This window comes from Sorex araneus, chromosome 1 (genome assembly GCF_027595985.1).
Source record: "Sorex araneus isolate mSorAra2 chromosome 1, mSorAra2.pri, whole genome shotgun sequence".
Taxonomy (NCBI): Eukaryota; Metazoa; Chordata; class Mammalia; order Eulipotyphla; family Soricidae; genus Sorex; species Sorex araneus.
The window spans coordinates 83,630,994-83,703,082 of NC_073302.1; positions in this window are offsets into that span (position 1 = coordinate 83,630,994).

The window sequence follows — 72,089 nt, forward strand, 5'->3', positions numbered from 1 at the left end:
AATTGTAGAAACAACTACCAGGAGGTTGACTCCATGGTTTGGAGGCTGGTCTCACATTCTGGGGAAAGGGCAACTCAGAGAAGGGATCACCAACTATAATGTAGTCGAAGGCCATGCAGGGGAAGGGTGTTGTGGGCTGAATGAGGGCTAGAGACTGAGCACAGTGGCCTCTCAACACCTTTATTGAAAACCACAACAGCTAATTAGAGAGAGAACAGAAGGGAATGCCCTGTCACAGTGGCAGGATGGGGTGGGCGGAATGGGATTGGGGAGGGTGGGAGGGATGCTGGGTTTACTGGTGGTGGAGAATGGGCACTGGTGAAGGGATGGGTTCCCGAACTTTGTATGAGGGAAGCATGAGCACAAAAGTGTATAAATCTGTAACTGTACCCTCACAGTGATTCACTAATTAAAACTAAAAAAAAATTGAGTCACCTTGAGATACACAGTTACAAAGCTGTTCATCACCAGGTTTCAGTCATACAATGACCCAACACTCATCCCTCCACCAGTGTCCATTTCCCACCACCAATGACTCCAGTTTACCTCCAGTCACCCCTTCTTCCCCAGCCTGCCTCTGTGGCTCTCTCTCTCTCTCAAAACAAAGTAAGCTTTTGACTTCTTCTTTTCTGATCTTGACACCTTTCATATCTTTTTCTAGCCTAATTGCTATGGTCATGTCTTCCAATACTATATTGTACAGTAGTGGTGAGAGTGGGAAGTCTTGCTTGTGCTTGATCTTAGATATTACGGCTTTCAGTTTTTCACCATTGAGTATGATATTTGCTGTGTGGGCTTGTGGTAAATGACTTTACTATGAATTATTATTCCTTCAATCCTCATTTTTATTGAGAATTTTTATCATAAATGTATGTTGAGTCAAATGCTTTCTCTGAATCTCTTGAAATGATCATATGATTTTTATTTTTCCTTATATTGATTTGGTGCAGTAAATTAACTGATTTGCATATGTTGAGCCATCCTTGCATCCCTGGAGTGAATCCTACTTGGTTAGGATATATCTTTTTGATGTATTCTTGGATTTGGTTGACAAATATTTTGTTTGGAATTTTTGCCTCAGTGTTCATCAGTGATATGGTTTTCTCTTTTGTGATGTCTGTCTCTGCTTCTAGTAACAGGGTAATTTTTGCCTCATAGAAACTGTTTGTAGGATTTCTGTTTCTTCAACATCCTGAAAAGGATTGGGAGAAGATTTTTGAAATGAAAGAACTCACTAGAAAGTCCTAGTAAATCCATCTTGTCTTAGACTTTTGTCTTTGCAGAGATTTTCAATACCCATTTTAATTTGCTTGACAGTAATTGGCATGTTCAGGTCTCTGTTTCCTTTTGATTCAACTTGGAAGGTTTTAAGAGCGAAAAACTTTGTCCATTTCTTTTAGGTATCTCCTAAATATTTTTTTGCATAAATATTTTCAAAGCAACCCTTAATGATTCTTTGAACTTCTGTGATATCTATTATGACCTTTCATTTCTGATTTGGTTTACAAGTTTTCTCTCTTTCCTTGTGAATTCTTGCCTAATGGTTTAACACTCTTGTTTATCCTTTCAAAGAACTGACTCTTGGCCTTATTGATCTTTTGAACTTTTTTTTTCAGTTCCCATTTCATTGATTTTTTTTCTCAAAGTTTTATTGTTTTCTCACTACTGCTATTTTTGGGTTCCTTTTGTTGGCATTTTCCTAGAATACTGTCATGTGGAAAAAGAGAAGGTATGTCATTTATATGGACTTTTTCTTGCTTCCTAATGGATACTTAGATTGCTACAAACTTTCCTCTTAGCACCACTTTGGCTGTGCCCCACGTGTTCTGTTAACTCTTATCTTCATTCACATGTAAATTATCAGCAGAAAAATTTCCAACTTAATTTAAGTTCAATTTAAAACTTTTTTTATTTGTATATAATATTCAAAGTTCATTGACCATGTAAAACAGAACAGAAGGAAAGAGCCAACTTGTATTAAGTTTTAGCTGAGCCTGAGAGCTCTTGGAGTATAGAACAACTATCAATTCCACCAAAAATTTCTGCTCTTGGATTTTCTCCTTATTAACAGAAAAGTCAAAGTTTAGATCACACAAAACATAAAACTAAGAGGGAAACATGAACATTTTGATGTTCAAATTATTTTTTATATTAGTGTAGCCCTAGAATAAGGTAGGGTAAGGAAAGTTTATTCAACAATTGAGCATGGTTCTTGATTAAGAGAGATGCCCCAGAATTGTGAATAACCTGTACATGCACAAATAAGACCACACCGATACTACACCTAACTCTGACACAGGTAGAAATCTGAACAGCCCGAATTGATGCCTGTGGACATGTGTGTGGCCTGAAACTTAATCCCACCAATGCAGATGAACTGTATAGTCCTCCATCTCACCCTCTACCCCAAACATGAGCTGACCCATGAAAGACATTCTGGAGACAAAGCAGGTGCTCTGTTTCTCAAACAGGAAAGTTCTGCATGACTACTCAGGACAATGTTGTTCCCATTTAGTACCAGGAACAAGGGCAAAAGAAATAAATAATTCAGCTACATCAACAGATGGCAGTAGGAAGATACTCAACTATCTTTCTAAACTTCCTAAAGAAGAAAATGTTCTTGGTGTTAAATGATCCTAGAAGATAATTTGCATACAAAATGAGTGTTAGGGGCCTGGATCAATAGTACAACGGGTAGGCATTTTCCTTGCATGTGGACAACCCAGGTTTGAGCCTCCGAATCCCATATGGTCCCCCGAGAACCACCAGGAGTAATTCCTGTATGTAGAGTTAGGAGTAGCCTCTGAGCATCACTGCATGTGATCCAGAAAGCAAAATAGAAAAAAGGGGAAAAAAAAAAAAAGAAAAGACAATGAATGTCTGATGGGGAAAGAATCGAGGAACTCATTTCACGTTAAATATGATGTCACTAAAGAATACAAGTACGAGTCTCAATGGGAAAAACACTGAAAATCACAATGAAAGAAGCTGAAAATCTAATTAGTGACTTTGAATGTGAGGTACATAACACTATCAATGGAAAGGTGGTAAGAAAAGAGACATAGAGGAAAAAGTATGAGGGTTCAAGAAAAAGAGTAGAGAATATCAGGAAAACAAACTCAAAATCATAGAAATTCCAAAAGGAAAGAGAGAGAGGGAACAAATTACTGGTGGAAGAGATAATAGCTGAGATCTTCCCTAATCTGAAAATGGAAACTGCTTCACTGATCCAGGAATACTATATAATGCCCATCAAAACAGAAACAAACAGAAAACAAGACAAACTTTAATTGAAACGGCAGAAACCAAAGGGAGAGATAAGCTTCTTAAAATGGCAAGAGAGAAGATAAAACTTACATATGAGAGACACTCAAACCAGATTAGTCTCTACATGCAGGAGATGGAATGTTCTACTCAACACACATATGAAAAATACCTCTAGCCCTACATATAACTTATATTTGAAAAAGTGATAAAAGCTTTCTCAGACAAACAACTGAGGGCATTTGTCATGTCCAAACCATCACTGCTAGGAGTACTGAATGACTTACTGTAAAAAGCAAAGTCAAAACTCATAGATGCCAGAAAAAAATCTTCATATCAAAAATTTCTGATTATCATATCAATAATTTCTGAAATAGTGGGCTGAACACTTCTATAAAAAGACACAGTTATTTGGAATGAATTTGGAAACAAAATTGAACTTTCTCCTGCTTATGAGACACATTTTTAACTCACCATATACAAAATTCAGAGTGAAAGGTTGTAAAACAATAGTTCAGGCCAATGTTGCACTTTTATTAAAAAGTAAGAACAGCCCTACTTCTATCAGACCAATTTGATTAAGCTAAAGAAAGGAGACAAGGTTGGAAATTTCAGTTTGGTTAATGAATTAATATATCAATAAATCAAGAGAACTTAAATCATCAATATATACGTATCAAATGAATGGGCAAAAAAACCAAACTTAAGCTATGGTTAATAGATTTGAGAAGATACATCAATCAAAACAGATATATATTGATATTATACTATACCATTGGATCACCCAATCGTTAACAAGAATGCAAGAGGCAAAAATGAGCAATTGGATGAAGTGGGGTCAATAAACATGTACAGGATCCTCCAACACCAAACAGATATATTGCACATTCTTCTCTAGTGCACATGAAATTTATTCTCTGGTATGGAACACATTCTAGGTCACAATTAAGTTGTTCATAAAGTCATAGAAACAGAAATCACATCAAATGCCATGAAGGTAGAAATGAACTATAAAAAAAAAGCTGGGAAAAAATTCAAACATTTGGAGATTGAAGAATGTACTCATAAATAAGTATTAGATCAGAGAGGAAATCAAAGGAGATGAGGCCAAGATAGCCAAAAATGAGAAGTTCTCCCATATAATTGCTTATGAGAGCTCCTGAGAGGCATAAAAACTAAGTATATCACACAAAGGGTCTCACTGAAAGAACTAGAGAAAACAGTAATTACTTCAAGACACAACTCCTAGGCTGCTCCTGGATCCACCCTCGGGAACTATGTAGCCCCAAGGGAACACACCTGAGACTTTGGAGCTTGAGCATGCAGAGCGTGCATTTAAACCCTGTTAAAAATAGCCTTGGATACTAGAGATATCATTCATGTTACTTGATCTTTTCCCTATCAGTCTTCAATATTTTTCATTATCATTAATGCTTTTATTTCCTTCTATGGGGCTATAGCTGGTGGTATTCAGGGTTTCTAAAAGTGCCTGCATGACCATACACAGTGCTGGAAATCAAAACAGATTCAGATGCTTTAAAGGCAGGTGCCTTAACCCCTGTACCATATGACTCTGAATTCTAGGCATTTTAAATATCTTGTATTTCTTTAGTGTAGAATCATAGTGCTCTTTTATTGTTGTTACTGTAATTGCTGAATCTACTTCTCTGCATTTGAGATTTTTAAAACTTTGTTATGCTTTGTTACAGCGGTTCCTTAACCTTTGTCAGTTAACACCTTCATCTCTTTGTTTATAAGTTTTTCCTTTGAAAAGTTGTCATTTTCTCTTTGAGGAATTTCACTTCATTTTTTACAGTTGTTTGCCTACAGTTTTTTTTTACTAATGCATTTGGATTATTTTATTTTGTTTTTCTGCAGGTAATACTATGGCTTTAGTGTTAAATTTGTCTTTGTTTCTGAACCTATAACAGGAAGAAACAGGATTGTAATGTTAAAAACATTAACAACATCTGATTGACGACAGTGTTGCCAGTGGGGGCGGGGTAGGAATAGCTAAAATAGTTAATAACTGTCCTTCTATCTTTGTACTCACTCCTAACTCCTATTTGCACCATAAATTTGCTTTAGATTTCTCTACCTCTGGATTTAGGCTCAATCTCTAGGTAATTCCATGAGAAAAGGAAGAGGAAACTGATCCTGAAATTCAGAATGCTGCTGCTGGTCTAAAATATACAAATCATTTTTTGAGGAAGGGGGTGTCCCAAAGCTCAGTTTCTACTAAAAGCAATCTTTTAGGTCACAGATTTTATAAAGAATTATTTCCCTACGCCAGTGTTCTCAGGTCAGTTAACAATAGTGGTGGCTGGTACATGTAGATATTTTCACTTATCAACTCTGAATCTCCTGCCCCTGAGCCAGGCTGTCTTCACCGGGGCCACCTCAGAGGGTAGCTGGTTGAGTTTTCCTCCCTGCCCAAAGCAGAGTCCCAATAGCTGGAAACCTCCAGAACCCAACCACTGCCATGCTCAAGGCCACTCTCCACACACCCGGACGAGCCTCACCCATGAAGGAACCGACAGAGGAACCCAAGTATGTGGGATCCAGAGCTGAGATCACCAAGCATACTTGGATCGGGACTGGGCCTCCTCCACTCAGATCCCCAGTTTTTCAGTAGCTTGGTAGCCACACCCACAAACTGCCCTCGGCGCCATGTAATCTCATCAACAGCCAAGATCCAGAGACTATAAAACAAAGCTCCAGGAAAAGAGCAACACAATTTTTCCCTGGAGTGTGCGGCCACATTCACAGCCGTGCAACCTCTTTATTTTTATTTTTGTTTCCTCTCCCTCCCAGCCCCACTGCACGGCAGAGCGTAGCAAGCTACCTGTGACATATTTGATATGTCAAAAACAGTAACAATATGCTTTTAATGTTCCTGGAGCAAGCAGACAGGTGTGGCCTAAAAACAATTAAAAAAGTGTTTCTTGGTACAGTAATGTTTATTTTCCTTTCAGCTTTAAATCCAGATTCAAAACAAAGTAACTCAAACAGAGGGAATCTCTGTCACTAGAACTCTTTAGTTGCAAAGACTGATAACCAAAAATAATAGAGTTGAGACCCAGGGAACTGCCAGAACACCCGCTCCTGGGTCAAGATGCCCCCAGAGCCTGGGCCAGAGAGATTCCCTGACAAGCATTAGGACTGCGTCAGAAGTGGGACTTTAATTCTGCTCGGGCACTGAGCCATAGGGCTACACTAGCATGCGACAGGGACAAATGAAGACGTTACTGGCACCCGCTCGAGCAAATCTATGAATAACGGGATGTCAGTGATACAGTGATACAGTGATCAACCTCTGCTTCATACTCTATACCATATTAACTCACCTATAGATATATAGATGAATTTTTTCCCGTGAGTTGGTGAACTATTTTTTTCTGTGCTATGTTTTTGTTTTCTGTTTGAACTTTTGCTGAGTTCATTGATTACTGGATTATAAGGCTGTCATTTTTGGAAGTGCTGAAAAGGAATTTGAATTCAGGAATTCATTCTTGGATTTTAGTCAGATTTAACTTATTGCTTCAGTGAGGTTTTTTTAAGGTGTTAAAAACACTTAACTTTTTATGTATCTTGTATTAAGTTTTTTATACTACAAATGATCACTGTATCACTGTCATCCTGTTGTTTATAGATTTACTTGAGCGGGCGCCAGTGATGTCTCCACTCATCACAGCCCTGAGATTTTAGCAGCCTCTCCTTACTCTTTTTCCCAATGATTTGAGACTCTTTTCAGGATCAGGGAAATGAGACCTGTTATTGTTACAGTATTTGGCATACTGAATATGCCACAGGGATCTTCCGTGACTACAAATGATAGGTCTAGTTATTTTATTTTTTCTAAATATCTAACCAGTTCAGGTAAATGACTCGTTCTTCCTTTCAAATAAAATTTCTACCAAATTATTTTATAGAAAAAAATATTAAATTTCTAATTGTTTTACATTTATATAATTTTGTCTTCTTTCAATGCTATTTTATTTTGGTTATCAAGCTCATAGTTTATTTAAATGTATAGTGTAACTAGTCTCATCACATATTCTATTAACATTTTCTATAATAAACTAATTTTTTTCTTCCTGAGAGTGTTTGCATTGATTTTGCTAATTTTTATAATATGTCAATTGTATTTCATGTATAAATCATTATGAAGATCACATTGATATTTTAGACATACAAAATTAATCCATTTTGTTAGTGTTCATGCATATTTTCAGATTTGGGGTTTTTGTCCAGCTGTGCTCAGATATTGTTTCTGCCTCAGTTCACAGGGATCACTCCTGGCAGGCATAGGGTACCATATGTCGTGGTAGAAATCGAGCCCAGGTAGGCTTACCTGCTGTATGATCTCTGAGAGGGATGAAGGCTTTTAGGGCAGCCTCTAATTGCCATTAGAAGTATTCCTATGGTTCACACCATATATGAAGCCCATCAAATATTATGCCGTAATTATGGAAAATGGGTAAGAAGTGCTTATGATGGGTTGCAAAGCGGCCACGTGGTCTGGAAAGCAGCCTGGGGCATGGCAGTGATTGGGTAGTGGAGGTCGGCAGATGAGGAATTTATCTGGCACTGGCAGGGTGTGTCTTATGGGTATGACCACTGGGTACTTTGAGAAAATAAAAAAGATTGATAAACCACTAGCAAGATTCACAAAGAAAGAGAGAGAGAACCTAATAAATGGAACCAAATGAAAAGGAGGACATCACAACAGAAAACAAAGAAATTCAAAAGATCATCGGAGACTACTTTGAAAGTCTGTATGCCACAAAACATAAGAACCTAGAAGAAATAGATAATTCCCTGGATTCTTATAATCTCCCAAGGCTGAACCAAGAAAATTTGAAATACCTGAATAAACCTATTGCTATCAAGGAAATTGAAACTGTAATCGAAAGTCTTCCCAAAAACAAAAGCCCAGGTCCAGATGGATTCACTAGCGAATTCTTCCTAACATAAAGAGGACCTATTGACAATTCTTCTCAGGCATTTCCAGGAAATTGAAGAAACAGAAACATTCTCAAACAGCTTCTATGAGGTGCATATCTCCATAATAACAAAAGCAAAAAGAAACACCACAAAAAAAATAAAACTAGAGGCTGATATCCCTGATGAACATGAATGTAAAGATCCTCAACAAAATATTAGCAAATAGAATCCAACAACTCATCAAAAAGATCATACACCACAACCAAGTGGGTTCCATCCCGGGGATGCAAGGATGGCTTAACATTTGAAACTCAGTTGACATAATCCATTATATAAATAAAATAAAAGATAGAAAACATATGATCTGTTCTCGGGCACTCGGGTTTTTTCCAGATTCTGGCTATTGTAAACAGTGTTGCGATGAACATATAAGTGCAGATGTCATTTTGACTATACTGTTTTGCTTTTCCAGGATATATTCCCAGAAGTGGTATCGCTGGATCAAATGGGAGCTCAATTTCTAATTTTTTGAGAAGCATCCATATTGTTTTCCAAAGAGGTTGGACCAGTCGGCATTCCCACCAGCAGTGTAGAAGGGTCCCTTTCTCCCCACATCCTCTCCAACAGCTATTGTTTTTGTTCTTTTGGATGTGTGCTAGTCTCTGTGGTGTGAGGTGGTATCTCATGGTTGTTTTGATCTGCATCTCCCTGATGATTAATGAGAAACTTTGGTACATCTATACAATGGAATACTATGCTCCTATTTAACCCAGCAATATCACTCCTGGGAATATATCCCAGAGAGGCAAAAAAGTATAGTCGAAATGACATCTGCACTGGAATGTTCATTGCAGCACTATTTACAATAGCCAGAATCTGGAAAAAACCCGAGTGCCCAAGAACAGATGACTGGTTAAAGAAACTTTGGGACATCTAAACAATGGAGTACGCTCATCTTCAGTGCCGCCCTAATTCACCCCTCCTGTCCACTTAACCGGGAACGCCCTCTTGCACCCTGCGGCCCAGGGAGAAACAGCCCTAAAGTCAGTGCCCTGCCAGCTGGGGCTCTTGAAGACCTAGGCCCTGTTTCTCCACTAGGTTGTGGGGGGCGTGTCCTTTCATCATGGGGTGTGGTTTCAAAAGGGGGTGCGGCCTCTCTCTGCAGTTGTTTCTCCCCTTTCACTGCATTGCTCACTTAAGTCACAGTCAATATAACCTAATCCTTTGAATAACACCCTGGCTTTCTTAGTCACTATATGCTGATCGTCAACTACCCTATCCCATCCTAATTTCATAAAAACTCAGTGAACACAAGAAGCTCCACAAAAATCATTTATAAAGAGATCATAGCCTCAAGTCTTCAATAGGGGCCCTACATAAGCTAGGAAGAGTGTCTGAGAGTAAGGCCTATAACAACATGAAGAAACAGCGAAAATTCCCACCACCAGAAGAGAATGAAGAGAAACTCACAGAAGCCTCAACAGGGACTACCCACAAATACAACCTCCTCTCAAGTAGAGAATTCAGAGAGAAAATTGCGAAGATGATTTATGATCTCAAAGCAACTATGGAACAGACATCCAATAAATTAAGGGAGGATATGAACGCAACATTGGAACGGACCACCAAAATAATATGGGAAGAAATGAGAGCAGAAATCTCAAAGTTACAAACAGAAGTGACTTAGTTAAAGAAATCGGTAGATGAAATTAAAAAAAAACTCAGTAGGAGCCCTCAACAGTAGAATGGCTACAGACGAAGGCAGAATCAGTGAGCTTGAAGATGAGCTACTGAAAGCATATAGGCAACAACTAATAATGGCAAAAGATCTCAAAATGGCTCTAGGGTGAATCAGAGTCCTAGGGGATGACCTCAAGAGGAACAACATAAGAATCCTTGGAGTACCAGAAGCACAAGGAACTAATCCCAATGAAAAAACCACAGTCAAAGACATCATTGCTAAGAAATTACCAGAGCTAGAGAATGCAGGCATTCAGATCCAAGGAACCCGAAGGGTGCCAGATAGAAGAGATCCCAATAAAAAATCTTCAAGGCATATCATAGTCACAATGATGGATGACATCGATAGAGACACAATATTGCAAGCAGCAAGATCAAAGAAGGAAATCACATACAAAGGAGAACCCCTTAGATTTACAGCAGACCTATCAAAAGAAACCCTTCAAGCCCAAAGACAATGGTGGGATATAGTGAAAAAACTCAATGAAATGAACACCTCACCAAGAATGCTCTATCCAGCTAAGCTCTAACTTAAACTTGAAGGCACCATACATTATTTGACAGATAAACAATAGCTCAGGAACTTCATAGACTCAAAACCAAACTTAAAAGAAGGACTAAAGGGGCTACTGTAAGACAAGGAAAAACTCTACAAGAACAACAAACCCTATAGATAGAAAGATGGCACAAAATCCCATGTTAATACTCTCTCTCAATGTCAATAGCCTAAATGCACCAATTAAAAGACACAGAGTGGCAAAATGGATTTGGAAACAGAATCCAATATTCTGTTGCCTACAAGAAACACATCTGAACAGTCAGAGCAAACATAGACTCAAAGTCAAAGGATGAAAAACAATCCTGCAAGCAAACAACTCCTTCAAAAAACCTGGGGTAGCCATACTAGTATGCAATAACATAGATTTCAGACTGAAAAAGATTAGAAGGGACAGTGCAGGTCATTTTCTACTAATCAAGGGATATGTACAACTGGAAGAAATCACACTCCTAAATGTATACGCACCTAATGATTGACCAGCTAAATACTTAAAACAACTCCTAGCAGATTTTAATGAGGACATCACAAGCACCATCATAGTGGATGGAGACTCAAAACTGCCTTATCACCTCTGGATACATCAACAAGAACAAAACTCAGCAAGGAATCAATGGCTCTGAAGGAAGAAATGGAGGAGATAGGACTAATAGACCTATACAGAGCTTTACACCCCAAAAATAAAGAATACACTTTTTTTCAAGTGCAAATGGAACATTCTCAAAAATAGACCACGTTCTGGGTCACAAATCATATCTCAATAGAATCGGGAAAACAGAAATTGTACCAACTATCTTTTCAGACCATAATGCACTGAAGATAGAAGTTAATCACACACAGACACGGAGAACCAAATCAAACACCTGAAAGTTAAACAACTTATTGTTGAACAATGAGTGGGTCACGAAGGAAATCAAGGAAGAAATCAAAAGGTACCTCGAAACAAATGAGAATGAAGACACAAGCTACCAGAACTTATGGGATGAAGCTAAAGCTGTGTTAAGGGAAAAATTTATAGCCCTACAATCATTCTTCAGGAGGGAAGAAAAGGCCTACATAGATGGCTTGACTTCGCAGCTCAAGAGCTTAGAAAAGGACCAGCAGAAGGAATCCAAACTGGAACAAAGGAAAGAAATAATAAAACTTAGAGCAGAAATTAATGACATGGAAACCCAAAAAACAATCCGAAAGATCAATGAAACAAAGAGTTGGTTCTTCGAGAAAATAAATATGATTGATTAACCTTATCAAGCCTCACAAAGAAAGAGAGAGAGAGAGAACCTTAATAAGCCTAATCAGAAATGAAAAGGGGGAAGTCACAACAGAAACCAATGAAATTCTAAAGATCATCAGAGACTACTTTGAAAGTCTGTATGCCCAAAAAAACAAGAGAACCTAAAAGAAATGGATAAATTCCTGGATTCCTACAATCTCCCAAGACTGAACCAAGAAGACTTGAAATACCTGAACAGACCATTAATATCAAGGAAATTGAAACTGTAATCAAAAGTCTCCCCAAAAACAAAAGCCCAGGCTCAGAAGATTTCACCAGCGAATTCTCCCAAACATTTAAAGAGAACCTGTTGCCAGTTATCCTCAAGCTTTTCCAGGAAATTGAAAAAACAGGAACTCTCCCAAAAAGTTTCTATGAAGCACGTATCTCCATAATACCAAAAGCAAGTAAAGACACTGCTAACAAGGAAAACTTCAGGCCAATATCCCTGATGAACACAGATGCGAAGATCCTCAGCAAAATACTAGCAAATAGAATCCAACAACTCATCAAAAAGATTATACATCATGATCAATTCAGATTTAAGGGATGCAAGGATGGTTTACCATACGAAAATCAATCCATATAATCCATCACATCAACAAAAGTAAAAAAAAAGCATATGATCATTTCAATAGACGCAGAAAAAGCATTTGACAAGATCTGGGTTTGCTTCTGACTCTAACTCAGTATGATGGGTTTAGGGACCACATGGAGTAGCTTGGATCAAACCTGAGTTGGCTGCATGCAAGATAAGTTTCTTACCCGCTGGATTATCACTCTGGAACCTCTCTTTTTGTGTTCTTTGAAGTTTTCATCTGTCTTATAAGAATTTTGTTACCCTACTACAGCTGCATGCAGAGGCCATATCATTAATTGTAATTCTAACCTGTAGTGCTGCAGTTCCCAAATTTATTTGGCTTGCTTCCCCATTTCCAGAAAAAAAAAAAAACTTCCTGAAAATTTACCTTCTTGAAGTGAACTAATTAGAAAGTACTCTCCTAGGCTTCCACTGACTCTCTGAATCATTTCAGAACCTCCAGCTCCTAAAATAATAGTAAGTGTTTAATTGACAGCAGTTTTGAGAGCATTGTTGAGTCAATACACCCTTGTGTACGTGTTCCAGACTGTCAACAGCTGTTTCTCCAGAAAGGAGAATTCTTCATTAGCCTGAATTTGGAACATCAAAAAAAGGTTACAGTTGCATTCTTCGAAAATTACACATTTCAACTCAGATAAACTTTAGTGCTTTATTAGAGAGAGAAGAGGGGAGGGAGAGGGGAGAGCATGCGTGTGACATAAGAGAAAATAAATAAGCCTTTTCTGGGCTTTGTTTCCAATTTGTAGAAAGGGAAAGACTGATTTATCCAAAGTTATCCAAGACTTAACCAAGTTATTCTGATCCAACCAAGGTTATCCAATGTTAATTCTAGCTTTGAATCACCAGGCGTTGCCAATTCTATGCTTGTACTAGCTCTCTGTGGACCGGTTGGATTAAAAACAAAGGGTTGTTCTCCAGCAAAAATTTAATTGTAGAATTTTAATTAGAAAAAGTATCAAAATACTCATATATTTTGCTTTTTTAAGTTTAGTTTTAATTGTATTTTGTCTTCATTTTGATTTAATGGAGAAATGAAAGCTATAATTTGCACATTTCCTTGCCATAAAACTACCCTAGTAAGTTGACCTAAAATAATTTTCTAAAATGTGTATTAATGAGAAACTTAGATTCCTAAAATTTGTCTTAAACATATTTTCCTTCAGAACTCCTGTAGGAGTTTCCATACCCCAGTGGCAAGACCGTGGCAAAAGAATTTGGCTCACTTTAATAATTACCTTTTGTGAATCTAGCCCAAAGTTGTTTTTCTCTTAATGGGTTGGAAGAGCCATTCAAATACTTTCATACTCAGAAATTCCAGTGGGGAACTTCTATGGAAGTGTAGTTGAATGCTCATTTCATGTTTAATCTATGAGAATGGAAGTAGTAAGACATAAATTTTTGCTACAAACTTTGAATCTAGACAGTTGGATGTGGGGGAAAGCATCAGAAAATTGAAGAGCTAACATAATTTTGAAAGAACCAATCTGTCTCCAAATTATGTCCCTTGAGTATAGTGGATATTTGGTTCAGCCTTTTCTCATAGCTGGAGGGAGGACATCCCTGTATGTCTCCAGAATGCCAGCTCACCCAGGTTTTACAATAGGGCATATATATTAGACCATAGTTTCTCAAACTATGGTGAAAGATAAGTAGTTGTCACCTATATTCCAATAAACTATCAACTGATACATGTATAAAATATAACACATTGGGAGAGTGATAAAGACTTTCAAAGTTCAGGCCTTCATTTTCTATTATTGGATTCAACTACTCAGTCAAATGGCAATAAACATGTAGAACTCTGCTCAGTTTCAATGCTTACCTTGAAGTAACTAGTACCATAAATATGAGAAGAGTCAGACTCTAAGCCACGGATTACACTTGGAGTTGCTCTGACTTATCCTAGGCCAATGGCCTTGTTTGGTTTCCAGTAATTATTCAGATAACATGGTCTGACATGAGTCTATTCACCTGAACATTGAGACTTCATTTGAGAATATTGGGAAAACAATACTATCATTGGATAAGAAAAGTTGCCTAAGAACTGGAGTTATAATGAACTGAGTGTATGTATTGCCAAGTTTGGATCCCTGCCACGACAAGATTCTCTGAACACTCCCAAGTATAGAGCTAGGAGTAACCCCTGAGCACTGCCAGATGTGACCCAAAAATTGCTTTAAATAAGGTGTTTTGAGAATGAGTTTACAATTGAGAAAGTAGAACCAAGGAATGGTTGGGGCTGGACATCCACCTCAATAGCAGAAAAATATAAACCAATAAATTTAAATGTTTTATGTAAGTCATATTACATCTGAAGAGGAGTGATACTATGTGACACTATATGATTGACTTGCATGCTTCTCCAATGTCTCTTTTTTCTGTTGTTTTTTGAAGCAGAGATCTTCCCATTACTCTTTGCCATTGGTACAAGACTCACGCTTCTTAAACTGTTATTCAAATTCATTCACATTGAGCCCTTTTCTACCTCTTCAGCCTAATATTTTGCCATTTGGACCCTCAGGCACAAATACTTTTACATTTCAAGATGACTCTATGTGCACTTTCATACATCTTACAGGTTTGCTCAACTCCCTTGTGATTATATGTACTTCCCCTTGCTATACATTATATTTTTTAGTTTTTCAAGAATGGACGCATAAGAACATAAGGCAGTCATTATTACTAAATTTAATCACTTTGTATCACCAACATTTCTATTTATTCAAAGGCTAATTTTGAGGGTGTTGACAGGAGGGCAAATTGATATACCTAGAGACTTGCAAAAGTTACATCTCGACACAAAGATCTCATTTCATAGGGAGTATGAGATACTTAAGCTAGCTCAGAAAACCACAAGCTTAGAAAACTGATATTTCAATTACTAAAAAAATTAACAAGGAGTGAGGACAGGAATGTGGCTCTTGGCAGAGCACTGCTTTACATATGTTAGGTCATGGGTTCATCCCTGGCAAAGCAAGTGGGGGAGAGAAAGAAAAAAACAAAGTATGTACACCAAAGGTTATTACTGTTTTATTTATAGTAGACAAAAAGTGGAATACTCATTCAATGATCAATTTATAAATAAAATATAAAGTATCTATATAATAGGATGTCATAAAGATTAAATTATGTGTTTCAACATGGATGTACCTCAGAAACATGCTAAGTAAAAGAAGCCAGATACAAAAGTCCATGTATGATTCCATTTTCATAAAATACTGAGACTTGAAAAATTATGTAAAAAATTTAGTTTTAAGAGTGGATGAAGGGTGAAGGATAAGGGAAATAATTTTGCTTTAGAATGAGTGACAAATGCACAAATTTATGAAAATACTAAAGATAATTAAATTATCCACCTTCAGTGGATGAATAAGAGTGAGGTTTAAAGCAAAAGAAAATTTGTAAATTATTTATAGTTGTCAAAATGGGAGGCAATTAAGTTATGCAAGGTGAAAGGTAAGTCAACTATGATATATCCATCCACACAATAGAATTTTGAATGCTAAATGTAATGAGTTAATACAATACAAAAAGACTCACTGTCACTGTCATCCCATTGCTCATTGATTTGCTCGAGTGGGCAGCAGTAACATCTCCATTGTGAGATTTGTTGTTACTGTTTTTGGCATATCGAATATGCCACAGTAGCTTGCCAGGCTCTACCCTGCGGGCAAGATACTCTTGGTAGCTTGCTGGGCTCCCTGAGAGGGGCGGAGGAATCGAACCTGGTTCGGCCACGTGCAGGGCAAATGCCCTACCAGCTGTGCTATGGCCCCAGCACACAGAAGACTCAGGAGAAACAATGCATATTACTGAGAGGACATCCCCAAATGACTACATACTGTATGATTCCACTTATATGGCAATCTGAAAAAGTAAAAACTCTATATTAGTAAAAGTACCAGTGGTTTCAGGACCTGGAAAGTATCATGCTGAGTGAAGTTACTCAGAGAAAGAGAGGCCAATACAGAAAGACCTCTCTCATATGTGAAGTATAAAGAAACATAGGGCCGGAGCCATAGCACAGCGGGTGGGGCATTTACCTTGCACGCGGCCGACCCAGGTTCGATCCCCGGCATCCCATATGGTCCCCCAAGCACCGTTAGGAGTAATTCCTGAGTGCAAAGCCAGGAATAACCCTTGAGCATCGCTGGGTGTGATCCAAAGAGCAAAAAAAAAAAAAAAGTATAAAGAAAAATAATGGGGATTAATGAAAGCCCAAGACAATATAAACTAAGAACCTGAGAACTGGTAGTCAGTAAGAAACATACCAACTGAGGGGCAGGGAGAAAGGAGAGGAAGGGGACACGACCATAGTGAAGGGAAGATCAACAAGGGAAAGAGGCACACCGTAGAGGCACACTGGTGGTGGGAGGCAAAGTTGGGGATGGGTAAATTGGTGGAAGGAAGTGGGCACTGGTGAAAAGATTGGTTTGAAACAATGTATATCTGAAACACAATCATGAATAATTTCATAATTTGTAATTTCATAATGATTAATAAAAAAGAGAAAAATAATTTAAAAAAAATTTTAGAGAACTGGGTGTGGTAAAGAGCTGTGGCCACTCTCACTATGATGTTCCCTCCGCTGCCTTCACAACCCCTTTGTGACTGCTCAACGCTGTGGTGCAGCCTGGGCCTGTATAAACGAGCTCTGCTCTCTGCTCAGATGTCTCTGGCTAACCTGCGGCATGGCTCATGCAGTGCAGAAATCGGAAACTTTTTGCATTTCTGAAGAGCTACACGTGTCTGTCACTGAGCTTTAGTTCAACATCCACAGATTTTGACCCCAACTTCCTTTATGATTGGGGATGGAAGATGGAAGTTTCTGTTTCTCCCTATGCTGTTACCTGCTATGGATTTCTACATTAGCCCAAGTTTGGAAAACCAAAGTCTACCAAAAGGTAAGGATCAAGGGCAGAGTTTCTTATAGCCATTCTGCTTCAGGCTTACTCATTTGAAAATTAGTCTAGCTGACTCAGAAAAATTCCTGTCAGGATATCTGGAATAAGTGTCCCAGTGGGGGGAAGGGGTACAGGTGATACTATTTCTATTTGGTGCTCAGAGAAAATTTGGATATGGCAGAGCATTCCAGGAAAAGTCCTAAAGAGCAGTTTAGAAATGTTTCTTGAATAGTGCATTTAGGGTGCAGAATTCTGGAGAAAAATTCAAATTCTGTAACATTTGATCATGAGGTATATTCCCATTCAATGTCACTCCATCAACCCTTTCTTTACTTGAGGTTGACAAGGTCAGTGCTGGGTACAAGCTCTGCCCCAGAATGGAGGGTCCTATATGAGGGGCCACATGTAAAAGTTGTACTCAAATTCTAAGTTCTCTCACTGTTGTCTGACAATATCGGCAAGCATGAACTCAGTCAAAAACCTATTCACTTAATAGAACTCTATAATTATTATTTTCACAGCCCATAATTATTAGTTATAATAAGGTAATATATTAAATGCTTTTTCACTTCATATTGTCTAAATTTCCTAGAGATGAATTAGACAACTGTTTCCCAGTCTCTCTTTTAAATAGCTGTTTGGGGAAGAAATTTAGAGAAATGTGAGGGGAGAAACAGAGACAGGTGTTCAGGAGAAAACACCAGCTTATCCAGAGGGGAAACAGCATGCTGTTCCCTCTTTTGTTCTTTTTTTCTTAGTGTCAAGGCAGAGACAAAATGAGAAGAAAAGGGGGAACACTGAAAGGTCTGTTTCTGTCGTTTCTACTCGAAGACTCTTAAGGCGATGCTTGCTTTCCTTTCCAAGAATACCTAGATCTATGAACAGTAGGGATGTCAAAGACATCACTTGCTCTCAGAAAATAGGACTCTTAAGAGAAGCTGTATATGAAAGGCAGTCAGAACCCCAAGACACATCTCTGATTCCGGCTCTGCCCATCCCAGGGCATGATGCAATGGAGTGTCTGAGCAATCCATGCTTCCTAAGCAGGTGGGAGAGATGTTTGGAGAGAGGATTTCTGTTTCCTGTGACTGGAGCAATAGTACAATGGGTAGGTTTATACGTAGCTGACCTGAACTCAACCCCCAGCACCTCATAGATTCCCCTGAGACCCACCAGCAGTAATTCCTGAGCTCAAAGCCAGGAGTAATCCCTGAGTCTTCTGCGATGCCCATCCCCCATCTACCCCCCCAACAAAGGAATCCTGTTTTCTACATAATAGTACTTGAGTTTGGGGATATTCGATTCCACTGTGATTTCACTGTGCCTCCTGTGCTTCACGAGTGGTTTCTACATCCCATAAGGTCATGTGTGGGAAAGTCTAAGGGAAGCAAAGAACAGCTGTGGACCTTTGACAGTTTGATTTCCCACTTGGATTCCTGTCAATGCCTCTGCTACAGCATTCAATGCCTGTAACCCACTCTCCTGATTCCCTAGGTTGGGGCAGCTATGAAAATGAAATCAAGGAGATTCTGTTTTTAAAAGGTGATTATTCTCTGCCCTACTCCCTGGCCCAGCTCTGTGGACTCAGTGGTGCTGCTGTTATCATGGGAGGGGACAGCCATAGGAACTGGGGTGTGAGTGAAGGTATGCAGGTGTGGCATAGAGGGTGTTGTAAAGGCATGGATGGAGAAAAGAAAGGGAGGAGCAGGATTCAGGAGATCCCACCTCTGCCACACCTGGCTAGCATGCACTCCTTTCCTTGTTCTTGCTCTCTCTATATTTGTGCTTCTTGTCTTCTGCAGTCCTGTGGACCAGCATCACACCGCCATCTGTTTTCATCAACTCTTATGTCCAGACCCCACCTGTGAGGTGTGCAATGTGACAGCCACTGAGGTCACTGAACTGCTGGATCCAGAAGCTATGGTCTACGGTTTAGCCTCTGGTACCTCGGTGGCACTAAGGACTGGATCATCTATTAATCTGTGCACCAGCCAATCTATAGTTCCTTCAAGGGAATTAACACGGGATTCTTCTCCTCTGCCGTTTCCACCATCACTCCACTCCATTCACACACAACACCCAAGGACCACTTAAACTGATTGTATCTTACTGACACTACCCAGTGGCTCACTTCCTCCCAGACTTTTTCCTTATTCTGGACCCTCAATTCCACCTGGACTACTGCCCACGACATCATCTTTCCTTTTCACCATTTCCAGCATATGAAACTCAAACAGTGGATCCCATTGGGCCTCATGTGGGGCCTTTAAGTTATCAGCACTCTGGGAGTACCCTCATCTCAATTCATACTGCTCCTTTGGAGAACATCAACCTGTTACCAGATTCCCTGGCAATACATTGGCTTGTCACCAGTCTGCATCAGACACGTCTGTTTCAACAACAACAGACTTCTCATTTACTGTGACTATATCGAAATCAGTTTCCATCTTGTTTAGTAGTCAGGAGAACCCAGCCCCAGGAGGCCCTGGTGAGTTATCCAAAGGTTTATCCAACAATCACAGTTGGATCACAGAAAGGAAAGCACCGAGTTATCCAACAATCACAGTCAGTGAACAACCTAATCTGGAAATTTCAAAATTACCTTGGTCTCAAACTCAATCCAAAAACAACTTTTCTTCTACCTGGGTAGCAAGTAAGTGTGATCAAGAGTGTATAACCCCACCCTTACCAAAGATATATTTTGGTGTAGACATTATAATTGGTCTAGTGGAACTTGGTCAAGACTCATTTGTTAGTCCAAAAGCCCTGATACTCCTAGAGGGTCAGATCCAAAGAAGAGTCAGTTTCTTAACACTTAAGGGATATGGAAATAGCAGAAATACTTTTCTAAAACTACTTAATGGTGACAATCAACTAGAGTCTTGAGGAAAAATATTAATTACCAATGAGCAGGATAATTCAACAGACTCCCTTCCTTTTTGTCCAAATGTTGACTTAGAATGTCAGGGACATGAGCCACCCTTAGTTTCTAAGATGCTGGAGGACCATTGCCAGAAGAAATACACTCATCTCTTCTGGGGTCTCCCATCACTACACAGTGAGTCCTTACCCTTGGCCCTCAATGTGCTGAGGGATTACTTCCAAGTCTTTATATTCAGTTCAACCCAAGATGACATCACATGCAGGAAGTCCTCAGTGCATCCTCATTACCCACCTGTTCCATTGTGTGAATGCCAACTCCCAGAGTTACCTCAATTCCTGTCCCCATCAAAATCCTTATGTCCCCTTAAGGAAAAAACCCTAAACAAAGTTATGTCTCCATTTAAGGTCTTAGCTTCTGGTTCTCAGCACTAGAATAGAATCTGTGGCATGAGATGCCATCTGCTTCACAATGACCCAGTGTCTCTTACCACTTGCGATATTCAACATTTGGAATATCACATGTTACAAAAGAAATAGGAGCATGTGTGGGGTCTACCTGCCGTGGTGCAAAGATCTCAGCAGGAATCTTATCCTTCTGCTCCCAAAATTCCTGAGCACAGGTCCTCACTAGTTCATACTTAAATCTCCAATCTACAGGGAAATTTTCCTCTCAGCACTAATCTTACAAAGAAGCTAGAGCATCACCTTCATAAGAGGCTTATCCAACACCAGTGGGGACTGCCCTGCAGAATCTATGAGTGCATTTCACAAATTATGCCTCCAGAGAATCTTTCATAGAAATTTGAGCTCCCTAAAAGGGGGAGCAATAATAGAGAATCTCTGAAACCCTTAGGGGTGGGTCACAAAAGCACAAATCTATATTTAGCCATAAGTCAACCAAAAATCACCCATCATCCCTCTGTAGACGCAAAGATGGGGAAAGAAAATAGACAAATCTCAGGTAAAAGACCCAAATACCATCTGAGTGACCAGGGAAATTCTTCAGAATTGGCTCTGGAGATTAGATCTGATCAAATCATAAAGGATAATGTCTTGGGTATGTCAGAGAATGATACACAGATTGTAGAAAAGAATCAGCCCCCCAAAAAACTAGAGCTGGCTTTGAAAACTCACTAGAGCAAGAAGTTTGAGGAAATCATGAGGGCCAGTTGCCAGGAACCTTGATAAACTCAAGGCGTACAAGCAAAGTGACATTGTCAACCTCTCAAAAACCTCTCTGTCAGGCAAAACAAAGGAAGTTTGTTTTGCCAGAGGATGAGCAGAGGATGAGCAAGTATGCCTTAATACAGTACAGGATTTGCCCTTCTTTGATTCCAGAGTATGAAGGTTGATGGAAACCAAAATTAAGAGATTTCATAAGCAAATGATATGCGGGCTTCTGACCAGGGTCTGTGAATCCATAGAGTGCTGTAAGTTGTCAACTCCTTCATCATGTTCTAATATGCCTTCCTTAACCAATGGGACGTGCCAAATCTAGAGATTTCAATCCCTCAAGACAAAATGTTAAATTTCTTGAAGGATATGGGTCAGGAATTAAATGCTTAAGTTCTTCTGTGGGCCATTCTGTCTCAGATACCTCACCTTTGCAAAAGGAGACAGGACACCCCAAAACAATCACCATTTGCTCTGAGAAATGCCCTTAATGAGGAAATTCAGACACTTAAGATAGGCAAAATTCATCTGATGCCTGTGAAAGACAGTCCAATAGGAAAAGAAAATCTGAAAGAGAGTCTACCGGCCAACCCAAATTTAGCTGCAAGACAAGATCAGACCAGACATGAATCAAAGATGCTGCATGTGAGATTCAGTAATAAAGCAGAAATGCACTGTGATTTGTCAAAGCCCCAAACACCCAAGGAGACACTATGGGTCTAGCACTTCTATCAAATGCTCAGAAGCACGTGACCATCAACAAAGTGAACACTTCGCCAAAAGCCAGTGCAAAGGAAGAGGCAGAGAGTGATGTGCTTGCTGGCAGTGCTGCTGTGAAACCACCATTCTCCCAACATTTTACAACATCACGCCTGAAATGTTAGCTCTGAATCTTCAGATGACATGGCTTACAGGACCTCAGTCACTCAGACCCCGGTTGTCCATGGAAACCTGGGCATTTCCCCAGCCCTGCACGTGCAATAGGGGGATGACAAGGTCAGATTAGAAGGGAAGCAGGAACCTTGGCTCCCAAAACATGTGCTTAGGCCATGGCGGGATGAGGCTCTTCCCAGAGATCCTGAGAATGTCAGCAGCTGTCCAGGCAGAGAATCTGAAGAGCTTGGTGCCGGGGATGCACATGTGGGCAAGGCAGATGGTGGCGGGAAGATTTGTCCTTCTCAGATCAGGGCATTGCAGGAGATGCAGGGTAGCAAGAGTCGCCAGAGTCCATTCCAGAGAGGACAGCTGCCTCCAGAAAATTACTACAGAAAGAAAGTGAAGGGCTGCTTTCAGTGGATTTCTCCGAGGACCAAAATTCAAAGGCAAGAAATTTCCCAGAAAATGCATAGGCTCATTTTATCTGTGCCGAACAGGGGACTAGTCCAAAAGAGAGCCACACCTCTTGGGAGGAAAGAAAATCCAAGAACTACAACAGACACCCGGAAGTCCCCTAGGGAGAAACAGGGGCACGTGCACCCACTGGATGGCACGTGCCCTCCAAAGCCTTCTCCCACACTTATGAAGTCAAGGCAAAGTGTCAGGTGGCAGAAGTGCAGGTCCAGAGAAAGGCTGTCCAGGCACATTGTTTGAAAGAGGAGATTCCCTCCCCAGAGTAGCAACTGCAAAATCCCACCAGCCTGAAGCTGTTTATGCTCCCCAGAGATGTCCCAGACATAATAGACGCATCCCAGATAAGGCCTCACTGCAGAAAGCTGTGGCCTCTCAGAATCAGCAGGTGTGTTGGCAGCACTGCCCTTCTAGGGCTTTCAGGAAGCCTGGGCCTCAGCCAGGCAGGTGACAGGTTGCCCCGCTAAGAAAGGCACTTTGTCCAGGGATGTGCCATCCAACTGAAGCACAGAATGCTTCTGCAGGATGCCCAGGGGCATACATTTCCTACCCAAAAGTTATTTTTCAATTCTCAATAAATGATTCTAATTTCAGTGATTTCTTCTTGTCATATGTTTTTGTCATATAATCTTTTGGGGGTGTGGGGTTTCAGTTACGAGAGCTTGTGCTCAGGAAAGGGAAGGGAAGAAATTCAGCTCTTAGAGACTTTTTGAATTTTTTTTTTTCTAAAAGGTGACCAGCTCCCTGGAGCTTATTTGAAACTTTTCCAAAGCCTCTTTTTTCCCTGAAGAATTTTGAGAAATGGACTTGTGTCTCCTGCCTTCAAACCAGCCCACACCTTCCTGCTCTGTGAATATTTTATAACCACTAGAAAAGTTGGAAAACCTGGTATTTTGTGTCTATACAAAATCAAAGACAGGAATATTTCTCACAAAAATTATACTGTGAAATAATAGTCGTTATGACATCATTGTCTGTTGTGTTTTTGGAGGTGCGAAATGCCTTAGGCAGCAGGTTCTGATCTGGTGAGGTGAGCTTTTAGCAGCATAGAAGCTCCTTGAAAATTTGCCATAGGCATGATGGTCCTTGGTGGGAATCCCAATTTAAACTTGACACTGAAGTTGCTCCATTGGAGTAGTTCCCATTCCTAGTTTTCTTCAGGTTGCCTGGACAACACACGTTTGTAGAACTAAGCATTTAGCAGTCAGTGATTGGAATATCGACCACCTACATTTCAGGGTCAAATAAAGCTGAAAGTAGGGAAATGAAACCTAATTGTTGGCTAGGAAAATGAAAGAAAAAGTAAAGATACAATGACCATGGTGGTAATTCTAAAGTTTAGGCTCTTATCAAGCCTATATGAGCCCTATGTACTGCTGATTTCCAGCTTCCAACGCTGATGCCATCTTGTGTGTGCTCTGCACCAACCATCCTCCTGATGCTGGTTTTGAAGAAGTGTCCATGGATTCTCTTGCGTGCTAAACTATTTTTGTAGGCATTTTGTTATGCACTTGACATTTTGTCATGGGGGTAGTTTGATGCCTTTACATCCACACTTGACTGTTTATAAACTCCTATCCTAAACTTATAGGGATCACTGGTGAGTTGTTCCTTTTGATATTCAGAACCTCAGAGTAGTTGTATTTATTTCTATTACACCTGCAATTTATGAACTAGAGAGTAGTTCTAGAGTACTCAGATTTCAGATATTTTGGGCTAATTATGCAATACCCTTTTTGGATCTAATGGCATTAATATCCACTTTTAAGTTTGTCTGGCGGGGGGTGCTGGTGCTGGAGCAATACCACAGCGGGTAGGGTGTTTGCCTTGTACACGGCCAGCCCAGGTTTGATTCCCAGCATCCCATATGGTCCCCTGAGCACCGCCAAAAGTAATTCCTGAGTGCAAAGCCAGGAGTATCCCCTGTGCATGCCAGGTGTGACCCAAAAAGAAAAAATAGAAATAAAATTTGTCTGGGGGCTGGAGCAATAGCACAGCGAGTAGGACATTGGCCTTGCACATGGCTGACCCAGGTTTGATTCCCAGCATCCCATATGGTTCCCCCAAAAATAAAATAAAGTAAAATAAAATGCGTCTGGAATCAAGGCAAATAAAAACCTTAGGCATTTTCCTATAAAGCGTCCTCTCCATAATCACCTTCTTTTTTTTTTAATAGTTGTTGCAGTTTGAAATCAGGTCTGACACATGCAAAACTAGCACATAGTCATGCCTAAGCGCTCACATTTCTTTTATTTTGCCAATTACACAATATTGCTGGTAAAGTATAAATCTCAGGAAACTTTTCAGCTCTTCACTTTGACAAACCCTGAGGATTTACCTTTGAAAATATCTCCCTCAACTTCATACAACAAATAATTTATATATACCAGTTAACAAGAATTTTGGAACTTTATAACAGTGATTATAATATCCAAACAATATAAAAGTAATGGGATGGGATATAAAGTCAATGGTGGAATAATATTGGAAGTCTGGTGATGGGTGAGTGCAGCAATACTATCACTGTCACTGTCATCCTGTTGCTCATCGATTTGTTCAAGTGGGCACCAGTAATGTCTCTCATAGAGAGACTTATTGTTACTGTTTTTGGCATATCCAATATGCACGGGTAGCTTGCCAGGTTCTGCTGTGAGGGCTCGATACTCTCGGTAGCTGCCGGGCTCTCCGAGAGGGGCGGAGGAATCGAACTCGGGTGGGCCGTGTGAACGGCGAACGCCCAACCACTGTGCTAAAAATTATCTTTAAAAATTGTCATTAATTTACAATATGTAATATGAAATAACAATGTTTAAATAAATATATTATAAATTCTTGTTGGGGAGCAGTTTCCCCCCAATATGACTAGACACATTGTGCACCAGGTCCAGTAAGTGGTGGGGCAAAGGATGAAGGCGCTAGGAGAAACATTCTCCGGGAGCAGCCGATGACTGTTCACTTTATTGCCAAATACACACATATCTTCTAGAGAGTCTAGGCTTACAAGAGTGGTCCAATCACATGAAGCTCAGCATTATTGGCCTATCACCTTTTCCTCTCTGCTTTGCCCCATCCAATCCCAATCGAGGCTAGATGCTGCGGTTAGGATGACCTGCTAAGCATAGGTGACAGTTTCTATGTCTTGGGGGTGCATGTGACTAATACGTCTCGAGTGAGGCTCAAGGCCATGCACCTGGTGCTGACACCATGTTCTTGCTAACTTTGCCCAGATACTCCCTTGTGAGGTGAGGTATCGCTTCTGGGCCACTTTGCAAGGTCGGGTCTTATCTGCTCCAGTGCTTGTCACCATGCTCCACAAATCATGGTGGGTAAATTTAAAAATGACAGTAAAAGACTATGTTGAAGATTTGACTTTGTTGTGGTGTTCAGGACTTACTGGGATCAGTGCCTAGAGATTAATCCTGGCAGACTTAGAAGACCTTATGGGCTACTAGGGATCAAATCCAGTCAAAAACATGCAAGACGAGTTCCCCCCCCCCAAAAGTCAGACCTGCTGGAAAGGAAGCATTTGATAATTTGTTTTCCATTGCTGAGAATGAAGAGATATGAGGTCGTGTGGCTACAATAGCGACTAAGTCCAGAGAAATTTCTGCCAAAAGTTGCATCATTGCTAGGTCGCACCTCTCTGCTACATTATATTCCACATATGAGTGAATTTTTTATTGAAATATTGAATGTAATCAAAGTAAAGAGAAAGTAAAGTGAAATTTATCAGCTACACAGGCGGGGTGGGGGGCTGAAGGAGGGGGGCTGGGGGGAGGCTTACTGTGATTCTTGGTGGTGGAATATGTGCACTGGTGAAGGGATGGGTGTTTGAGCATTGTGTAACTGAGACTTAAGCCTGAAAGCTTTATAGCTTTCCACATGGTGATTCAATTAAATAAATAAATAAATAAATAAATAAATAAATAAATAAATTTTTTTAAAAAACCATGCAAGATGAACACCCAATCCCTTGACTATGATTCCAGTCCCAAAACTCACATTTTAAATGGATATTGTGTTTTGAACAAAGGACACTGTGTGAAAACTTGTTCTCCCCTCTCTATATGAAAATATCTATTTAGAATTAAATAGTGGATAAAAGGAAGTTCCACATCATTAGTTATCAGGAAATGCAAGTTAAATTTACTATTTGATATCACTTCATATTGCAAAGGGTGGCAAAATCAAATATTCCGATAATAGCAAGTGTTGGACACATGGAACAAAAAGTACATGGAGTACTATTTGCATAAATAAAAATTTATACAGCTATTTTAGAAATACCTTTTCTCAAAATGTTGAACAGAATTACCATAAACTCATAACTCATTTCTATGTATGCACTTATGAGAAAAATATGCATCCACACAAAACCCATAGATGTTCAAATATAATTTTTCAAATAGTCAAAGGATGAAAACAAAGCAAGTGTAAATAAATAATGAATGGGCAAAGAACATGAGATTTACCCTTTCAATCAATGGTATGTTCAATCAGAGTTTCAGCCATAAAACTATTTTTTACATTCTACAGCATGGAGCAACCTGGAAGATATTACACCAAGTGACAGGAGATAGTCAAGAATGATCACATGATTCCATCATTCATTTGAAATGTTTAGAAAAGGAAACTCTAGGGAAAGAATAAGTAAATTACTTGTTTCTTAGTGTTAGGTGTAGGATAGGTTAAAAAAGAGAACAATACTGGTTTCATATTTTAATTGATGATACTTTAGTTGATCATGGAAATTGTTTCACGTGTCTAGGACTAAATTTTATAAATTGGAATTTGGAGTCAAAGAGGCAGTACAATGGGAAAGGTGGTTGTCTTGCATGGGACCCACTCTGGTTTAATCCCTGGCAACCAAATGGTCCCCAGAAGCTTAGCAAGAGTGATTCCTGAACTCAGAGTCAAGAGAAAACCCTGAGGAAAGTCTGGTATGGCCCCAAAACAAACAAAAAGACACAAATAAAAATTGAAAGTTTAATGAGTCAATTGCATGGTATGTGGCTTATAGTTCAATAAAATTATTAAAATAAAGAATTAAAATGTGTTGGAGAATAACAGCAAATAGGATAATTTGTCACAATTTGGGAATGCGAAATTAGTGGAGGAGTGGAAGCTGACTATGCAGATTAAGTTCCAATGAATCATTCCAATTACAAAGCCCCAGAACACTATTTGGAGGCATCAGATTTGTTTTTTAAAAAATTAGAGGTCTGGTCCCCTGAGCACTGCCAGGGGTAATTCCTGAGTGCAGAGCCAGGAGTGACCCCTGTGCATCGCCAGGTGTGACCCAAAGAGCAAAAATAAAAATTAGAGGTATATGTATAAATATATAAAACTTCTTTTTAGAATTAATTAATATATCTAAAAAGGTTTTTTTCAGTGATGTGTGAGGATACTCTTTTCAGGTACTTTGAAATATCCTGATGAATGCTACCATGGTACAAATGTAAACAAGTGTTCCAAGTAGGCTTCCCTATGTCTTGGGTTTGGCCAATGTGGTGTGGTGATATTTGTAACAATCATAAATCTCAAGAGATTAGATTAAATACAGGACAATAATTTCTGAATCATTTCAGGTCTAGAGAAATAAATCTGTACTTCTGGCTTACCAGAAGTGAACTCCACGTACTGAGCAATGAATGAATAGCCCTGAGTAAGGCCAGATATGGTCCAAAGACAACTGCAAAACAATTGTTTATTTGAAAGTAATCATGGGAAAATAACTAACTACATACCCTTCTATTTACAAGTCAATGTTTGACCCTATCAAATATTGTGTGTGACATTTCCTATCATTTTATCCAATCTTTTCTTCCTTGCTCTCAATACAGAGACACACGAAACACACAGACAAAAATATATACATGAAAGCCTGATGGTTTTCTAGAGGTGAAAGTAGGGATATCTACAACCTGCTTAGACTGATCCCAAGAGTTTTGTTCCTCTGTGTCAACAAGCCCCACTCTGAAATTCATCTAAATGTCCTTTTGTATATTCCTGGGAGTTTAAGGTTCTCTAGTTCCTGCTCTATGTAATATTGATATTGACTAAATTCTCTGCATTTACCTTTTCTGAAAATTTTGAGTAGTGTTTTGCGTTCTGACCACAATTCTCTGATGACTTCAAGAAATGACACTGATTTTCAGTTTGTTCAAAGTTTCGTTGTACTTCTAAAGGTTGAAATGATGAGCAAACAATTATTTGCTCTGTATTTGATGACATTGGAATTAGAAGTCACCCTCAGAGAATGATTCCAAATTTTTTCATTCTTCCCTCACCATGTTGCAGTGTGAGCTTGGTTTCCTAACCAATGTGGGAAGCCTGAAGAAAGGAGAGAACGTAACTATTTTAGAGGATAAGGTGAGGGGTTCAAAGAGAACAATGTTTCCAGCTGAAAATGCATATTGAAGGTTCCCTGTAAAAAATTCCAAACAGCAATTTTAGGCCCTGATAGTTATTTGGAAAATTTCAATCGCTGCTGGTGATTGAAATAATTGATTGATGAGTCCTATTCCGATGCTAATTGCCATTCCATCAAGTCTGCTTTCATATTAAGCTCTCAGGAGATCAGTGCTGGAACTCTGAGTGGTTCTGAGCAAAGACTAGATATTGAGCTTCCCAGGCTAACAGGTCTTATTTGAGCCATGTGTAACTGATGAACTCAGAGATTAGGCCATACCCAGAAAAAGAATGATAGAGCTCATTTTATTTAAGATGTAATAAGAGGAATGTGCCTGTCAAGGGGTTAGGCTGACAATAAACACCTTGTCCCTCAACAACCACCCACAAAAAGTGTTAGGTCAAAGGCTTGAGAGATAGTACAATGGATAGGGTACTTGCCTTGCAAGTGGTACCACATAAGGCTCCCTGGGAGTGATCCCTGAGAGCAGAGCCAGTAATAGGCCCTGAGCATTGCTGATGTGGCATAAATAAATAACAGAGCAAAACATAAAAATTAAGATGTGTTAGCTCGGGAACAGGAAAAGACATCCCTTGAAAGTTGTGACCTTGGGGGTATGGTGCCACCAGCAGAACAATCCCTAAATGTGGGTGAGTGCATCAGCAGCCTGATAGTGCCTTCAGGCTTCCTGATACCCCAAAATTGTTGCTGTGACTTTGGCCAGATCTCAACAACTTGGGTCCAAGTTTACCAAGAAATTAAATGGTGAAAAGTTAGGTATGTGGGAGCCACACCCATAAACCACCTCTGGCTCAGCTATACAAGCTCATTTATTGGCCTTCTTTCAGAGACCCATAAATGCCGAAAGAGTTCAAAAGCCACAGTTAGTGCCAGCAGTGTGGCAGGCTGTGGGAGATCAGATGCACCCTGCAGGGCATATGCCAATAGTTTATTTCTCTGGAAAAGATGGAAACAAGGGCCATGATCAAGAGACATGCAAACGAATTTCCAAAACAAGCAGCTCACTGCAGAGATACCTTCAGACTTTAAGCCAGGCCAACTTCACCGGGGTGCCTCATCCCTCCACCTGCCTCCTAAGGGCCCCAGCAGCCACCAGTTTCCAGAACCCAATGAGAAGTGCAGATAAACAGGTTCAGTGACGGCAAACTCCAGACCTCAAGGATTAGGGGATGGGTCGGTCCCTCCTATTCCCCCATCCCCATGGCACCCTGGAGGTCATGCCCACAAACCACCTTTGGCTGCTACTTAAGCTCCCTAATAATCATGATCCAGAGACACACAAAAGAATCTCCAACTGAGCAGCTTCCTGAAGAGATTTCTCCAGACCCTAGTTATCTAAAATTTTAGAATTCCAGGAGAGCATGACCATGACATCTCATGCTATTTATAATAAGCAATACAAAAGAGAGTATGGGAGAGATTGTCACAGAGGCAGAAGGAAGGGTGGGATGGAGGGGGAGACTGGGGATCTTGGTGGTGAGACATGTGCACTGGTGGAGGGTTGCGTGATCGATCATTGTATGACTGAAACTCAAACAAGAAAGCTTTATAACTTTATCTCATGGGGATAAAAAATAATAATAAATAAATTAAAAATTAACATTAAATAAAATAAATAAAATAACATTAAATAGATTAAATAAAATAAATTAATTAAATAAAGTAATGTGGAGTTTATGCCCAATTCAATCAGCTTAATCAATGGCTGAATAAATAGCAGTACTCCCACATTATAAAAAAAAATAGAAAGTTGTGGCCTTTGAGGACCAGCTATATGTCAGAGTGAAGGCCCTTCTCTACTCTCAGGATCCTATGACCCTTTAAAGCCCACCTGTGTACAACAGTATGCCTGATCCTTCCAGTTGTCCTCAACTGTGTTGCAAGCACTGTGCTCAGCAATTTGCCATTTCTATTTGATCAGCATTTCAAGAAAGGAAACATTCCCCAAAAGAATAGTTCAGTTGTGGGCAAGACCATTCCAGTAGCCATCTGAAAAAAAAAAAAAAAGATTCATTTGTTTCCATTGTTGAAAAAAAACACGATTTTAAGGTACAGTGTTTTCTGATGAGAAAAAATAATTCTTTGGGTCAAGGAAAACATTGATTCCTATTGATAAATATTTCTTATTATAATGCATGATGGGCTGGAGTGATAGCACAGTAGGTAGGGTGTTTGCCTTGCACGAGGCCCCTCTCAGGCAAGCTACCAAGAATATCCCGCCCCCACAGCAGAGCCTGATAAGCTCCCCATGGAGTATTCAATATGCCAAAAACAGTAACAACAAGCTTCACAATGGAGATGTTACTGGTGCCTGCTCAAGCAAATTGATGAACAACAGGACGACAGTGATACAGTGATACAGTGCATGATGCTCTCTTTGCAGGATTTGGTTTGGAGTATTCTATTTCTTTGAATAGGGAAAAGAAAGAGTTTGGTTCTCATTGATTTCCTCTTTTGATTCTAAATGGTAACCAAACACTTCAGGGAGATTGGTAATATTCTCAGTTTGATCCTGTGATCTTTGATTTGACCCTCTAGAGATTGTTTGAAGATACTTATTGTCATTTTTGATAAACAAGTTTATTCTAATGTTTTACAAGGTGAAAAATAAAACTAAGTTCAAACTTTAATCAAGATTTTCATTTGCTCCTTCACTCTGCATAGCTCAATGTTGGTATGCATTTCTCAAGCATCTTACAGACAGAAATCCCTCTTCAGGGATTTCTGATAAACTAAGTTGGGAGAACTAGAAATACTGGATGTTCTCACTTATCTGTGGTATATAAAGAAGATAAAAAAATGTAGGTATCAAATGGTGGCAAACTCTTGGCCCTGGATTACTACAATGATAATGCCAAGGAAGTAGGAGAGTGGAGAATGGAAATGTGATGGAGTGGTGATAGCATAAGGACATTGACCAAAGGTCTTGAACATTCCCATGGTTTAAAGGTTAGGTGATGATGCACATCAAAGCCAGAAATGTCAACAGTAGTATATGACCAAGTATACGACCAATTATAATAAGTGAATTTTACAAGTGAGATTTCTTTCTTTTTTGTACAGATTTTTATTTTTAATTTATCATTTATATGTATTCAATTTACTCACTGAGATACACAGTTATAAAGTTGTTCATGGTGGTTTCAGTCATACAACGTACAAACCTCTGTCCCTCCACCAGTGTCCCAGTTTTCTTCCCACCACCCACCACAGCTTGCTTCTATAACAGACACTTTTCTTCTCTTTCTCTCTCTCTTTCTCTTTCCTTTTGAGCATTATGGTTTGCAATACAGGTAGTGAAATGTTATCATGTATATTCCTTACTGCCTTTCAGCACTTAGTTCTTGTCCAGAGAGATCATTCTCAATTTCTCATTGTCATAGCGGTCCCTTCTCTGTCCTAATTGCCCACCCTCTCCACTTGTGGCAAGTTTCCAATGATGGACCAGTCAAGGAGTCAAGGTTCAGGGAGGGAGGGAACCTTGGGACATTGGTAGAGGAATGCTAATGTGGGTGATAGATTCAGAGTTGGAACAGTGGATGCCTGAAACTGCTATTACAGCTTTGTAAACCACTGTGCCTAGAGAAGTTTTAAAAAGAAAATTTTTCTTTTAGGTATACACTTATTAAGCAAGGTGTATGGAAACGTTTTCCTGCTGTAGACACTGGGATAGCCACTGAAGGCCCTAAGAAGTGGACAAGCCTAATAAAGAGATACTATTAATGGGAAAGTATGCTTTGAGTTCCAAAATTAGGTTTCCCCACTTGTGAGAGCACCTAAAGGAGAAGAAAGAGCCACCACTCAGGGAAATCTCTTCATGTTGCCCAATTTGATAGGATTGATCAAAAATTTCAAGAACTCTCTCTAACAGGGACTGTTGTCAAAAGTATATCAAAAATTTGGGGGGATATGAGAAAAAATTATGGAAAATATGAGGGTTGATGAATGGAAAAAAGAAGGGACTGAAAGCTAAGAATAACTCCATCCATCCTATTCACAATTCCATTCTGTTTTCTATTCCACTCAATGCTTCCATTAAAAATTCACCTCCTGTGTACTGTCAAGGTTTTGCAGAAGAGCATACTAATAGTCTCTGACATAGTTATTGAGCATGAAGTAAAAATCTGTAGAAGTGCTGCTTCCCTAAAGGTACCTGCCATCCAATTGTGTGATACCATCTTATACAAACGTAACACCATTCTAGGCAATGTGTCTACTGCTATGTGAAGTGTATTGAAAAATTTAATGTCCACAATAGTACTTCTGAGTTTCTGTGCATCAGGAATGTAGGTAAATCTTACACATTTGCTCTGATTCAGAGCGAATTTCTCTCACTAGGCAGCAATCAAGACATCAGGTGAGATGGGTTCCCCTCTGAAGGCCTGGAGAAGGGTCCACCTCTGGGATCATTTATGTAATTATTGGTGGGAGGCAGTTACTCAGGTCCTGTTGAATCAAGCCCTCTGCTCCTTGCTGGGTATTGGCTAGAGTTGGCTGGGGGCCACTCTGTTTCTTATGAAGTTGGCCTCTCTCTATGCAGTTCACTTCTTCAAAGCACGCAAGCATCTGCTAGCAAAACCAAAGTTATAATCTTTTGTAAATGAATCATGGAAAATGGCATTTTGTAACCTTTGCTTATCCCATTAGTTAGAAGTAAACCCGTATGTGCAGCCTATATTTAAAGGAAGTGTAATTACCACAAGAAGGAATATCATGAGGTGGAAATCATTGGAATCTTCTAAGAAGTCTTTGCAAAACTAAAGGTTTTTTTTAAAAAATCTTTTTTATAATACCATGATTTACCAAGTTGTTCATGCTTAAGGCATTAAATGCTTCAATGCCAATTCCACTACCCATGCAACTGTCTCCTTACCTTGTCCCCAGTTTTCCCACCCACCACACCAGCCTGCCTCCTTGTAGGTGCATATAAATTTACTTCATATTGTTTGTTATAACACAAAGGCAAATGGAATTATCAAAACTTAGATCAATAACTCAACCCGTGATAATTGTTTTATCTCTCAATGATGTTCCTAAAGTCATTGTCTAAGAATCTACTGTGTTGGTTTATATTAGTTGGGCCTTCTGTGTCATTGTATAGGTTCCTTGAGATTGATGGTCTTCTATGAAACTTTCCAGATTTGCTGTGATCCTGCTGGGATGAATGTACTATAAAATTTGAAGGTGTCTCCCAGCCATGTATATGGCCACATGGTCCAGGAATTATAAATCTAGAACAATTTCGTGGCTTTGCAATTTAACGACATTCAGTTGTGTTGTTGGGCCGTGTCCTTTTTGGAGGCTTTCAGTTATGGCAGCAGGCTGCTGGGCCTCAGGCAAAAAGAGGAATCTGCTTGCCCCATTCTGAGAGGGCCTCAGAGTTCTCAGTTCAGACCAGGGTACCTGTGAAAATTTGGAGATGAGGGGCTGCTGGGTTTTCTAGTAGTGTGGTGTTAGGAGTTGAGGCGGAACTCAGCCCACCCTTATTCCGAGAACACCCCAAAGTATTCGCCTGTAGAGTGGTCCCGCCTGGGAAGATTTAGCTACTCATCATTCTTTGGGGATTTGATGCGGAGCTGAGCCATTTTTAAGCCAGAGGGTGTCAGATGTGGCTTCCAGCTGCTGTACCTTTAGGCAGAAATGGGAATCTGCTTGACCCATTACAGGAAAGTCACAAGCTTCCTAGGGAGACAGTTCCAGACAGCCTGGAACTGTCTCCCTAGGAAGATTTAACAATACCATGGTCATTTGGAGATATGGTAGTGGGCCGATTTTTTGCCAGCAAGACGATCAGGTTGGTTTTTGGAAACTCTACTTTCTTTTGTAAAGTAACAGTGGAAAGGGAGCAATTGGATCCATGTCCTCATCCATATCCTTGTTTTTCAAAGTCAATGTTGTTTAATGGCTCTTTGATGCAACAGCTAGCAATAAAAACATCCATGAAGACAGAGTATCCAAAGTAGGATAGAAAGGTGTCATGAAAAAAGGCGGTGGGAGACACTTAAGAACAATCAAGCACCAGCCCGCCCAGGACGGCCATCCCAGCTGGTGGCACGCAGATCCCTAGCACTAAAGCCGTTTTCTCTTCCGGCCCAGGTGTGTGACGTGCCCTGACCCGCTCTTCCTGTGTCCCAGCCTGCGTCTCGGACCCAGACCTTCCCTGCCACCGCCTTGGCCCAGACGGCTGCCCCAGTTGGCGGCACATGGATCCCTAGTACCGGACTCAGCTGCAGTACTACAAGGGGCGTTGCCTAATCCTGAAGGGGAGTGCCCTCGGCTAAAGTGGGCATAGCCACATTTCGGGCCTCAGATATTCTCATAAAACCCATCAATCTGTTGTTTCATCTCAGCCTTCATACCTATGTCATGTCCAAGAGTAACATCCTAGCTATTCATGAACAGTAGGACAATAAACCACAAGACTTCACAAAAAGATTAGAGGAACATATGAGAGGGAGGACATGTTCTAGAAGGGGAAAATAAAAAGGCAATCACCATTGACCCAGCCCATCCAGAATCCTTTCTCGCAACAAGAGTGAACAGGAATTCTGATCCTGAAGGTCCTTCTTCCATACCACCACAAGAACATGAAGAAACAGTGCAAATCCCCACCACAAGGAGATGATGATGAAAGAGTCCAGAAACCTTAATAGGTGTTTCCTGCAAACTTGAGCTCTCTGATAAAGAATTCAGAGTTGAAATCCTCAAGATGTTCAATGAACTCAATGGAAAGATTGACAACTTAAAGGAGGACCTGACAGAAACAGTACAACAGACAGCTGAGAAATTACAGGAAGAAATGAGAGCAGAAATTTTTTAAAAACCTAGAAAAAGAAATGAAGGATTCAGTAGATGAAATAAAAAACTCTGTGACTGCCCTAAACAACAGAATGACTACAGCGGAAGAAAGAATCAGTGAGCTGAAGAGGAGCTGCAAGAAGCCTACAGGCAACAACAAACAATGGGAAGAAACCTCAAAATAGCTCTAGGGCGACTCAGAGTCCTAGGGGATGATTTCAAGAGGAACAACATTGGAATCATCATTGGAGTACATCATTGGAGTACCAGAAGGACAGGGAACCAACCCCAACGGAAAAGCCACAGTCAAATAAATCATTGTTGAAAAGTTCCCAGAGCTGGAGAATGCAGGCAACCAGATTCAAGGTGCCCTAAGAGTGTCAGCTAAAAGAGACCCTAACAGAAAACCCCAAGACATATCATAGTTAGAATGATGGATATCATGAATAGAGACACAATACTGCAAGCAGCAAGGTCGAAGAAGGAAATCGAATACAAAGGAGCACCCCTTAGATTTACAGCAGAACTATCGGAGGAAACCCTCCACGCCCAAAGGCAGTGGTGGGATATAGTGAATAAACTCAATGAAATGAACGCTTCACCAAAAATACTTTATCAGGCTAAACTCTCATTCAAACTCGAAGCAATGATAGACTATTTTGTGGATAAACAACAGCTCAGGAACTTCACAAACTCAAAACCAAACCTAAAAGATGCACTAAAGGGGCTATTGTAAGACAAGAAGAACCCCTACAAGCACAACAACCCCTTACAGAAAGATGGCGCAAAATCCCATAAAAATAATCTCTCTTAATGTCAATGGTCTAAATTCACCAATTACGACACACAGAGAGGCAAAATGGATTCAGAGACTGAACCCAACATTTTTGTTATTTAGAATGAATCTAAATAACCAGAACAAACACAGACTCAAAGAAGAGGATGGAAAACAATCCTGCAAGCAAACAAATCCCATTAAAAAGCTGGGGTGGCCTTACTAGTATCGGACAACATAGACTTCAGGTTGAAAAAGATTAGAAAGGATAGGGAAGGCCATTTTTTATTAATCAAAGGATATGTACAGCAGGAAGAAATCACACTCCTAAACGTGTATGCACCCAATGAGGGACCAGCTAAGTACCTACAACAACTGCTAACAGACCTTAATAAGGACATCTCGAGCAACACAATAGCAATTGGAGACTTCAACACCACCCTATCACCCCTGGATAGATCAAGAAAATTAAAACTCACCAAGGAAATACTGGCTTTGAAGGAAGAAATAGAAGAGAGAAGGGTAATAGATCTATACAGGGCTTTATATCCCCACAAAAGGGAATACACATTCTTTTCCAGTGCACATGGAAGATTTTCCAGAATAGACCATGTGCTGGGCCACACAACATACCGCAACAGAATCAGGAAGATAGACATTGTATCAGCTATCTTTTCAGACCATGATGCACTGAAGATACAAGTTAATCATGTACAGACGCAGAAAACCAAATAAAATACCTGGAAATTAAACAGCTCGATGTTGACTAATGAGTGGATCAGGAAGGAAATCAAGGAAGAAATCAAAAGATACCTGGAAACAAATGAGAATGAAGACACGAGCTACCAGAACCTGTGGGACGCAGCTAAAGCCGTGTTAAGGGGGAAATTTATAGCTCTGCAAGCATTCCTCAGGAAGGAAGAAAAGGTACATAAATAACTTGACTTCACAGCTTAAGATTTTAGAAAAGGACCAACAAAAGGAGCCCAAACCAGGCAGAAGAAAAGAGATAATAAAACTTAGAGCAGAAATCAACGACACGGAAAACCAAAAGACTATCCGAAAGATCAATGAAACAAAGAGCTTGTTCTTCAAGAAAGTAAACAAGATTGATAAACCATTAGCAAGACTCACAAAAAAAGAGAGAGAATCCTTATAAACCGAATCAGAAATGAAAAGAGGGGCATCACAACAGAAACCAAAGAAATTCAAAAGATTATCAGAGACTACTTTGAAATGCTGTATGCCATAAAACAAGAGAACCTAGAAGAAATGGATATGGTTAAATTCCTGGATTCCTATAATCTCCCAAGGCTGAACCAAGAAGACCAGGAATACCTGAAGAGTTCTATTAATATCAAGGAAATTGAAACTGTAATCAAAATTCTTCCCAAAAACAAAAGCCCAGGTCCAGATAGATTCACTAGCGAATTCCTCCAAACATTTAAAGAGGACCTGTTGCCAGTTCTTCTCAAGCTTTTCCAGGAAATTGAAGAAACAGAAACCCTCCCAAACAGTTTCAATGAGGCTCACATCTCCCTAATACCAAAAGCAAACAAAGACACCACAAAAAAAAAAAGAAAAGCATAGGCCGATATCACTGATGAACGCGGATGCAAAGATTCTCAACAAAATATTAGCAAACAGAGTTCAACAACTCATCAAAAAGATCACACATATGACCAAGTGGGATTCATCCCGGGGATGCAAGAATGGTTTAACATTCGAAAATCAATCAACATAGTCCATCATATCAACAAAAGAAAAGAACCATATGATCATATCAATAGATGTAGAGAAAGCATTTGACAAGATCCAGCACCCATTTATGATGAAAACTCTCGCCAAAATGGGTATAGAAGGGACTTTCCTCAATATAGTTAAAGCCATCTACCACAAGCCTATGGCAACATCATCCTCAGTGGGGAAAAAATAAGAGCCTTCCCTCTGAGATCAGGGACGAGACAAGGATGTCCACTCTCTAAACTCCTGTTCAATATAGTACCAGAAGTACTTTTAGGAAAGAAAAGGGTATTAAGGGCATTCAGGTAGGAAAGGAAAAAATCAAGCTCTCACTATTTGCAGATGATATGCTACCACACTTAGAGAACCCTAAAACCTCTACCAAGAAGCTCTTAGAAACAGTAGACTTGTATAGTAAAGTTGCAGGCTATAAAATCAATACCCAAAAGTCCATGGATTGCCTATATGCAAATAATGAGAGAGAAGAAAGCGACATGATAAAAGCAGTCCCATTCACAATTGTGCTTCAAATGATCAAATACCTCGGAATCAACTTAACTAAGGAGGTAAAGGACTTGTATAATGAAAACTACAAAACACTACTTCAGGAAATAAAAGAGGACACGAGGAAATGGAAAGATATCCCCTGCTCATGGATTGGAAGAATTAATATTGTCAAGATGGCAATACTCCCCAAAGCATTGTACAAATTCAATGCGATCCCTATAAGTATACCCTTGACATTCTCCAAAGAAATGGAGCAATTACTCCTGAAGTTCATATGGAACAATAAACCCCCATGAATAGCTAAAGCAATTCTTGGGGAAAAGAAAGTGGGAGGAATCAACCTCCCCAACTTCAAACTCTACTACAAAGCGGAAGTAATTAAAACAGCATGGTACTGGAACAAAGGCAGGGCTGCAGACCAGTGGAACAGAGTCGAATATTCTGACACACACCCCCAAATATATGATCATCTAATCTTTGATAAGAGAGCAAGAACTGTGAAATGGAGCAAGGAACGCATGTTTAACAAGTTGGGCTGGCAAAACTGGACAGCAATATGCAAAAAAAATGGACTCAGATCTCCACCTATCACCCTGTACAAAAGTCAGATCAAAATGGATTAAAGACCTCAACATCAGACTAGAATCCCTAAGGTACATTGAAGACAAGGTCGGCAAAACCCTCAACAACATTGTAGCCAACGGTATCTTCACTCCACTGGCCAAGCAAGTGAAGAGCTAAATAAATGGGACTACCTTAAACTAAGAAGCTTCTGCACCTCAAAAGATAAGGGACCAAAGTACAAAGACAGCCTACAGAATGGTAAAGGATATTTACCTAATACCCATCCAATAAGGGGTTGATATCAAAGATATACAAGGCAATGGTTGAACTCCACAAGAAGAAAACTGCCGACCCAATCAAAAAAAATGGGGTGATGGAATGAACAGAAACTTCCCCAAAGAAGAAATAAAAATGGCTGAAAGGCACATAAGAAAATGCTCAACATCACTAATCATCAGGGAGATGCAGATCAAAACAACAATGAGATATCATTTTACACCACAGAGACTGGCCCACATCCAAAAAAACAAAAGCAACCGGTGTTGGCGCAAATGTGGGGAGAAAGGGACTCTTCTTCACTGCTGGTGGGAATGTCGACTTGTTAGTCCTTTTGGAAAACAATATGGACAATTCTCAAAAAATTAGAAATTGAGCTTCCATTTGACCCAGCAATACCACTCCTGGGAATATATCCCGGCGAGGCAAAAAGGTAGAGTAGAAATGACATCTGCATTTCTATGTTCATTGCAGCACTGTTTACAATAGCCACAATTTGGAAAAAGCCAGAGTGCCCCCAAACAGATGACTGGTTAAAGAAACTCTGGTACATCTACACAATGGAATGCTATGCAGCTGTTAGAAAAGATGAAGTCATGAAATTTGCATATAAGTGGATGAGTATGGAAAGTATAATGTTGAGTGAAATGAGAAAGAAAGAGACAGACATAGAAAGATTGCACTCATATGTGGAATATAAAGTAGCAGAGAGGTACGAGCTTGCAATGATGCAACTTCTGGCAGAAATTTCTCTGGACTTATTTACTAAAATATTAAAAAAATACAGAAATCCAAAATCTCACAGCCGCTATTGTGGCCACACGACCTCATATATCTTCATTCTCAGTAATGGAAAACAAATTATCAACTGCTTCTTTTCCAGCAAGTCCGACTTGGGTGAGAGAATCTCCAAACAATAATAGTGAGTTTTTTGTTGAAAAAGTGAATGCAATCAAAGTAAAGAGAAAGTAAAGTAAAATTTATCAGCTACACAGGCAGGTGGGGGACTGGGGGGGTGACGGGGAGTTTTACTATGGTTCTTGGTGGTGGAATATGTGCACTGGTGAAGGGATGGGTGTTCGAGCATTGTATAACTGAGACAAGCTGAAAGCTTTGTAAATTTCCACATGGTGATTCAATAAAATTAAAAAATTAAAAATTAAAAAATTTTAAAGATTTAAAAAAAAGAACAACCAAGTGCCAGAAGCCCTTAAAACAGCCTGATTCACTACTTCCTGTTTTCATACTTAGAGAGAAGTTAGGTGCAAAATGGCTCATCTATGATCCACCAACATCTCTCTCACTGCATAGCTCACAGACACCTTCCTTAGGCAGTAGCCTTCAGCTCCTGTATAGAGGAGTAAATTTGCTGAGGAATCAAGTTTTACATGCAGATTTAATATCTACTCTTATTAATATTTTAACACAGAATAGCCATCGATTCAGAATTGATTCTTACAGCTTGGACATACATGAGAGCAAGTCACATGGCTGATGAATAAACCAGTAGTGGGAAAATTAGACTATGTAACTCCATGCCATGTTGTTTGCCATGTAACCAGAGTCTGAGGACTTGTAATCTAAATATATGGTATTTACAGTGCAGAAGCTTCTTAGTTTAAAGTAGTCCCATTTGTTTAACTCTGTTTTTACTTGATTGCTTAGCTCTGTGTCATCTTTGAAGATACCTTTAGCTTCAATATTGTGGAGGGTTTTGCCGACCTTGTCTTTGATGTACCTTATGGATTGTGGTCTGATGTGAGGTCTTTAATCCATTTTGATCTGATTTTTGTGCATGGTGTTAGGTCAAGGTCTAAACCCATTCTTTTGCATGTGGTTGTCCAGTTATGCCAACACCATTTGTTGAAGAGGCTTTCTTTGCTCCACTTCGCATTTCATGCCCCCTTATCAAAGATTAGGTGATCATACATTTGGGGTTGTATGTTGGGATATTCCACTCTGTTTCATTGGTCTGCGGCTCTGCCTTTGTTCAAGTACCATACTGTTTTAATTGTTACTGCTTTGTAGTAAAGTTTAAAGTTGGGGAGGGTGATGCCTCCCATCATCTTTTTCCCAATAATTTTTTAGCTACCCGTGGGCGTTTATTGTTCCATATGAATGTCAGGAGTGCTTGATCCATTTCTTTGAAGAATGTCATGGGTATCCTTATAGGGATCGCGTTGAATCTGTATAATGCTTTGGGGAGTATTGCCATTTTGACAATGTTGATTCTCCCTATCCATGAGCAGGGGATATGTTTCCATTTCCTCATGTTCTCTTTTATTTTATGGAGTAGCATTTTATAGTTATCTTTGTAGAGATCCTTTACTTCCTTGGGACCAGAATACAAAGGTGATCTACAGAATGGGAAAGGATATTCACCCAATACCCATCCGATAAAGGATTGATATCAAGGGTATACAAAGCACTGGTTGAACTCTACAAGAAGAAAACATCCAACCCCATCAGAAAATGGGCCAAAGAAATGAACAAAAAATTTTCTAAGGAAGAGGTACAAATGGCTAAAAGGTACATGTAAAAATGCTCTGTATCACTAATCATCAGGGAGATGCAGATCAAAACTTCCATGAGATACCACCTCACATCACAGAGAATTGCACACATCCAAAATAACAAAAGCAACCGCTGTTGGAGAGGATGTGGAGAGAAAGGGACCCTTCTACACTGCTGGTGGGAATGCTGACTGGTCCAACCCCTTTGGAAAACAATATGACGATTCTCAAAAAATTAGAAATTGAGCTTCCATTTGATCCAGCAATACCACTCCTGGGAATATATTCCGGAGAAACAAAAAAGTATAGTCGAAATGACATCTGCACTTATATGTTCATCGTGGCACTGTTAACAATAGCCAGAATCTGGAAAAAACCCGAGTGCCCAAGAACAGATGACTGGTTAAAGAAACTTTGGTACATCTATACAATGGAATACTATGCAGCTGTTAGAAAAGATGAAATCATGAACTTTGCATATAAGTGGATTAACATGGAAAGTATCATGGTAAGTGAAATGAGCCAGAAAGAGAGGGACAGGCATAGAAAGATTGCACTCATCTGTAGAATATAAAACAATAGAGTAGGAAACTAATACCCAAGAATAGTAGTATATAATATCAGGAGGTTGACTCTATAGCTTGGAAGCTGGCTGGCCTCACACACTGGGGGAAACTCTATCTCTATCCCAGATAGAGAAGGGAACACCAAGTAAAATGTGATTAGAGATCCTGCGCAGGGAGTGAGATGCGTGTTGAAAGGAGACTAGAGACTGAATATGATGGCCACTCAGTGCCCCTACTGCAAACCACAACACCCAAAAGGAGAGAGAGAGAGAACAAATTGGAATGCCCTGCCACAGAGGTGGGGTGGGGCAGGGGGATGGGAGGGATACTGGGTTCATTGGTGGTGGAGAATGGACACTGGTGGAGGGATGGGCTCTCGAATATTGCATGAGGGAAAAACAAGCACGAAAAGGTGTGAATCTGTAACTGTACCCTCATTGTGACTCACTACAAAAAAATTAAAAAGTTTAAAAAAATAAAATAAAAATTGGCTCTCGTATTTTCAGAAATGCACCAGCTTATTAGGAAGCAAATAAATCACAAGACTGCATTAAAACAAATACTTGTATTAATTTGCTGTGCTTAGTGAGTCACACCTAACTTACATCTATGATTAAAAAATATATATATATGGGATTTAAAGTTACTGAGTTGCTGACTTGACTCACACAGAAAGTCATCCCTAATACTGTTTCCTTGAAAAGGTTAAGTGAATGAGTCAATGAGAATCTACACACTTAGAAAGTGATCTGTCACAGTGAGATGACACTGTTCAAAAGTGATCCCATGATGCAGTTCTTCTTAAAGCACTATTTTTCTTTCCCCCATATTCTTATGGGGGCATCATATGGAAAGTGGAACCATCATAAATAGCAGGACAGTGTATGGCTGAGGAGATAGTTTAAAATGCTAGAGTCCATGAATATAGAACCCCAGGTTCAAATCACATGGTACTCCCAAGTATCAAGCCTTGCATAACTTCCAAGCACCGCTGTGTAGTGTATTAACTGATTAATTCAATTGATCCGTGAAAAGATTCCATGTGTTTTATGGTATCAGTGTTGTGTATTTCAGGTGAGTTTCATTTACAGGATAGATTGTGGTACCTGAAGAATTGCCACTGGAAAAATACTATTAGGATGTTGCCCTTTGTTACTTTTTTTGTGTAACTACCTCAAGTTCACACTTTGAACCTCATGTCAGGGGACACAAAATGCATAAAGCTACTGGTACTTTCAGTGCATTGGGTATGAAATGACCAGGTCCCAGATTCAGGCATTAGGAATTTCTCTGGTGCTGGTGCTCCCCATGATTCAAACCAGTGACCTGAAACATCAAAAACCAGGAATCAATTTTACAATAGGTGAAAGACATACCATGAAAAACTATGTTACTTATGAAAGAAATTTAAGAGAACCTCAAAAAACAGAAAGATATTTTCATATATTGAAAAATCAATATTGTCAAAATTACAGATGTACAGAAATTGTTATATAGAATCAATGCAATACCCATAAAAATTCCATGACACTCAAATATTTAGACGATTCATTCACTGTATCACTGTCATCCCTTTGTTTAGCAATTTCCTCAAGCAGGTGCCAGTAACGTCTTTATTTGTCCCTGCCACGTGCTAGTGTGGCCCAATGTTGTCTGCTCACTCCAGGAACATGAAGAGCACAGTGGGGCTTGGGGAAAATGCAGTGCCAGAAATGCACCATGTTCTAACTTACACAAAGCAAACACTTTAATCCTGAACACTCTCTCCAAACTCTCCAATGCATGGTTAGAATTCTTATAAATTAGTTAAGTCAATAAAAGGCTTTGATTAACTCAGATAATCATATAGTACATTAACCTCAGTGAACCAAAAACTATTTCAATGAAAAGAATAAATGCAATATTAAAAATTGGCTCAAAAATACAAATTATCAATTAAAAATTAAATAAGTCCTTGATAAAATATTTTGGGCTTCAGAAAAAACGAAGCCTGAAGCCTGATGCAATTTTTCCTTTGTTTTTATTTTTATTTTATTTTTTCCCCACACAGCAGAGCCGGACAAGCTACCCGTGACGTATTTAATATGTTAAAAATAGTAGACCAATCATTACTGAAGTTTAAAGCTCTTGTAAATTGATGTAATCCCATTTGTTTACTTTTGTTATCTTATAACTGTGATTATCTACTAAGGACTCCTCTGTGAGCAGTTTCCTGGAGAGTTCTGCAGATGTTTTCCTCCATGTATTTTGTGGATTCTGTTATAGCCTCAAGATATTTAATCCACTTTGAGTTTATTTTTGTGAAGGATGTAAAGCACCATTTTTTTAACATATGGTTAACCAGTTGTCCCAACAACATTTGTAAAAAAATTTTTCTTTGTTACACTTTACATATTTAGCACCTTTGTCATAGTTAGCTGATTATAAATTGGGGGGGCTTAATTCAGGACTCTCAATTCAGTTCCATTGGTCTGCAGGTCTTTCTTTGTTCGAGTACCACGTAGTTTTGGTTATTATAGCTTTGTTGTATAGTTCAAAGTTGGGGAATGCAATATCTCCATTTTTCTTTTATTTTCTTACAATTCCTTTGTTTATTTAAGGAGTTTTATGATTCTATACAAATTTTACCAGAAGTTTATAAACTTTGTACCCTTTTGTTTGGTACATATATGTTGATAAGACTATTGTTCCCTTAACCAATAAGTAGTGATTGTCATTATCTCTAATTATTTTCTTTATATTGAATAATGATTGGTCTAATATGATTATGACCATGCAGCATTTTTTGGTTTGCCATTGACTTGTACGATTCTTTCCCATCCTTTCATTCTGAGTCTGAGTTTACCCTGTAAATTTAAGTGCATTTCTTATAAGAAGCAAATATATGGATTTTGTTTCCTGACCCATCCAAAAACTTGTCTGCCATTGTTTTTGTTTTTTTTTGCTTTTTGGGTCACACCCAGCATTGCACAGGGGTTACTCCTGGCTCATGCACTCAGGACTCACTCCTGGTGGTGCTCAGGGGACCATAAGGGATGCTGAGAATTGAACCTGGGTGGGCCACATGCAAGGCAAACACCCTGCCAGTTGTGCTATCGCTCCAGCCCCTTGTCTGCCTTTTAATCGGAGATTTTATTCCACTGACATTGACAGACCATTGATGTCAAGGACTGTGTTGTCGTCCTATGTGTGGGTTTAACTATTTTTATTGACCATTTGCTCTTTATAAGTATCCTCTCAATAATTATGATGGGGCTGGTTTAGATACAGCAAATGCTTCCAGCTCTTGTTTGTCTAAAAAGGTTTTTATTCCTTCCTCAAATCTAAAGCTTTACAGGGCAGTGGGCTTGGTAGAAAGTGTTTTTCATTTAATACTTTGACTATGTCAAGCAACGCTTTTATTTAGAATTCTGTCTCCACATACCAATATAGCTGAATAGCTTGGTTTTTGCATTGCTTATGATGCTGATAGTGAAGTTTTAAATCCCTAATTCTCTGAGTGCTGACCTATGTGCTATTTCATATGAATAGACTACTATTTATTACTGTTTTGTTTAGATTATTTCCATTACCCTGTAAAGGTATTTCAGTGGGGCATAATGATTTAGGTCTAATTCCTCTCTTTTAGTTGCCAGGGCTTTTATGGGAGTATCCTGGCTCTGATAAGACCCTGAAGTTTCCCAACTGTCTTTAGAGTATGTGGGTGAAATAGTGTAATAGTCGCATCAGTGAGTTGATGGGTGTTGGCATGGTCTATCAAGCTGGGAAGAATGCAGGCATGTTCTCAAGGGTCCACATAATCCCTGGAGATGGGGGCTATTTCTCCCATGGTTATGTGAGCTGTGGAGCCAAATTCTCAGTCTGGTCAGTGTACTGGTTTGGAGGAATTTCAGTTGGCAGCACCTGGCTAGCAGAAGTATCATGACTATAGAAGCTCAGGGAGGCAGAGTTCCACAAGTTTCCCAGAAGTGAGGGCTGTGTTTTCCCTGGTTGTGCAGGATTAGGCGCTTTATCAATGTTATGCCTGGTTAATTTGTCCAGTGGTGAGAATGGGTACTAAAGTCCCCCGGTACTTTACATTACTCTCAGGGTGTCTCTGCAGGTCTATTATCAGTTGTTTTATAAACTTTGCTATCTCTTGTTATAGGGAATTTTTGTTTTATAAACTTTGCTATCTCTTGTTATAGGGAATTTTTGTTTACAAGAGTTAATTCTCTAGATTTATCAATCCCTTAACCAGTATGAAATGTTTATTCTGATCTCTGATTATTTTCTTTAGCTTGAGTACTATTTTTTTCTGACAAAGTATGACTGGCCCTGCTTTTTTCATTTGCTCAATTATTAACCTGTATGATTATTTTACAATCTTTTCTTCTGAGTCTGTTCTTATTGTGAGAGATCAAGTGTATCTCTTGTGAGCAATAGATTGTATTTTGTTTCTTGATTCATCCAGCCACTCTGTGCCTTTTATGATAAAGTTTATTCCACTAACATTTTAAGAAATTATTGATACAAAGAAATTTGTTGCCATATATCTATGAAGAATTGTGTTACTTACAGTTTTTGATCCTTGCTTTTTTTAGGATAACATTGACATTCAGCATCCCTGCCAGAGCTGCCTTTGACTTAGAAATATCTTCATGTCTTCATGTGATGTTTGTCTAAGACTGTTTATACATCCTTCAACTCTGAGTGATAGCCTTCTCAAGATTTTTTTGGTTGAGATTATTTTCATTCAATATTTTGTATATGTCATTCAACTCTCTTCTTGCTTATAGCTACATTAGAGAAAGCTGATGTGAATTTTAAAATTTTTTTCTGGTATAAGATTTTCTTCTCTTACTATTTAAGTAATCTATCTATGCCTTTGATTCTTTGCTGTTTTAATTACAGCATGTCTTGGTGCTGTTATGTTGCAGTTTACATAGGTTGGCACTCTTTGGGTCTCTTGTACCAATGTGCTATTCTCTCTTCAGATTAGGGAAGTTCTCACTTACTATTTCTTCAGCTACCCCGTCACCCCTCTCCCTCTTCTTGCTTTAAATTTTTATGATACTCAGATCATTCCTCTTGGTATTTTCAATAAAATTTCTTATATCTATTAATTTTCTAACTTTATTATAATCTGTGTTCTTTACATAGAATCTGTTTACTATATCTTCATGTTCACCAGTTTGATTCTCAGCTTTATCTTCTCTGCAACTGAAACTTGCAATTGTATCCTTTATCTTCTTTCCTTCTGCTTGAATAAATTCTTTCAGTTTTTTCCATCAGGATTATTTCAAGTTTATTGATTCTCTGTTCAGATGGGCTTTCACAAGTCGTTAAACATTAATACAATTTTTTTAAAGACTTCTCCATTCAGACAAAAAAAATCGGGGGCTGGAGCAATAGAACAGCGGGTAGAGCATTTGCCTTGCACATGACCAAGCCGAGTTCAATTCCCAGCATCTCATATGGTCCCCTTAGCTCTGCCAGGAGTAATCCCTGAGTGCAGAGCCAGGAGTAACCCCTGTGCATTGCCGGTTGTGACCCAAAAGGAAAAAAAAAATCGATGTTAGAATCTTTCTAACTTTTGTCATTTTCCTCTGACTCAGCTAAATTCTTTCTGTTTTTTTTTTTTCATTGTTTCTATTGATTCATTAAGGTCTAAAATGAAGGCCACTTGCTATTTCAAGTCTATTTTTACCATGGGTGCAATTTCATTTGCTTTCCTCATATTCCTACTGATGGTGCTGCTCACAGGGTCTGGGCCTGGCAGTACCCATGCTGTGCTAACGGTAGGTGTGTGCAGACTGCTAGTCCAGGCTAGGTGTAAATCTTTGTGTTCTGGAGTTGACAGGTGTCTGTTGGCCCTGGATCATGCTGGTTTGTGAGTGCCTAGACACTGCTGGATAAAATCTTTAAGAATTCACTCCATGCTGGTGTTGGACCTTATGGGCATCTGTTTCAGAGTTATTGCTGGCTGCCTCTAAAAGCCTGTGAAGAACTGAAACCTAAGAAGGGTGGGATTTATAGGGGTGGAGCTGAGGTTTGAGATTGCTATGTGGGGTTGAAGTCTGAGTCTGTCAGGGTAAAACTGCAGATCCAATCATCCTTGTGGGTAGAGCTAATGTGAGGCCAGATGGGTAGTGCTCACCTCCACAATGACTTCTCCAAGTCTGGGTCATGGTTGGTGGTACCATTCTTTGTAGGGCTTATAAAATTCTGAGACTCAGGGGATAGAGAAATAGTACAGCAGGTAGGGCCATTGCCTTGTACACAGCCAATCCAGGCTCGATCCCCAGTACCCCATATGTTCCCTTGAACCTTCCATTAGTGATTCCTGAGTGCAGAGCTAGAAGTAACCCCTGAGCAGCTCTGGGTATAGCCCTCCCACACACAAAATGAACCAAAAAAACTCTCAGACTGTGCATCTTGTAAGTTCCAATAATGTTAATCAGAGAACTTTCTGGTGGGCTGTGGTACAGACCTCCTGATACCATTCCAGAGGTAAGATGGTTGGGATTGAATGGAGACTGCAATCCTACTGAGTATGGTTCACCTTGGAAATGGCCTCTTCCTGCTAGAACGGCTAGAACAACTTCTTCCCTCTTGTGCTGCCAAGGTCTAAGATTCTCTGCAACTTAGAAAATCCAGGATTAATTCAATGACTTTTGTGCTCAGTTTCCTCCTGCCATAAGTTGGTATTTTCTTCCAGGTACTGGGCATGTGATCACCATTTCTTTCAGAGTCTATTTCTTCCTTCTTTCTAACTAGGGGAATAGTGTCAATGAGAACAGAAGGAGTGATCTGAGCAAAAAGCCAGAATCAAGTCCTTGGCACTGATGAGTATGCCCCCTCAAAAATAATTTAACTTATTGACATTTCCAGCATTTCCAGACTTTCATATGTAGAGAAAGTCAATCAAGACCATTCAAACAAAGACAGAAAAATCAGAGAAGAGGTTACATTTGCTTCCTAAATACCTCCTTTTTTCGTATGATAGAAAATGTCAAAACATAATTTCCTGCCAGGACAAATAAGTGTGAAATATAAATATACTCAGCATGCCAACTCAGCTATTTCTTACCCATACTGTACAGAATCTGACATCGACATCACGAATCACAAATCACGAAATCCCATTAATCACCGATTTCTTGGGCGGGTTCAGTAACATCTCATTTCGTCCTTTCCCTGAGATCTTAGAAGTCGATCTCAACTCAGCCCTCCTAACGATGTTGCACTGGGGGTTCTTCAGGGTCAGGGAATGAGATCCAGCTTGTTACTGGATTTTGCATATGAATACACCATGGGAAGCTTGCAAGGCTGTTCCATGTGGGCAGGAAACTCTCAGAAGATTGCCAGTTTCTCCCAGAGGGAGAAGAAGGCTAAAGATATCACTTCTGGGAGCTTGCTTTTAAGTCTCTTTCTGGATGTTGGCCTTTGATTGGACTACACACACCTGGATTCCTCTGCTGGTACCTTCATGCATGAGGCCTGTCCAAACGTGTGGAGAGGGGCCTCCAGCATGGCTGTAGCTAGGTTCCGGTGGTCTTCGGCCGCCGGGAGCTCTGCTCGGTGTGGGGAGGGAAGCTGGAGCTCATCCCCTCCGAGGGACCCCGAACATCGACATATCCTTATAAATACTTTTGGTAAATTCCCCTAGGGAGGAAAAAATGTATTGGTGTATTGGTCCCTCTCTTACATCCCTGACTTTCCAACCTTGGATTATTGTAATGAGATCAGAAGCAATCCTTTGCAACCATGCCAGAGATTGTCCTCTTGGTTCTGATTTTCCTGAAAATTAACCCAAAGCTGTTCTAATAGAAAATCATTCTTTGCTTGGTTCACATTGGTTTTACTCATATTCTCTAAGGTTGTATTATAAACTTCTGCTCAACTGAGAACTTGAGCACTTCTTTCCAACAAGGCAGAGGGATAGGCACTGAAAATGCAATGACTAACATGATATTGTCTGTGCTTTCAAGGAAACTTTCTCTTCATTAATGACCAAACAATATGCAGAAATATATGTTAAATCAGGGTTAAAAACATCGTTTATAATTTTTTTCAATTTTTTGGTCTTTGTATTCTACTTTGCAATTGCTTCATCCTGCTGTTGTACCATAACATCCATGACAGTGCTTAAATAGATAGGTATTTAAGTCTCATTGACTCTATTTCAATGAGGAAAAAAATCCATATTTGCTTTAAAGTTTCCTCAGTCCTTATCTAGAATCTATTAGCTAAGTGATGACATTCGTTAAAAATCTCTCAGATGAGGAAATCAAGAAAATGGGGTGACTCAATCTTTGGTTAGAGTGGCTGATTGAATAATCAGATTCTTAATACTTAATGGTGATATTTAAAATTTTAAACTACAAACAAATTTTATGGTATGTATTGTAAATATGTGAGGAAAGAAAACAGTTACATTTAATAATAGGATGGACATTTAATAATGGATGGATTTTTTTCAGACAAATTTCAATTTATTCAACAAAGAACAAATGGAATGTAAAAATGTTTATAGTGACAGGCTATAGTGAAGAGAGCACTAGTTGAAAATAAGAAAAGTCCCATAAGATGTGGACAGTGGAAATATACCCCTGTCATGTCCTTAAGTTTTTCACGTACTACAGAATATTCTGCAAAAATATCCATCCTGAACCCTAAACCTCAACAACGGCTTTCTTTCACATTCACATATCTTCCAACAACTAGAAATTTATTGGGTAGTGAGTTCAGCAAAACTTTTGCCCCGAGGGGCTGGAGCAATAACACAGTGGGTAGGATGTTTGGCTTATACGCGGCCAACCCAGGTTCGATTCCCAGCATCCCATATGATCCCCCGAGTACCACTATGAGTGATTCCTGAGTGCAGAGCCAGGAGTAACCCCTGAGCATTGCCGGGTGTGACCCAAAAAGAAAAAAAAATTGCCTGGAAATGTTGATGGTATATTAGAGTCTCTTGCCCCTGAGCCTGGCTGTCTTCACTGAGGCCTCTCGGAGGGGGTGGGTTGAGTTTCCCTCCCCGCCCCGAGCAGAGCCCCCTCAGCCAAGGACTTGTGTAACCCAGCCACAGCCATGCTCAAGCCCCCTCTCCACATGTTTGGATGAGTCTCATGCATGAAGGAACCAGCAGAGGAACCCAGGTGTGTGGGACCTGGGACTGAGATCTCCAAGCCTGCTTGGATCGGGACTTGGCCTCTTCCACCGAGATCCCCTATTTTCCAGTAGCTAAGTGGTCACACCCAGAAATTGGCCCCAGCGCCATGTAATCCCACCAATGGCCAACATCCAGAGACTATAAGACCAAGCTCCCAGAAGCACATGGCTACTTCCTGTAGCCTAATTCTCCTCTTTGGAGAAACTGGCAAGCTACTGAGAGTTTCCCGCCTGCATGGGAGAGCCTGGAAAGCTCCCCATGGTGCATTCATATGCCAAAACCAGTAACAATGCTGGGTCTCATTCTTTGACCCTGAAAGAGCCTCCAATGTGGCACATCATTGGAAAGGATGAGTAAAGAGAGGCTTCTAAGATCTCAGGGCTAGGATGAATGGAGACGGTACTGAGACTGCTCAAAATAATCAACAATCAACAGTATGATGATGATGATGATGATGATATTAGAAAAATTGTTATACTATTGCTATACTCATAATGAAAGCCTAGTCTTACAAAAAGTTAACTTGTTTTTGTAAAGTTTAGTTGAGAATCCTGGGCTGGAGCAATAGCACAGCAGGTAGGGCATTTGCCTTGCACACATCCGACCCAGGTTCAATTCCTCTGTCCCTCTCGGAGAGCCTGGCAAGCTAGCAAGAGTCTCCTGACCACACAGCAGAGCCTGGCAAGCTACCCATGGTATTGAATATGTCTAAAACAGTAATGACAAGTCTCATAATGGAGACGTTACTGGTACCCACTGGAGCAAATCGATGAGCAATGGGATGACAGTGAGAGTGACAGCTGAGAAGCCCATGGACTTTGGGTAAGTGACAACAGCCCTGCATGTTACACACAGCTACTTATCTCCCAAGGTTCATTACATTTTTCTCAGTGGTTTTATTATGGATTTATTATCAATTTTCGAAAAGTTACAAGAATTAAAGTATTTCCTGTTTTATTGTAAAAATCCAGATGGATTCTTTGCCATCATTTACAAAGTCAATCATATCTAGAGTCAATCACTGCAATAAAACTGCCAATAATTGCAGTAAAACAGACATATTGGCTATGTGGAAAATGTTACTTCTCTATCACCCATGCATCACATTCAAATCCCGATCAAAATATATCAAAGGTATGAAAGTGTCAACACACTAATTTTCATAAGACATTGTATATATCTTAATATCAACTGACATTTTTCAAAGAGTAGTCTTAAAAACCTAAAGGGATTTTAGGGGTCCTAGCAATGACTCTGTAATAGTGAGAAAAAGCAACGAGAATGATAAAATAAATTTATAAATCAAGGGAAGTAGGTTCATTTGATAATCACCTTCATGATTAGCTTCCAAAATAGTAAAGAAGTATGCAAAACACTGAGAAATAACACTTTTTGGTATCTACGCCAAGAGCCCTAAAACACTCCCAAAAGATATTTGTGTTCCTATAGTCATTGTGGTTTATAGTTTGCTGCAGGTTGACTTTAGGTTGACCTTGCGACCACTCACTACTTCCAGACAAGGTCAGACCCACACAACTGAAAAGTCTGCCACCAGTACTTGTCAATACACTGGCTTGGCTCTTCACAAACTACCTGTCTGAATGCAAGTTTCCATCCCAATGGAAAGTCAGCAGGACTATTCTGTTGTACAAGAAGGGAGACATCCACGACATTGGCAACTATTGCGTGATCTGCCTGTTGTCCGTCGTCTACAAGTTGTCACTCGAGTCATGAATAGGATTGGCAGAACACTAGACGAAGTAAAACCATGCGAGAAAGCCAGATTCCAAAAGGATTCAACACTATCGACCCTATCCACACAGTGACCAAGCTCATTGAAGTTTCGCAAGAGTTCAAGATGCTGCTCTGTCTAACGTTCTTTGATTTAAAGAAGGCCTTTGATTCTGTTGAGACTGAAGTGGTCATCAAAGCCCTAGCCAAACAGGGCGTTCAAACTCAGTACATCAGGATCCTCCATGAGCTGTATTACGGATTCACTTTCAAGATCTCACCATTCTACAAGGAATTGATCATCAATGCAAAGAGAGGGGTGTGGCAGGGTGATACTATTTTACCAATACTCTTCACTGCCAGTCTTGAGAACATCATGCAATGACTGGAATGGGAAGGAATGGGAGTGAAGATAGATGGTCGGCAACTACACTGCCTCCACTTCACCGATGACATCATTCTAATAACACCAAATATTAGCCAAGTGGCACAAATGCTGGGTCACTTAGACTATGAGTTGTGGAAAGGTTGAACTGCAGCTGAATCTCACAAAGACAATGTTCATGAGAAACAAACTAGTTCTTGACATTCCATTTGCTCTCAACAGAATGAACATCTCTGAATGCAGCAGTTATATGTACCTAGGTTGAGAACTTATGATGAATGACTTGGCACCAGAGCTGTGCAGGAGAAAGAGAGCAGTGTGGAATGCCTTCAAGAGGGTCAAAGAAGTTGATAAGAGGACAAAGAACCTCCGGCTCCGGGCACATTTTTTTTACTCCACTGTTCTTCCTGCACTAATATACACCTCAGAGACCTGGACCCTATGAAAACAGGATGAAAACACTATTCAGGTCTCCCAAAGAGGAATTGAAAGAGCTATACTTGGAGTATCACATTTCACGCAAGTGATAGAAGGAATCTGGAGTTCTGTTCTGTTGATGATCGAGGATCAGGAACATTGCCTCATTTGCCGAAGTGTCAAAAATAAGATGGGCCAGACACGTAATGCGATTTGGAGACAACCACTGGACTAGAGCTGTTACCAACTGGATTCCATGGGACATCAAAAGAATGCCTGGCCTCCCATCTAGAAGATGATTGGACTTCTTCGTCAAGGCCCTGAGTGAATGATTTGATACTCTTCTTATTCCTGGAGTGAACAGAAGCCGCTGAGCTATACTAGCATGCGACAAGGATGAATAGAGACGTTACTGGCACACACTCGAGCAATTTGATGAGTAACTGGATAACAAGTGATACAAGTGAAATTGTACAGGCAACAACAAACAATGGGAAAAGACCTCAAAATAGCTCTAAGGTGAATCAGAGACCTAGGAGATGACTGCAAGAGGGACAACAATAGAATCATTGGAGTACTGGAAGGACAGGGAGGCAACCCCAATGAAAAAGCCACAGTTAAAGAAATCATCGCTGAAAAGTTCCCATAGTTAGAGAATGCAAGCATCTAGATCCAAGGAGCCAGAAGGGTGCCAGCTAAAAGAAACCCTAATAAAAACGCTTCAAGGAATATCATAGTCAGAATGATGGAAGCTGTGGATAGAGACACAATACTGCAAACAGCAAGGTCAAAGAAGGAAATCACATACAAAGGAGCACCCCTTAGATTTACAGCACAGCAGACCTATTAGAGGAAACCCTACGAGCCCGAAGACAATGGTGAAATATAGTGAAAAAACTCAATGAAATGATTGCTTCACCAACAATACTTTATCCAGTTAAACTCTCACTCAAACTTGATGGAAAAATACACCATTTTATATATAAACAACAGCTCAGAAACTTCGTAGACTCAAAACCAAACTTAAAAGAAGGACTAAAAGGGCTCCTATAAGACTAAAAGGAAAACACCCATAAGCACAACAAACCCTTATAGAAAGCACAAAACCCCATGACAATAATCTCTCTCAATGTGAATAGTCTAAATGCAGCTGTCAAGAGACACAGAGTGGCAAAATGGATCCAGAAACTGAAACCAACATTCAGCTGCCTACAAGAAACACATCTGAACAATCAGAACAAACAGACTCAAAGTTAAAGTATGGAAAACAAACTTAAAAGCAAACAACTCCCTCGAAAAAGCTGGGTTGGCCATACTAGTACCCAACAACATAGATTTCAGTTTAAAAAGATTACAAGGGACAGTGAAGGCCATTTTCTATTTATCAAGGGTTATGTGCAACAGGAAGAAATCACACTCTTAAATGTATATGCACCTAATGAGGGACCAGCTAAATACTTTTAAAAAAACCTGCTAACAGACTTTAAGGAGGACACTGCAAGCAATACAATAGTAGTCAGAGACTTCAATACCACCTAGTCACCGGTGGACAGATCAACAAGAACAAACCTCAGCAAGGAAACACTGGCTCCAAAGCAGGAAATAGAATAGAGAGACTAACAGGCCTTTACAGGGCTTTACACCCCCAAAATAAAGAATACACTTTCTTTTCAAGTGCACATGGAACATTTTCTTAAATAGGCCACGTGCTGGGTCACAAAACATAGCTCAATAGAATCAAGAAGATAAAAATTGTATCAACTGTCTTCTCAGACCTCAATGCATTGAAGATAGATGCTAATCACACACAGATGCAGAGAACCAAATCAAATACTTGGAAATTAAACAACTCAATGTTGAACAATGAGCGAGTCAGGAAGGAAGTCAAGGAAGAAATCAAAAGATACCTGGAAACAAATGAGAATGAAGACACAAGCTACCAAACCTATGGGACTCAGCTAAAGCCGTGTTAAGAGGAAAATTTACAGCTTTGCAAACATTCCTCAGGAAGGAAGAAAGGGGCTACATAGATAACTTGACTTCACATCTCAAGACCTTAGAAAAAGATCAACAGAAGGAATCCAAAACTGGCTAAAAGAAAGAAATAATAAAAATTAGAGCAGAAATTAATGACATGTAAACCAAAAAAACAATCCTAAAGGTCAATGAAACCAAGAGATGGTTCTTTGAGAAAATAAACAAGATTGATAAACCACTAGCAAGAATCACAAAGAAAGAGAGAGAGAGAACTCTAATGAGCCGAATCAGAAATGAAAAAGGGGACATCACAACAGAAACTAATGAAATTCAAAAGTAATCAGAGACTACTTTGAAAGTCTGTATGCCACAAAACAAGAGAACCTAGAAGAAATGGGTAAATTCCTGGATTCCTATCATCTCCCAAGACTGAACCAAGAAGACTTGGAATACCTGAATAGACCCATTAATATCAAGGAAATTGAAACTGTAATCAAAAGTCTTCCCAAAAACCGAAGCCCAGGCCAGATCAAATTCTTCCAAATTCTTCCAAACATTCAAAAAAGACATGTTGCCAGGTTTTGTTCCTCAAGCCTTTCCAGGAAATTGAAGAAGCAAGAACTCTCCCACACAGTTTCTATGAGACACATATCTCCCTAATACCAAAAGAAAACAATGACATCGCTAACAAGGAAAACTACAGGCTAATATCCCTGATGAACACGGATGAGAAAATCCTCAACAAAATATTAGCAAATAGAATCCAACAACTCATCAAAAAGATCATACACCACGACCAAGTAGGATTCATCCTGGGGATGCAAGGATGCTTTAACATCCAAAAAGCAATCAATATAATCCATCATGTCAACAAAAGTAAGGATAAAAACCATATCATATCAATAGATGCAGAGAAAGAATTTGACAAGATCCAACACCCATTTATTATGAAAACTCTCACCAAAATGGGTTTAGAAAGAACTTTCCTCAAGATAGTCAAAGCCATCTAGCACAAATTTATGGCAAGCATTATCCTCAATGGGGAAAAACTAAGAGCCTTTCCTCTAAGATCAGAGACAAGACAAGAATGCTCAATCTCACCACTCTTGTTCGATATAGTACTGGAAGTACTTGAAATAGCAGTTAGGCAGAAAAAGACTTTAAGGGCATCCAGATAGGAAAGGAAAAAATCAAGCTCTCACTATTCGCAGATGATATGATACTATACATAGAGAATCTTAAATCCTAAATCCTAAAAACCTCTAACAAGAAGCTCCTAGAAACAATAGACTTGTACAGTAAAGTCGCAAGCTATAAAATCAATATCCCAAAATCCATGACCTTCCTATGCAAATAATGAGACAGAGGAAAGTGACATGGAAAAAAACAATCCCATTCACAATTGTGCCCCAGAAAATCAAGTACCTTGGAACCAGCCTAACTAAGGAGGTAAAGGACCTCTACAAAAAAACTACAAAACGCTACTCCACAAAATAAGAGGACACGAGGAAATGGAAACATATCCCCTGCTCATGGATAGGAAGAATTAACATTGTCAAAATGCCAATACTCCCCAAAGCACTATACAGATTCAATGTGATTCCTATAAGGATACCCATGAAATTCTTCAAAGAAATGTATCAAGCACTCCTGACATTCATATTGAATAACAAATGGCCACGAATAGCTAAAGCAATTCTTGGAGAAAAAACAATGAGAGGTATCACCTTCCCCAACCTCAAACCCTACTACAAAGCGGTAACAATTAAAACAGTATGGTACTATAACAAAGGCAGAGCCACAGACCAATGGAACAGGGTAGAATATCCCTACAAACAACCCCAAATGTATGAACATCTAATCTTTGATAAGGGAGCAAGAAATGTGAATTGGAGCAAAGAAAGCCTCATTAACAAATGGTGCTGGCATAATTGGACAACCACATGCAAAAGAATGGGCTTAGACCTCGACCTAACACCATGCACAAAAATCAGATCAAAATCGATTAAAGACCTCAGCATCAGACCACAAGCCATAAGGAACATTGAAGACAAGGTCGCAAAACCCTCCATGATATTGAAGCTAACGGTATCTTCAAAGATGACACGTCACTGACAACCAAGTGGAAACAGAAATAAACAAATGGGACTATATTAAACTAAGAAGCTTCTGCACAACAAAAGATACAGTGACCAAAATACAAAGACTATCTAGGGAATGGGAAAGAATATTCACCCAATACTCATCTGATAAGGGGTTGATATCAAGGATATACAAGCACTGGTTGGAATCTGCAAGAAGAAAACATCCAACCCCATCAAAAATAGAGGCGATGAAATGAACAGAAATTTTCTCAAGCAAGACATACAAATGGCAAAAAGGCACATAAAAAAATGCCCTTCATCACTAATCATCATGGAGTTGCTGATCAAAACAACAATGAGATACTACCTCACACCACAGAGACTGGCACACATCCAAAAGAACAAAAGCAGCCTCTGTTGGCGCGGATGTGGGGAGAAATGAACTCTCCTACACTGCTGGTGGGAATGCTGACAGGTTTGGCTCTTTTGGAAAACAGTATGGACTCTTCTCAAAAAATTAGAAATTGAGCTCCCATTTGACCCCGCAATACCACTTCTGGGAATATATCCTGGAGAGGCAAAAAAGTATAGTCTAAATGACATCTGCACTCGAATGTTCATTGCAGCACTATTTACAATAGCCAGATTCTAGAAAAAACCTGAGTGCCCAAGAACAGACGACTGGATAAAGAAACTTTGGTACATCTACACAATGGAATACTATGTAGCTGTTAGAAAAGATGAAGTCATGACCTTTGCATGTAAGTGGATCAACATGAAAAGTATCATGCAAAATGAAATGAGTCAAAAAGAGAGAGATGGACATAGAAAGATTGCAGTCATCTGTGGAATATAAAACAACAGAATTGGAGAGTAACACCCAAGAATAGTAGAGATAAGTACCAGGAGTTTGGCTCCACGGCTTGAAAGCTGGCATCACATGCTGGAGGAAAAGGCAATTCATATAGAGAAGGCAATACTAGATAAAGTGTGGTTAGAGGACCTGCTGGGGATGGGGGATACGCGCTGAAAGTAGACTCTAGATCAAATATGGTAGTCACTCAATACCTCTATTGCAAACCACAATACCCAAAAGGAGAGAGAGAACAAAAGGGAATGCCCTGCCACAAAGGTGTGGTGTGGTGTGGTGTGGGGGATGGAATGTGGGGGGGAGGGATACCAGGATCACCAGTGGTGGAGAGTGGGCACTGGTGGAAGGATGGATACTCAAACATTTTATGACTGAAACACAAGCATGAAAAGTTGTGAGTCTATAACTGTACCTTACAGTGATTCACTAATTTTAAAAAAAAAGACAGAACCAGAAGCATTGTTCCATGGCTTGGAAGCTGGCCTCACATGCTGGGGTAAAGGCAGCTCAGATAGAGAAGGGACCATGAAGTAATGGATGCTTGGAGGTCCTGCTAGGGATGGGAGATGCATGCTGAAAATAGACTATAGATCAAACATGATGGCCACTTAATACCTGTATTGCAAACCATAACACCCAATACGAGAGAGAGAGAGAGAGAGAGAGAGAGTGAGAGAGAGAGAGAGAGAGTAAAAGGGAATATGCCTACCATAGAGGCGGGGGAGGGGGGAGGATGAGGGGAGGTGGTAGGGATTCTTGGATCATTGGTGGTGGAGAATGGGCACTGGTGAAGGAATGGGTACTCTATCATTGTATGACTGAAATGTAAGCATGAAAGCTTGGAAGTCTGTAACTCTATCTCACAGTGATACATTAAAAAAATGTAATGTGGAGTTCATGCCCAATTCAATCAGCTTCATCAATGGCTGAATAAATGGCACTACTCCTACATTTAAAAAATTAAGGGGCTGGAGCAATAGCATAGCGAATTGGGTGTTTGTCTTGCATGTGGCTGACCCAGATTAGATTCCCAGCATCCCATATGGTACCCTGAGCACCTCCAGCAGTAATTCCTGAGTGAATGAGCCAGGAGTAACCCCTCTGCAACACTGGGTATGACCCAAAAAGCAAAAAAGAAATAAAAATTAAATAAAAAACTGAACCCAACATCTGATGCCTGCCTAAAAGAAACACATCTGAACACTCAGAGAAAACACAGACTCAAAGTCAAAGGATGGAAAACATTCCTTCCAGCTAACAACTCTCTCAGAAAAGGGAAGTGGCCATACTAGTATCCGACAACATAGATTTCAGGGTGAAAAAGATTAGAAGAGACAGAGAAGGCCATTTTTAATAATCAAGAGATATATACATCAGGAAGAAATCACACTCCTAAACATATATACACCCAATGAAGGGCTAGCAAAATACTTAAAAAACAAAGACAAAAACAAACCAAAGCAAATAATATATTTTTTGGTGAAGCAAAATGTTTTTATTGAAACTTACTTAGGAAGATGTAAGAGGTGATACAGAGAGGAAGTACATGTTTAAGGTGCTTGAAAAGCAAGTCACAATCATATATTTTGAAGGCAGGAGGGACTCAGTGTTTGACAGTCTTCAAAAGATGAAGACCAGGATGACATGATTCTTCATTCTGTTAACTCTTGCACTTAAAAAAAGAAATTTTTCTTTCTGATTAGGGTACTGTGATTTACAATACTTTTAATAATAGTCTCCCATATATAATTCCAACACCAAAGCCATCACCAGTGGATTCACCTTATTTCCCCAAGGTCACTTTTGACTCTTCCTTTCCATACCTCATCCTCCAACTCAGTTAAGTGGATCAGTTCTTCCATTGTGTTTCCTTTTGTCCTTCATTGCTACTTTTCTGCTACCTAGCTGTGTCCCACATATGAGAGGGATCACTAAAACAGAATTTTTTAAAAATATGTTTATCTTTATTGAATCACCATAGGATAGTTACAAAGCTTTTGTGATCAGGTTTTAATCATAGAATGTTCCAACACCCATCCCTCCACCAGTATACATTTCACACCACCAATATTCTCTATATCTCCCCTACCAACACAACCCACAGCCTGCCCCTATGGCAGGCACTTTTATTCTTTGTGTTTCTCTCTCCTTTCAGCTGTTACGGTTTGTAACACAAATATTGAGAGACCATCAGTTTGGTCCTTTTACCACTTTCAGCACACATCCCCCATTCAGAGCTATCCCATCCAACCATCACTGTCATAATGGTCCCTTCTCTATTCCAACTGCCCTGTCCCCAAGCCCTTGAGGCAGGCTTCAAACCATGGATCAATCCTTCTGGCCCTTGTTTCTATGCCCTTAGGTGCTAGTCTCCTACTATGTTTTTTTATATCCCACAAATGCTTGCAGTCATTCTATATATATGTCCCTCTCCTTCTGACCTTTTTCACTCAGCATGGTACTCTCCATGTCCATCTATTTATAAGAAATTTTATTACTTCATTTTTTTCCTAACAGCTGTATACGTTGCCATTGTGTAGATGTGCCATAGTTTCTTTATCTTTTTAAATTTTTTTAAATTTTATTGAATCACCGTGAGATAGTTACAAGCTTTCATGTTTGAATTACAATCTCACAATGATCAAACACCCATCCCTCCACCAGTGCACATTCTTCACCACCAATATCCCGGGTATACCCCCCATTTCCCACCCTCCTCCTGCCTCTATGGCAGACAATATTCCCCATAATCTCTCTCTACTTTTGGGCATTATGTGCCATAGTTTCTTTAACCAATCATCTGTTCCAGATTCTGTCTATTGTGAATAGTGCTGCAATGAACATATAAATTCAGACGTCATTGAAACCAAGTGGGAGCAAATGAAAGGTACGGACTGAAGGTAGGGAATGCAGTAAGAAAGTGATAGACACTCCATGAGATGTGGAAGATTTAGGGATAAGGGCCTCCCATGTCTAATCCCCTTTCCAAAATTATGTATTATAGCATTGTTTCCTACACCTTGATGATGAAAATCACATGGCTGGTAAAATACACATTCCAAGGACACTGGTGGAGGGATGAATGTGGATCATTATATAACTGAAACCTGATCATGAGCAACTTTGTGTGTGTCTTACAGAGACTTGATTTAAAAAAAAATTAAAGAACCTCATTTATGAATCATTGCATCAGGAAAATTTTTTCTGACAACCACTCCATATCACTGCCACTCCACATCCCACTCCATGTAGTCACCGCTTGGGTTTATAACCCTCATGAGTAATAATGTCTAATGTGTACCTAGCATGCCACTTTCATATACAGCAATAGACTAAGATGACCTTAAGCCATGGAAATAGACATGAGTTGTCTTGTTTTCTCATACATTATTGGTCCCAGGGCTGAGGGTGAGTTGGACACATGGATTAAGAAGTGATTCAGATAAATTATCTTTTTAACAATGACCTGTTGATGAAAGAGCTGCCTTTGAAGACCTGGTACTGTGCATCCTAAAAGCATGATTTGAAGCCAGGGTTCAATAAACCGGAAAAAAACTTCATGGCATGGAATTTCAATGATAGATATGGTTCACTGCAATTTAAACAGCTCTGCTCAACCTTTCAAGCAGTTTTGGAGATGAGCAGATGGCAGGGGAGGGCTTTGCCTAAGTGGTGAAGTTTCAGCTGCAAAAGGCAATTCCTAGAATGATAATTCAGAAACTCATTTCCCCCAACACTTATCATATTGGCAGAGGATTTGTGAATCTTTTCAGGAAAATGAGAAGGAAGCAGTGCATCAGAATAAGGCATCCTATGTTTGGTTAAGTTATATGGAAGCAAACGCTACAGAATCCAATTCTTCCCTTGTGTTTGCTATTTCCAAGGCAAAGAGCCAGACTTGTTTGTAATTAAATAATACTGAAAAAGCTAAAGTTTAGGGTCTGCAACAGAACAGTCCTCCAAAACACAGAGCAACTGCTAGATGCTTTCTGAAATCAGTACATAGTTTCAGCTTAGTTGCTCCAACCCGGGCTGGCATTACATCCTCCTAGTTTCCAGCTAAATCTTAACAGGATAAGGAATAAGGAATAATAGAAATCTCAAAAGCAGATTGCAGGAATTCAATGTAGTAATGTATATAAAAGTAGTAGCTGATAGTTAAGCTGATACCAGTTTATCTTTGTAATTTTTGTCATGCCTACTTTGATAGCAAGTTCTGTCAAAATAAATGTCTTTTTTTCTATTTTTTAACTTCTGGTTTATCTCTAATCTTCCCTTTCTTTCACATACCTTTAATATTAAAGGCTTTTCCTTGAAATTTCATCATATTTTGCCTCATTTGTGCGAACAAGTCAGTGAGATTTGGTTTGGTGTATAATTTGTATGTAACAGAAACTATTAATATAGTCAATGCTATAAATTCTCAAATATTATAAACTCAAATGTATAAACATTGCTTTTAATGAGGACTATTTAATTCAGTTTAAATTACTTATATGCAGAAATGTTTCCAGTTAATCTTATTCCTATGGCAAGTAACATAAAAACTATTCAACGGGCCTAAATAGGGAATTAACTGACTCTTATAACTGAAAAGTCCTATGGAATTTTCATGGTTTGGTCAAAGCATGGTTTGGTTCAGACTCTTGCTCAATTTTTCTGCAGTTCTCTCAATTCTATCTGCTTTTAAATGTTGGCTTTGTTCTTGGACTTACCTCATAAAATCACTGTTGGAACCCTTTATGGTGTTCAGTTAAGCTTTCATATCCCAGGGCAGAGCAAAGGCCAAAGCCAGGTTTGAGAATCATCAGACAAAAGCCCCCAGCGTCACTTGGATTAGACTTCCCTGACACAACATCTGTAGCTAGGGGAATGCTATTCTCTGATTGGTTTAACTCTGTATCAATCATCATGACAAGTAAATATGATTATTCTAAAGTCTAACACCAAGCAGGACCTTCTTCTGGATTTGAAAATAAGACTCATTCCTCCTAAACTTCATAACTGTCACTCAAGGGAGTTTATATAGGTGTTAAAGGAACAAATTCAATGTCAGCTACAATTTAAAAATAATTTTTAGCACTAGGGAGATAAATCAAAGTGGTTGACACATGCCTAACATGCAGAGCCCAAATTCAATCACTGGTATCTCATTACACTCCTCCTCCTCTAACCGTTAGCTCCTCTAAATAGAGCCCTCAAGCACACAGAATGTGCGTCTGGTCTCCCAGCACCACCAGTTCAAGCTGGAAACACAGAGATGAATATTGCTGAGAGCAGCCCCTAGGACTCCCAAGCACTGCTGTTTAGCCACCCTCAAAATAAAAGAATAATTCTAAACAATTTGGTAAAATGTTCTGACATGCTTTTATTTCTTCCTAAAATTATCACATATTTCCCTATATGAATTTCTTCCAAATAAAATGTCACACATTAGTAAACAAAGACATTATCAGGGGGGAAATCTACTAATACATTGATTAGTAGAATATACTAATCTACTAATACAGATATAAGATATTGAAGATATCAGACACTGACAACAAAAATAGAACTCTAGATTAGAGAGAGTGCTCTCTCTCCAAATTCCCTAATCTCTCCCTTCATCTGTTTTCTCACAAAGTTTCCTTTATTTTCTTCTACCTATACTCTCTTTTTCTTTCCTTTTCTTTTTGTTCTTGGGGTCATACCTGGAAGTTTCTGAGCTGTTTCCAAAAGAAGAGCCATGCAGGGGATGTATTGGCTGCTGAATCCAACCAAGTGATGCACTGAATTTCTCTGTGGTCTTCTGGTTGTCTTGGATATGGACAGGTATGGAAGATGAAAAGTGCATTGGGATGGGCAAAAAGCCAATATTCTCCACATGGAATATATTTCCAAGTTCTGGAAACTCTTTTTCAAGGGAAAAATTAAACTTAAATCAAGAAAATCAGTCAGAAGATCATATACTGGGACAGTAAGAGAGTCTAGGGAATAAGGTGACATGCCTTGCATGTGTCACTGATTTGATCCCCTGCGTATAGTCCCCTGAGCACAACCAGATGTGGCTCAAAACAGAGTAAAGCAAAATGCAATTAAAAGTGTATATAAAGATGATCAGGAGATAATTCAGTGGGTGAACTAATGCTCTGCAGGTGTGAGGCCCAAGTTTAATCCCAGCACTACTCCATGAGTGGTTACTGAGCTTGACCATGCATACACACACACACACACACACACACACACACACACACACACACACTCAAACACACACACACCAAAAAAGAGAGTATAAATGATAAATGCATCAATAAATAAATTTATTTTGGAAACAGCTTCTTTTGGAAACAGCTCAGACACTTCCAAATAAATAAATACAAAACCCTTCTCTTAAATGAACATAGGGAAAAATAATTGTCAAAATGAATATAATAAAAAATAAAAATAAATTAAAAAATGAATTTTTCTAACAAAAATGTTGCAAATGAAAGCTGATGTAACAGTGACCAGCTTACAAGGGAAGCCTTTGTCAGCTGTGCTGATGCATCTGTGCAGATCAGTGCTGAGTCATCGCTTTTAACCCTTTTTTACTGAGAGAAATTCAGTGGTATATTTTCTACTTCCTGCCATATAAAACAACAATAAAGTCATCTATACTCATAGGGAAATGGAAAGTTTGTCCTTCTTAGCATTTCAAAGTCATCATCTTTCATTAATCTCTGCAGTCTTATTTGGAAAACTTGAATTGGACCACCTAAATTTTCCACATATTTGTTCTTTCTCATCATTCTTTTCCTTTTTGAAGAAATAGAGGAACAAGTTTCCCTCAGTTATATCTTTCACAGCCTACATTTCCAGGCAAGTTCCACATTCTTACCTTTCTGGCTCAATTTCTAAACTGAATTGAGTGCATGCAGAATTCTGTATTTGAGATCTCTCTCTCTCTCTTTCTCTCTCTCTTTATCTTTCTTCATGCTTTAAAGACATACTTAAAGGCTTGACTTAAATCCCATATCTTCTCTCAGCCCTTCATAAATTTCTCCCCAAATATCATCTCTATCCTCATTCTGACCCATGCAACTAATTAGCCCCTCTCTGCTCACAAAGGTGCATTTCTCCAAACTTTAGAATGGTTCTTATCAGCTACGCTTGTTTAGTTCCAGTTTTCTTTTTCTAACAAAAACTGTTTTTACCCAAGAAAAAGTGACAGGGGTCAGAACTTCTAGAAACACCAAGGATTCATTACCAGCTTGACTTTGAAAGAATTTTTGTTCATTGTGCATTGAGAAACTGTACTGTGGCAAAATTTCTTATAACCCCCACATCTCGTTACATGGTCCCAGATAAGGTCACAGCTTACAGTTTAAGAAGTCAAGATTTAGGCTTCTTCCCACACGCAAGCATTATTCTCAATGGGGAAAAGCTGAGAGCCTTCCCTCTAAGATTGGGTACAAGGCAAGGTTGCACACTCTCACCAATTCTATTCAATATGGTACTTGAAGTGCTTTCCATAGCACTTAGGCAAGAAAAGGATATCAAAGGCACCCAGATAGGAAAGGAAGACTACAAGCTATCACTATTCGCAGATGGCATGATACTATACCTAGAGAACACTAAAGGCTCTACAGAAAAGCTCCTAGAAATTATAGGTTTGTATAGCAGAATGTCAGGTTACAAAATCAATGCCCAAAAGTCCATGGCCTTCCTATACACAAATAATGAAAAAGAAGAAACAGATATTTAAAAAAAATAATCCCGTTCACAGTCGTGCCTCAGAAAATTAAGTACCTTGGAATCAGCTTAACTAAAGTGGTGTACAGAGAAAATTACAAAACACTACTTCAAGAAATAAAAGAGGACACTAGGAAATGGAGACACATCCCCTGCTCATAGATTGGGAGGATAAACATCGTCAAAATGGCAATACTCCCTAAAGCATTATACAGATTCAATGCAGTTCCTATAAGGATACCCATGACATTTTTCAGAGAAATAGACAAAACACTCCTGAAATTCATATGGAGTAATAAACCACCTCAAATAGCCAAAGCAATCCTTGGGAAAAAAGAAAATGGGTGGCAACACCTTCCCCAATCTCAAACTGTACTACAAAGTGATAGTAATTAAAACAGCATAGTATAGGACTAGAAACAGAACTGCAGAGCAATGGAACAGCGTTGAATATTCTGACACAGACTCTCAAATATATGATCACTAAATCTTTGATAAAAGAGCAAGAAACGTGAAGTGGAGCAAAGAAACCCTATTCAACAAGTGGTGCTGGGAAAACTGGACAGCTACATAGAAACGAATGAACTCAGACCTCTGTCTTACGCCAAGCAAAAATGTCAGATCAAAATGGGTAAAAGACCTCAATATTAGATCTGAATCCATAAGATACATGGAAGAAAATGTAGGCGGAATCCTCCATGATAATGAAGCTAAAGGCATCTTCAAGGTTGAAACACCATTGACCAACCAAGTGGAAACAAATATTAACAAATGGGATTACTTTAAACTAAGAAGTTTCTGCACCTCAAAAAAAAACAGTGACTAAAATACAGAAAGAGCCACAGAGTGGTTAAAAAATATTTACCCAATACCCATCAGATAGGGGTTTAATATCCAGGATATACAAGACACTGATTGAACTTTACAAGTTCAAAAAAATCTCCTAACCCCATCAAAAACTGGGAAGAAGAAATGAACAGAAATTTCCAAAAAAAAAGAGAAAGAAATTCAAATGATCAAAATGTACAGGAAAATCTCTACATCGCTAATCATCAGGTTAGCTAATCAAAACAATAATGAGGTATCATCTTACACCACAGAAACTGGCATACATCAGTGAGAACAAGAAAAACCTGGTGAGGGTGCAGGGAGAAAGGGACTCTCCTTCATTGTTGGTGGGAATGCCGACTGGTCCAGCCTTTTTGGAAAACAATATGGGCATTCCTCCAAAAACTAGAAATTGAACTTCCATATGATTCAGTAATACCTAGGAGTGTATCACAGAGATGCAAAAAAATACAGTAGAAATGACATCTGCACTTGTATGTTTATTGCAGCACAGTTTACAATAGCCAGAATCTGGAAAAAAAAAAAACATTACTGGTTAATGAAAATTTGATGCATATACACAGTGGAATACTATGCAGCTGTTAAAATAAATAAAATCATGAAACTCGCATGTAAGTGGATGGACATGGAGCGTATCATGCTAAGTGAAATGGGTCAGAAAAAGAGGAACAGACATAGAATGACTGCACTTATTTGTGGAATATAAGGTTGCATAATATGAGACTAATACCTAAGGACAGTAGAGATAAGGGCCAGGAGGATCACACCATAGTTTGGAAGCCAGCCCTATGTGCTGGAGGGAGGAGGCAGTTAGGATGTAGTAGGAACCACTGAGTAAATGATGATTGGAAGAATCGCCTGGGATGGAAGATGTGTGCTGAAAGTAGACCAAGGACCAAACACGATGACCTCTGAGGATCTGTATTGCAAATAATAATGCCCAAAATGAGAGCGAGAGTAAGAAGTACTGTACCTAACACAGAGGCAGGGAGTGGTTTGGGGTGGGGGTGGCAGGTTGGACACTGGGAACAATGGTGGTAGAAAATATGCACTGGTGCAGGGATGGGTGCTTGAGCATCATGTGACTGAAATGTAATGCAAGTTTGTAACTGTATCTCACGGTGATCCAATAAAATTTCCTTAACAAACAGATTTAGGCTTCTTTCCCATTGGATTATTAGAACTGGAAGAAACTGTGCCATTTATCTATTTTTAGGGACAGCAGAGAATGCTTATAATTATGCTGAGAGAAAGAAAATATATCTGAAATGGTTTTGAAGATACCCATAGTTTTTTTGTAAGCAATAGAGGTAAACTTTCTGATGTGCCTTCTCCTCCTTTGCTTAGGACTAGCACTACAGGAAATGAATCACAGACATCAGGAATTCTTACTAGGACAATTGCTTTCCACTTGATCAGGAAACAAGCCATAGTCTCCTTAAAATCCCCTTATAACACATATTAAAAACTGCACATAGTAAATCAAATCCACCTTTTGGCATTCAGTTCTAGCCAAGTTCCAGATGCCAAGTTAACTTAAATTAGAAGCGGCAGGCAAAGAGATGTCTCCAGAGACTGAAGCATGTGTTTTGCAAAGGGGAGGCCCAGGTTTGACCCCCTTCGTTTCATTGCTCCCTAAGTACCACTGAGAGCATTCTCTTCAAGCACCAAGTCAGGAGTACTTCTCCAAGTACTGCTGAGTGTGCTCCCCAAAAGAAGAGAAATGGCTATTTGTTAGTATCCCCCTGTCTTAAGGAACCAGCAGGTGCCCGTGTTTATGAAATGGACTGTTGCTACATCACACTTACATGGCTATAAATGAAGTAAACCGCAAAGAGATTAACCATGGAGGAGCTGAGACCTTATTTGTTTCAGGAAGACTTTCCCTGTTGCTTCACACTTATGGCAGTGTGATGACTGCACCCTAAAGTTTATTGAGTCTAGACTAAGAGGTTGTCACCAGCCCCACTAATGCAGAAGCAAACTCTGTGATGCTGCTGACAGGCAGAAGACTCTGCTTTTAACAGATGCAGTTTCAAGTTTCTGGAGCTTCCTGTGTAGTGAGTCAAGACAAATTCCAAGTGCACGAAGGGAAGTTTCCATGAACTTTCAAGACTTTCTTTCTTGCTCCTTCTATATGAGTCATGCTTCCTATGTACAAGCTTACTCGGTGTACACCAACAGACTGTTATTTGCAGTCATTTTTTAAAAACTGCTTTGGAAGGCATCGAGCAGTTCACTTGTTCTCCTCCCTCTACAGTTACCAATGTATATCACAACTATTCATCAGTGATAGCTATCCAACCCTTCCCATGTGTCAGGTTTACTAAACCCATTAAAAAACACCGTGAGGATAGATTTTCCCTAATCCCTAAAGCAGCACATTAAAACAGAAAAAATGCTTGAGCCAGGATGTAGCATAGTGGGTAAATCACTAGCCTTGCAGGTGGCTGATCTGAGCTCAGCTTCTTGCATCGCATCTGTCCTCCCAAGCACTGTTGGGTGATTCCTGAGTGCAGGGCTAGGAATAAGCCTGAACACCACAGGAAAGGCTCAAAACAAACAAACAAATGAATGATTAAAACGTAAAGAATGCTTGGATTAATAAAAAAGGATGGCCACTTAATACCTCTACAGCAAACCAGAACACCCAAAAGGAGAGAAAAAGAGAGCAAAAGGGAATGCCCTGCCACAGAGGCATGGTGGGGTGAGGGGAGGACGGGGTGGGGGTGGTGGGAGGGATGCTAGGACCATTGGTGGAGGAGAATGGGCACTGATGAAGGAATGGGCACTCAACCACTGTATGACTGAAATGCAAGCACAAAAAGTTTGTAAGTCTGTAACTGTACCTCACGGTGATTCACTAATAATTTTTTTTTAAAAATAGAATGCTTGGACTGACAGAATCAGGGTATAGATACATTATATTACCGAGACTGGAGTAGAATGAGGTAAAGGAGGAGTTTGTAAGGCCACAAGGGTCTTGCCTATCCATTTAAGACTCTGTGACCTTTTTTTAATCAAGGAAAAATTCGTATAATATAAAATTAAGTCATACCACTTGAGTCATACAATTCAGTAACATTTAGTACAATCACAATGTTCAGCAAACAACAGTACCTAGTTCCAGGAAGTCTCATCATCCAAAAAGGTAAATTCATGCTCACTAAGTATGGAAAATAGGAACCTTTAAGAGTTCTTTTCCTGCCCACTCCCTGCCTTGCTCCACATTTACTAAGCACATTCAATGGATTACTCAGCAAACAGGACGTTTCTCTTACTTACAACCTACTATTCTCTAAAACTATTGTGTAAATCCTAAAAGGCTTTCAAAATCATGTGTCATTCCCCTCTTGCCCTCCTTTCATCATATAAGTGATAATTATTCACTTATATGTAGCAAGGTGTGATTTTTGAAAGGTTTTGGGTTTTTGCATTTTGTTGTGCTTTTTTGGGTGGGGGGAAGGCAGAGACAAGTGGGGGGATACCCAGGAGTGCTCAGGACTTTATGTCTGGCTCTGTGCTCAGGTATCACACCTGGTGGAGCTCAGGGAACTAAATACAGTTCAGGACATTAAACCAGGTCAGCAGCATGCAAGGCAACCTTCTGTCCTATCTCTCCACCCCTTAGAAAGTTGTATAGGAATTAATTCATTCCAGGTTAATGGCTCCACACTTAGAAATCACTGCTGGCGGGTTCTGGGGATTATAAGATCAAATTCAGGTCGACATGTGCAAGGCTTACCTTACTACTGTATATCACCCTGTCTCCTTTAATACAGTTATTGCTATCAGAGGGTACAGCATTCTGGCCAAGAGCCCCCTCATTACTCATGGGACACTATTAGAGGAAAAATATCAGCAAACCTCACACCATTCCTTGAAAAATGACCTGCTCCTGTGATTCTGTGCTGGTGCATTTCGTCCCTGCCCCAAAAGCATGAGTGTACTCTCTGCTTCTGTGCCCAAAAGAACTCTGCTGCTGATGGCTGCTATTGATGACTTTTAGTTTATGTGGTAAAAGGGAGCCTGGCTGCTACCCTCATCA